Source organism: Mytilus edulis, chromosome 6 (genome assembly GCF_963676685.1).
Source record: "Mytilus edulis chromosome 6, xbMytEdul2.2, whole genome shotgun sequence".
Classification (NCBI taxonomy): Eukaryota; Metazoa; Mollusca; class Bivalvia; order Mytilida; family Mytilidae; genus Mytilus; species Mytilus edulis.
In genome coordinates, this window is record NC_092349.1 from 11,301,271 (window position 1) to 11,373,359 (window position 72,089).

Genomic DNA, 72,089 nt, shown 5'->3' on the forward strand with positions numbered 1-72,089 from the left:
ATCCATTCTTATGTTTATTCAGATTGGGTTATTTTGGAAAGATTGAACTTCAGGTTTTAAACTTTAAAACATAATTTGCATAAATATACTCTGGGAAAGGACAATAATTTTCTCGTTATTCTGCATGACGTATACTATGAAAATACACCTATAAGAAACTTCAAATTGATAGTTTATAGCAAATACATTATTTTTATAATATAATTTATAGCAAATACACTATCTTTATCATATAAGTTTAAAGCAAATACACGTTCTTTATTATATAAGTTTATAGCAAATACACTATCTTTATAATGTAAGTTTATAGGCAAATACACTATCTTTATAATATAAGTTTATAACAACTACACTATCTTTAAAATATAAGTTTATAGCAAATACACTATCTTTATCATATAAGTTTATAGCAAATACACTTTCTTTATAATATAAGTTTATAGCAAATATACTATCCTTTTTATATAAGTTTATAGCAAACACACTATCTTTATAATATAAGTTTATAGCAAATACACTATCTTTATAATATAAGTTTATGCAAATATACTATCCTTTTTATATAAGTTTATAGCAAATACACTATCTTTAAAATATAAGTTTATAGCAAATACACTATCTTTATCATATACGTTTATAGCAAATACACTATCTTTATAATATAAGTTTATAGCAAATATACTATCCTTTTTATATAAGTTTATAGCAAATACACTATCTTTATATTATAAGTTTATAGCAAATACACTATCTTTATAATATAGGTATGTTGTTAGTTCACAGAAACGCGAAAATCACGGAATTTACAAAAAAAAAAGAGAACGGACTTTGGAAATAGTGTCACTTCGGCTAAAAATGATTCCATTTTTGATACCTTTTCTAATAATTCTCCAGACATAAAATCTTGTACAAAAATTCATCCTACAAAAGTTTGACAAGCTCCAAGTTGCCGCGTTTCGCTGGTTGGTTCTAGTAATTGAACATTATACAGCATCATAACTTAGATAAAGAAATAAAACGATAATTCACTTCCTGTTTTCCCTCTTTCTGTATACATTTTTTATTTCATTTAAATATACACATATTAACACAGGTCTTTCTCGATGTTTGCAGTATAATGTATTCATAAAATATCAACCAAATAACAAACAATCTCTTCAATACATAGTTTCTGCAGATACACACTTGGTGGCGTAGATTTTACTATATTTTTCCATGTAAAATAGAAATCATGAAATCCAGATCATTCCACTGATCAATGTGTCGTTGCGACATTATCTTCACTTCTCTACCTAATGGCTATAAAATGAACAAAAACATGAAACTATAAAACGTCATTCGATAACGATTGAACTTTACCCGCATTATATATTATTTTAAAGCAGATGCAAATTTTAAGTATGAAATGTTGTTCAGCATAAAAGTCTGATCTCCAATACTGTTATTCACATCTGTCTGATTTAACGTCATATTTTGATCTTTACATATATATTTAAGCGACCATCACCTTACCTTCAGAAGCTAGAAATAAGTGTGATATTTGGATAAATGATCTTGTTAATAAGACTGATATCTCATTGTGGTACTTTACTTTCTATGGAAAATCCATGTTCCAAGTAAGGAATTATATAACAGATACTTTCCCTCGTTCCATTGATTGAGAAAGTGCGATTTTGTCAGTTTTAACTTGGACTTTTCCTTTTTGTATTTCCCTTTCAGTTTCTTAGGTTTTGTTAATTATATACAATGATCACCTGAAATAAAAAAAAAAGACTACACCTGTTGGTGACCTGCTGTTTTCTTGTTTCTATTGTCGGTTTGTTGTCTCTTTGCCATATTCCCCATTTCCATTCTCAATTTCACATTTACGAAATACACATAGTTTAATGTATTCAGTCTGTACAATGTGTAACGTCAGTTTTCAGTGTAGAATTTTCGGCACGTTTTACTTTTTTTTCTTCTCTTTTATGTACTTTTTATTAGCTCAGCTGGCTCGAAGGACCAAGTGAGCTTTTCTCACCACTTGGCGTCCGTCGTCCGTCGTCGTTAACTTTTTACATTTTGAACTTCTTTTAGAGAACCACTGAATGGAATGAAGCCAAACATGGCATGAATGTTCCTTATGAGGTGTTAATTAAGTGTTGTTACTTTGTAGCCGATCGATCATCCAAAATGGCTGCCAGCGGGGGACTTAGTTTATCATAGGACCCTATGGGAGATATATACAAATGTCTTCTTTTAGAGAACCACTGAATGGAATAAAACCAAACATGGCATGAATGTTCCTTATGAGGTGCTGACCAAGTGTTGTTACTTTGTTGCCGATCCATCATCCAAGATGGCCGCCAGCGGAGGACTTAGTTTAACATTGGACCCCATGGAAAATATTTACAAATGTCTTCTTTCAGAAAATCACTGAATGAATGAAACCAAAAATAGCAATAATGTTCCTTATGAGGTGCTGATCAAGTGTTGTTACTTTGTAGCCGATCCATCATACAAGATGGCTGCCAGCGGGGGACTTAGTTTAACATAGGACCCTATAGGAATATATACAAATGTCTTCTTTAAAGAGAACCACTAAATGGAATGAAACCAAACATGGCATGAATGTTCCTTATGAGGTGCTGACCAAGTGTTGTTACTTTGTAGCCGATCCATCATCCAAGATGGCCGCCAGTGGGGGACTTTTGAATGAAATCAAACATTGCCTGAATGTTCCTTTCCTTATGAGGTTGTGTATTTACTTTAAGCCAAATCTTATATTTGTTTATATGACTTCAAAAACCCAAGTAAAATCAGGTGAGCGATACAGGCTCTTGAAAGCCTCTAGTTAACTTTTTGGTATTTGAAAATATAGAAGGTTGTTAATGTCAATTTAGATACAAACCGAATGAGTTCACATTCAAAATAGAAAATAAAAATTAAACGTGATCATCATGGCTTTTAAAAGTGGTGTGGGGGAGGCACTTACTGGCCTAAATAAAGGGGACGCTCCAGCGATTTCATATAAAAACAACCAAATTTTCCCCTGAAAGGTAAAGGGTTGACCTTTTATTAGCAGTGGTCATGTCTCCGATTAAAATGGTAATTTAGCAAGATAAGTTTCTCACTCTCATGTGTTACGCGAATCTTCTTCTTTGCATAGTTAGTTCGAATACATCAGAGAAAAGTTCAACTATCTAAAAAGAACTATCAATAAAAAAAACCTGACAATGCAGTTTTGGGTTAAACTTTGAAATAGACCAGTATCGACTATGTCCTTGACCAGCAACGTTTCTTAATAGACAACTTTCGAGTTCGTTGAAAATCCGTCAAAAAACTTTGGTTTCAGTGAACATCATTCGTGCGTTTACGTGCGTCGTCCCCTACGTTCCTTTATTTGGCGATAGGTAGACAAAAAGATAATGCTATATTGCACGTAAACACTACTAGATTGGGTACCCACGAAACAAATATTTTTTTCTAGTCTAACCTGCACAATGGCGATCATTAAGACGCTTGATGAACTCTAAACATGCAGGGATACAGGCGTTTCATGCTATCTGGTAAATGACGCCTTTAAGGGGGCATTAATGACGATTTTCACCGTTGACGAATAAACTCGAGTGGTCTTGTATGCACTCTGTATGATGTCATTTACCAATGAGAGAGGATCACCTGCCTCGTTCATCGCAGGTCTTCGTTCTTGTGCCATAGTATGGCACGCCGTTTTTATATTTATTTAAATTTAAGATATCTTATTTATTTAACAAGATATCTTATTAAGTATTAAGATATCTTTAATTTTTATAAGATATCTTATTTAATTTGAAAGTAAATAAGATATCTCTATAAGTTTATAAGATATCTCTATAAGTTAATAAGATATCTCTATAAATTAATAAGATACATACTTTATAAGATATCTTATTAATTAATAGAGATATCTTATAAACTAACAGATATATCTCATTAACTTATGGAGATATCTTATATATTAAATAAGATATCTTTATAACCAATTAAATAAGATATCTTTATAACCAATTAAATCAGATATCTTTATAACCAATTAAATAAGATATCTCTATAAGTTAATAAAATATCTCTAAAAGTTGATAAGATATCTCTATTAGTTTATAAGATATCTATATAAGTTTATAAGATATCTTTATAAGTTTATAAGATATCTACGGAAGCCTGGAGCTGCCTTGTGTTATTGTTTATAACTAAACCATATATGATAATTATCGCGATAATATTTTGTATATTGCAATACGACGCCTTATTTATCGCAATAATTCACTGTATCTAACAACAAGGCACTTTATTTAGCGCAATGATTTGTTAAATTTAACACTAAGAAGACTTAATTATCGCAATATTTGCTATATATATACCACAAGTCGCCTTATTTATGGCAATATTTCGTTATATCTAACAACAAGACGTCTTTGTTATTGCGATGATTTTATTGTGTAAAAACAGTACCACTTATTTAACGCGATTTACAATTTTTTTCGCTTTAAATTTCGGAAGTTAAAGCTAAGTCATCATAATTATGGCGATAGCACATTTCGATTTACATATGTAGCGTGAGCAGCCATTCAACGGCCATTTTCGTTATGATCAACACCCGATCAACTAGACCATTTTCTCCCGTATGAATCATTTGTTTAATAATTCTTCATTTGACTAGAGAAGACTAAGTGGACCTACATTCAAAGGAAGCTACCCCTCATTCTGAACAATGCTTTTGGTAAGTAAATATTTCATGGTATCAACATAATAGCTACTGTTTGTTCTTTTTATACCACCCACTTTAAACGTGGGGGTCATGATATAGTAATCGTTACCCCCGTCCGTCTTTTCGTCCGTTATGGTAGTCATGCAGGAGGTACCAATCTTTTATCTGCAACTCCGAGATCATCCTTGTCCATTGAACAAAACTTAATAAAACTTTCACAAATTCTTTATAATATAATGCCTCTGTGCACCTTTTATTTCATATATTGATTGAAATTTATATTTTTTGGGGTTTGCCATAGCAAAACATGGACTTTGCCATCCCTTATCAACGGGTATTCATTTCTTATTCGCAACTGCAAGATCAACCTAAACCACTGAACCAAACGGACGGACAGACGACAATTATATACCATAATAGGTCCGTCAAAATTTTGACAGGCGTATAAAAAACAGTTCAACTACTTTTACAAGGCGAAAAGGAAAATAGAATCGTGAAGCCATGCAGTAAACAATTTTTATTTTAATCTGAACATTAAATATTATGTTATGTATTTTACATTAGACATATTCATAGAACAACGCCATCTATTATGAGAGTCCGAGAAACTATAATAGTGGACAGTTTTCCTACTTATTTCACGTGTTTCTGAGTCATAGTAAACTCGATGTAGCCTACAATGCATTGTAGTTCATTGAGTCGATTGGTCAGTATTCTAAGGCCATATCAGCCTTCTGTTTTTGGAAGTTACTACATTTTACTATGCAAAATATTTTCACGTCAGAAAATCTAGAGTTCCCGACCTGTTTATAACAGGCATATATGGTTAACCATATCAAATCATATACAATTTTACATGTGTCATCAAAATTTTTTTTGAGTAGTGCTTTCTGATCCAAAGGGAAATAGATTAAATAAATTGTTTGGTTCCGATTCAGCCTGAAAGGAAGAAAGGAAAATAATCAACTTTAGTTTTTACACCTTGCATGCATATCAAAATGAGCAAAAATACAGTTTCTTTACATTTGAACTACTAAGAGCATGAATTATTTGAAATAGATTTGTATTGCTCATGACTTTCCGTTGTTTAATTTAAAATGTTTTAAATTATTACTTTTATGTCAAAAAACCTACCACAGAGGAAGTTAGAAATAAGCAAAAACAAAAAGGCGCGGATGTTATTAGTTATCAAAAGTACCAGGATTATAAGTCTGGTCAACAAGGTAACTGTGATTAAGAAACGGTTGAAAGTACAATCCCAATTTTCCACACAAACCTTTCTTTAATCAACATTAACATCGTGATAGAATTTCAATATGATCTGTTTGGTAGAACAAAATTGACCTTAAGTCATTTGAATTTTTCAACATTCATACACATAATCCAACATTAACCTCAAAATAAGACCTATAAAATTGGCATTGAAGAAAAAAAAATTTATAGAAAGCTCGTACGAGTTCGCTAGCAACCCTTTGCGGGTTTTTAATTTGATAGGTGACTTTTTGTTAAATATTTGTTTGTTTTGAGATTGTGACACAAGTATGACTGCTATACCAATATTGTGACTATTTGACCTATTATGTCTGTTTTGTTCATACATGTACATCGTTTTATATATAATGGAATTTGATACGACTGTCATACAAGTGAGAGGTTTAGCTCTATAAAACCAGGTTCAATCCTACATTTTCTTCATTTGAAAATGCCTGTTCCAAGTCAGGAATATGGCAGTCGTTGTCCATCCGTTTGATGTGTTTTGTCATTTGACTTTGCCATTTGATAAGGGACTTTCCGTCTTGAATTTTCATCGGAGTTCAGTATTTTAGTTCCATTTGATAGGATAACGTCATCAATTTTTATGGCATCAATTGACAATTGATGTTATGATAATGTACACACAAGTGCATACGATGCATGGCAGATTTTAAATTTATGATTTGAGTTTTCTCTCAGTTTCATAAGAATGAAGATAACAATATTTATTTTAAGCTCCACGGCATCAATTGGTGATTTGAAGATCGCAAATACCCGTTTACTGGCTCTGTCAACGCGTTGCCAGTAAAGATAATTTGCGATCATCCAATCGCGAATTGCTGCCGTCGCAGCTTTAAATATAATACAGTTATCTACTGATAAATATCTTTGCATACATTCATTTTGATCCAATCTTTAAAGCTATCTGAACATCTTCCCCAAGTTTATCATACATCGGATAAGACCATTTCAGTGGATCAAATGCAATAAAATAACAGTCTAATATTCTAAGTTGTACACTTTTATGTTTCAGATGGTACTTGCTCTTCTCCTGTTCTGCAAGGCCAGTGCTATTCCATATCCAGACATAGATGCATCATTAGATGAACTAGTTGTATACTATACAAGTTTTTCATTTACAACAAAAGAAGTACTCGGGTTTTTACTAAACATACATCATATAATGCTGAGCGAAAGATCATTTTATAGAATTAAAAAACGTTTGAGATTGCAAAAAAGAGGAGTTGAAAGTGCTATTGCTGATATTGTTACAAAAATTCTACAGTTAAGAAATGCAGGATATACCAATATAGGTTATCGATCTTTATGGAATGTACTTCGCTGCCTAGGCGTAAGAGCTTCACAACTCACGGTTAGACTAGTTTTGAAAGCTATTGACGGAGACGGCGTTTTAATGAGACAAAGACATAGGCTTACAAGAAGACGATACTTAAGTAACGGACCGAGCTTTTGCATCCACGTCGATGGATATGATAAGTTAAAGCCGTTTGGAATATCTGTCCATGGTGGAATCGACGGTTTTTCAAGAAAGATACTTTGGCTGAAAGCTACAAGTTCAAATAAAAATCCCCGTATAGTTGCAGGACATTTTCTTGAGTATTTGAAGACAAGCAAGAGGGTTCCAAGGGTAGTACGCATGGATGCAGGAACTGAAAATGTTATAGTTGAACGTATTCAAATAGCTTTGAGATCATTTCATACTGATAGCATGGCAGGACATAGAAGTGTTTCAATAGGAAGATCAACGGCCAACCAAAAGATCGAAATGCTATGGAGTTTTCTGATGCGAAATTTCACAACATTTTGGAGGAATTTGTTTAAAGATATGGTAGATGAAGGTATACTTAACAATGCCGACCCTGTGCATCTTGAATGCATACGGTTTTGTTTCCTACCACTTATTCAAAGACATTTAGACATGTTTCTACAATCATGGAATTCACACAGAATAAGATCTCAAAGAAATGTTGAATGTCCACATGGTATACCTGACGTTATGTTCTACCAACCTTTTATTTACGATAAATATGACTGCTCTTATGAACTGCCGTGCGACATAGTTGTATTGGATTACTTAACTGATATATACACGGATGCTGTTCTACCTAGAGGCACTAAAGAAGAATTTAGACAATTAATAAATACTCTCACGTTTTTAGATATCGGAGAATTCGATGTCATTGAAACTCCAACACAGGCCAAAGAATTGTTCAACTTATTATCAGGCGTAATATCACAACATTTGTTAAATCGATAGACATTTACAGATTTAACATTTATTATTCATGATAATTATCTGTTATGTCACCATGTTGTCGAATATGTGGACCCGAATATATACGCGCATAAGATGTTTGATCTGTTGATGCAAAGAACATTAGAGTGCATAATGTGTACATACTAATTTTCTTGTTTTTCGTTGATTGTGCTTCTTTTTTTGTCAGAATCGATGTAAATATTGAATGAAAATGTTCTGTTGTATTTAGTATTATATAAAAAGAATAAATGCCTAGACTGTTAACAAGTCTTTCCTATCCCCGAGTCATCATTAAATTGATAACAGTTCGACACATTTAAATATATGCCATATTGGTCTATTCCGTCATGATGTAGCTGAGTATCATTCAGTCATTTTTCATATCTGTTACAAAAACCAAACACTTTTCCATAAAAATGACCATCGAGTTTAACGTGTCATACATTAACAAAATATTAAGTACAATCAAATCTTATTTGGCAATTGCTGTCAACTCAACCAATCCGTTTCATTCGTAATGAACTGGACAGAGTGTAGCTAAATTAAAGAGAAACACAATGTATGATATAGTATGTCTGTCGCTAACGTCACTGAGTATAAAAGAGGGCATGGTTTCACATAAACCACGATATTTGGAAGGTATATAACGTCACAGTACCCAAATTGCACCGAGTACCAAAATTGCACCTACTAGTATTCAACAAAAATACTGTGGAAATCTTACTTGTTTTATTTGAGTCTAAAACCTTGGTATTTTTCGGGGTATTTATATGATTTGATACAATACACGTCATTTAACATTGCTGAACATATACAAAACTAGTAAAAATCACCAGATTTGTTTTTAACCGACCCTCATTGTAAATTAAAGATGTAAGTTATGATATAAGACAGACTTAATTGTATATATGTTTTGTCCATTTATTTCCTGATCGATGGGATCAATGCGTTCAACGTAACATAGTCACCAAACTTTGACTTATTAAGTGAGATACAAATATCTTTATAGCTGCTTTTCATTCGTCTTTAGAAGCTTATGTAAACAGGTAAATGCATGAACAAGTCGAGAAGAAGAGAAACACGTTTGTTTCTTATTACAATGCCGATTGGTTACTGCAGTATTGAAAAACACATCTTTCGAACGTAACAAAAATTAAGAAACCTTCATAGCATCAATTTAAGATATATAATGTTCATTTGTGATTTGAGTGGGTTTTCATTTTTCTAAAGTACGATTTATCCCTCCTTAATTCAACGTCTTTGAATCTATGTTGTTTTATGTCTGTTGGTAGATCAGTGCAAGACCAATTATTCAAATGTTTCCTTATCATCGGAATGGTGAATATTCGTGTCAATTCTTTTATATTACTGCACAATAAAACATACTTTGGTTGTATGTAGTCTAACAAATCTTTAGATTTTGTCATTATCCACTTTCGATTCCAAGGTATCTAGGGCATGTTATTGTAGTTTAATACACAGTAGATATAAGCTGGTATTGAAATAACCTGGCAAATGAAATGCCTAGAGTCATATTACCTAATGTTGCTTTATTGTTAAATAGATTTGTCTGTTTAAGCCGTTTTAACTATTTATGTTTTTTCAACCTGCATATTACGTCTTCAAGCAGCCATCCATAGACTTATCAAAGAAAACATGTCATGTTTTACTAGGGAAACAAGTGTGGACACAGTTCAGAGTGGATAGATTGTTTGAATGTTTACCTATGTTTTCTGAGAAAAAGAGTTCTCTCCTTTATTCAGCATTAAACTGTTCTATGTTCAACTGTAGCAAAGCGACACTCTACATTTGGCCTTTGTTAGTCTTGTATGATTTTTAATTTAGTTTCTTGTGTATAATTTGGAGTTTAGTATGACGTCCATTATCACTACTTGTATACATATTTTTTAAGGGGACAGCTGAAGGACGCCTACAGGTGTGGGAGTTTCTCGCTACATTGAAGACCAATTGATGGCCTTCGGCTGGTGTCTGCTCTATGGTCGGGTTGTTAACGCTTTGACACATTCCCCATTCCTTTCTCAATTTTACCTGTACCAAACACTAAAATGTATTAGTGTGTTTTTGTTTCTAAGTTATACTGTTAAAGACTGTCACGTAGGAGAAATTGTATTTGCTTATACAGGAAATGAATGAATTATGACCGGAGCGGGCCCCCACTTAGGCATTCAATTGGCTCCCATTCATGAAAAATTCTGGATCTGCCACTGAGTTTGTCAAATTTTGTTCTAAAAAAAAATACATTTACATAGTAATGGACTAAGCTTAAAGCAACGCACTTTACTAATACATTTACAGAAAGAACTCATGATCAATACAGTGATATACTAAGTACTGAAAATACACGACATTCATGTACATTAGTTCTTCCTATTTAAACCACAACTATGATTTAGGTAGCACTCCACCGTTCGGTGTGTAGATTCGCATTTTGGTAACTTTTTCAAATATAAGAGGTAGTGTTCAATAAGATTCTTTTATGGATAGCTGATGATAAGATGATTAAAAAGGCCTTCATAGTGAGCATCAAGAGTATTTAATGTATGAAATATGGCTGTTTTCTGTATGAAAGTCTGTCTTTGCATATCAAAACCAGGCAATGGTTTGTCAATTATTGTTATATTTTTACAACTTTTTGTTGCACGAACTTTGTGATTAATTTTGCGACAAAAATGGGGCGAGAGACACCCATTTTTTATTTGATCATTGGGTAGATTATTGTCAAATAGTTTCTGAAAAGGTATCACTCAGAGGCATTAAACTTCTAGTTTGATTCAAATTTTGGGGGAATATGTGATATTTTCACCCTTCTTTTTGCAATTTAATACGCAAATTAATGCAAAATGTTCCCATGGATACACAAAACAGGAATTATATTTCACTCTTTTAACTTTCGAAAATAAAATCTATGAAAGATACATTTGAACGTGTATAACACAAACAGTTAGGTTAATGTATTTGAAAAATAGGAATAGAGGATGATGAAACATTTTGTGGTTCAATTTTAATTAATGTTTTTCTAACTGTACAGCGCTACCTTGACATAAATGTAAAACTACGTGCATCAGAAGTCCAGCAAAAGACATGCAATTATCATATTATATGTTCGTACTATGGATAAACATTCGATTCACAGCAAGTAATTGTTCAATAGGAAAAATACTGGCCAGCCCAACCGTACTAGTTAATGGGACTTGTTATGTTGACCTGTGCCACGGTCCTTCTGCAAGAAAACCTTTCGGAGTATCAAGTTAAAAATAAAGATCAGTGTTGCTTAATTTTAGTGGGTTTAAATCACAGCACATCATGATCATGATCGCTGCCATATCGTATAGACTTGATAGCAAATGATAAACATATGAAAAGCAATAACTTTCCTTTGCATACCTTTAAAAGTCAATCCTTGTCACTAAATAATTGAAAACATACATTTACTATTACGTTTACCCTCCTCGTTTACCCTTATACGATTTCAAAGTTGTAACACTTCGTTGTTTTGGTCCCCCTTGAGAGTTTGTGTCATTGGCAATCACACCACATGTTCTACTTTTATTTTGTTATATGTAGACATTATCAAATAACCACATACATCATATACGGAATGCATCTTGCAACCCAAGAAACCAAATACAGAGTGAGACTGTGCCTAAAAAAAAACCATATACACCCTATACAGACCGTATTTAACACCACATTCACCATATACAGACTTCATCTAATAACCAAAGACACCATATACAGACTGTATCTAACAAAAACAGACACCATATAAAACAACTTCTATTTTGTTATACGTTGACAGTATCTCACCTACCACAGACAACATGTAAAGACTGCATATAATAACCAAAGACACCATATAAAGACTACATCTACCTACCACAGAAACCATATAAAGACAACATCTACCTACCACAGACACCATATAAAGACTACATCTACCTACCACAGATACCATATAAAGACTACGTATAATAACCAAAGACACCATATAAAGACTACATCTACCTACCACAGATACCATATAAAGACTACATCTACCTACCACAGATACCATATAAAGACAACATCTACCTACCACAGATACCATATAAAGACTACGTATAATAACCAAAGACACCATATAAAGACTACATCTACCTACCACAGATACCATATAAAGACTACATCTACCTACCACAGATACCATATAAAGACAACATCTACCTACCACAGATACCATATAAAGACTACGTATAATAACCAAAGACACCATATAAAGACTACATCTACCTACCACAGATACCATATAAAGACTACATCTACCTACCACAGATACCATATAAAGACAACATCTACCTACCACAGATACCATATAAAGACTACGTATAATCACCAAAGACACCATATAAAGACTACATCTACCTACCACAGATACCATATAAAGACTACATCTACCTACCACAGACACCATATAAAGACAACATCTACCTACCACAGATACCATATAAAGACTACGTATAATAACCAAAGACACCATATAAAGACTACATATACCTACCACAGATACCATATGAAAACTACATCTACCTACCACAGATACCATATAAAAACTACATCTACCTACCACAGATGATACCATATAAAGACTACATTTAACAACCACAGACACCAAATATACACAGACTTCTAACTACCACAGATACCAAATAAAAACTTTATCTACATCCCACAGACACCATATAAAGACTACATCTACCTACCACAGATACCATATAAAGACTACATTTAACAACCACAGACACCAAATATACACAGACTTCTAACTACCACATTTACCATATAAAAACTTTATCTACATACCACAGATACAATATATATATATATATATATATATATATAACTCGTCTAAACATCAACCCAACAATGTTAGATCTGTAAATTTGCTTTCGCAAATTTTTGGTTCTTCCCTCGCCGGGATTCGAACCCATGCTATATATATATATATATGTCGTGTACATGTTATTATTTTGTACAGGTTATTACTTGTACAAAATTTTCATACAAGTAATTACTTGTATGATGCCATCATACAGGTTATTACTTGTATAACTATAATTGTACAAGTAATAACCTGTACAAATTTTGTGGAGAAAAAGATAATAACTTGTACAAATCATTATTTTACATTGGCCTATTTGAAGTTAACAACAAATTGTTTCCCTTTTAACATATAATTCATTACTTTGCCTAAAGGTATAAACTCTCAATATGTGAGTACATTTAATATATCAAGTATATGAGCAAAACTGTTCATTTAAGTAGTCAAAACTAAAGTGCAGAGATGGAAAACAGTATAGAAAAGAAATTTAATGATGAAATAATTAAATTGTGTGATGACAATAATAAATCTTCTAATAATTCATTATTTACACGTGAAAGATACAGAGAGACTATTGGGAATGTAAAGAAAGCAAAATTAAGTTCCAAAAAGACTGCTCTTCAAAGATATTTCTTAAGGCAATATGATATTTTGAGTGTAGCAGGCATTGAAAAACTCATTCGCAAAGGCGACATTTTTTTTTTACTATTGTACAGTAGATGAACTTTATCCATTAATTAGAACTGCACATTCTGGAATTGGCCATGGAGGCATCCACAAGACATACAGGTTGCACTTTGTAAATACAGCTGTCTCAAAACACGCCTCTTTTGGGGAGTAATTGAATATTCATAGAAAATTCATTTTGTTTACATACTGGTTCCCAGTTATGCTCTCTGTGTTCCATATCGCAGAGACAGAACTTGGGAATGTTACCAGTAAATAAACACGTGCATATTGTTTACATTGAAATCTGTGGTAACCTTTCATTCGAGGTAGGGGTAGTTAAGAAAATTAGTGTAAGTTTAAACTCTGAGAAGATCAGGGCATATAAACGTTGAAAATATGCCGCACAGCCCTATATTTTGACCTTTGAAAAAAATTGTGGTGCATATGAACTTTCAATTCTAGGATAAGATTTTTTTTCAAAACTTCATAGTAAAAGTGGTACAGTTATAGCCGTAAAAGGAGTTCCTATGGGAAATTGCATTGTCAATATTTACAGAAATGCAACCTACAAGGAGTTAATAAAACAATTTGCCAATATCAGCAGAGAAATTATCAGAATTTTCATTCAGATGTGTGAACAGTGTATTTTGAGGAAAAGTCGTACTGCAACCACAAAATTAGTTGTTCGTCCTATCACTTCTACAGACTTTAATTCCCGTTGTCAAGTAGACCATGTTGACTATCAGTCATTTCCAGATGGAGAATACAAGTGGATCATGCACTACCAGGACTACTTTTTTCTACTTATGGGATCTCCACATATACTGCAAAGTGATAATGGAAGGGAATTTACGGCTAATGTAATTACAGAACTTAAACATGTTAAATTCATTTGGCCAGAGCTGAAATAAATGAATGAAGGGTACCAATTTATTTTTGCTTTTAACGACCATGTCACTTTGCACCAGAAGTCCGTATTTACGTGGAATCTAGCTGTTTAGCTAAATTTGCATAAGATGTCACATGAGCTTATGTCATTACTTTGCGTCCTTCGTTCATCTGTAAACTTCTAACATTTCAAAAATAATACTGATAAACACTTGAAAATAAGAACAGAGAAACAAACACAATATAAATTTCAAAAAATACGAAAGATAATGAGTTGTACAAGTTATTATCTTTTTCTCCACAAAATTTGTACAGGTTATTACTTGTACAATTATATTTATACAAGTAATAACCTGTATGATGGCATCATACAAGTAATTACTTGTATGAAAATTTTGTACAAGTAATAACCTGTACAAAATAATAAAATGTACACGACATATATATATATATATACAGACTGTATCTAACTTCCACAGATACAATATATAGAATACATCTAACAACAACAGATACATATAAAGACTACATTTAACAACCACATACACCATATATTAGTATATACAGACTTTATCTACATAGAATCATATTCAAAACAGTGTGGTCCTGGCCATTGATTGGCGACCTAAATTATCCCATTGACTGGGACAGATTAGGTGAACGTTTGTCGGTAACAATCACTGCTCACTATGTACTTTTTAAAGACACTGAATATGTGGGGTCACCAAAGGTTCTCAATACCTAAATAAAGCAATTCGAAAAACTAATCCGGAATAATACGATGTGTTGATTTATATCAATAATATAAATTAAAACATAAAGGTTATTCCTGAATAATTTTTCGAATTATTTTATTATTAAAGGCGTTAAGAACCTTAAGTTTGGTGACCCCACAGTTTAAATTCAATAATAAGTAAGAAGTGAGCAATTGTCGTTACAGACAAACGTTCACCTAATCTGTGACAGTCAATGGGACAATTTAGGTCGTCAATCAATGGCCAGGACCACACTGTTTTGAATATGATTCTACCACAGACACCATATAAAAATTAAATCTAACCACAGACACCATATCTATACAGACTTTATCTTAATACCACAGACCCCATAGTAAACCTTAATCTAACAATCACAGACACCATATATAGACTACATCTAACAACAACAGATATGTAAAGACTTAATCTAACAACCACAGATGTCATATATATATATATACAGACTTTAACTAAATATCACAGATAGCATTATATATGTATATGAAGACTACATCTTACAACCACAAATAACACGCATATATATAGACTACATCTAACAACCACAGACAACATCTTGTAACCACAGACACCATATATACAGACTGTATTTAACAGTCAGAGACACCATACATACAGACTGCATAAATGTGTTAGTAGAATATCCGGATGGTATAGGCAAACATGTACTTCTAGCGTCCCCAATAGACTTTTATCTTGATTGTGAGCGAAGGGTGTCACCAAAGGTCACCTCTCATAATCCCCTTAAAACCCGTGTGCATTCATCATTCGGAACCACATACTTTTATTCTTGAATTCTTGATATTTTATTTGTTCTTTAGTTCTCTTCGCTGCAAGCAGTTCTGGGGAGACAAATGTCTTCCGCCTCTTCCTTTTTAGCTCACCTGGCCCAAAGGGCCAAGTGAGCTTTTCTTATCATTTGGCGTCGTCTGTCGTCGGAAAACGTTTACAAAAATCTTCTCCTCTGAAACTACTAGGCCAAATTTAACCAAACTAGGTCACAATCATCATTAGGGTATCTTGTTTAAAAAATGTGTCCGATGACCCGGCCAAACAACCAAGATGGCCGCCATGGATAAAAATAGAACATAGGGGTAAAATGTATATTTTGGCTTATATCTCTGAAACCAGAGTTGAATTGTCTATCAGGTAAAGATCTTTCTGCTCTTTATAGTCAATTTTTATCAATTTTCATATTTTTTTTGTAAATTTTTACAAAATATCTTCCACTGTAATTACTGGGCCTAGTTCATTATAGATAGAGATAATTGTAGCAACACAAATGTTCAGTTAAGTAAGATCTACAAACACATCACCATCACCAAACCAACATTTTGTCATGCATTTATCTGTGTCCATTGTTTAATATGCAAAAAGACCAAGGTGAGCGACACAGGCTCTTGGGAGCCTCTAGTTTATATTTAGTTTGGATGGCAGATGCTCATAACAAACATGGTGTCGTTTAGTCTAAATTACATTAATAAATCTATGAATGCAGATATACCAGAATGTGAGCAGTGTTTTTAAATATTTTTTATGGTATGAAAGCCTTAGTAGGACATCCCTGTACGACGTTAAGATGGATAAATATAAGAACTACACGTACACAACCAGTTGAGGTATTTTAGGGAAGAGATTATGACTGATGGTGTTAAACTCTACTTTCAACACTATTGTGCTATTTCGTGATAGTCGGTTTAAATTTATAGATGAATTCGGAGCATGGGAAAGGGAAGAGCTAGGGTATTATTGTTCATTCGAATATGTCGCCAATTATGTCTATTTTTCAGCTCTTACAAGGCAACCATATATGAAATCTCCTATCTCCCAACCTAACAAATGAATAAATTTAAAATGGTTTCCTCTTTATTAACAAAAGTGTAATTTGATTGACTGTTCGTTGCAAAATTTAACCCCTAGTGAAAAATATGTCATGCTTGTTCTGGAAAACAAGACTTTAAAAGTCAGATTTATAATTCAAAAACAAATAGCTGTGATATATTGCTAATAAAGATATAGAGTGGATTCAAACAATAAAAGGAAACTTTCACAATGGTAAAACCCGATACAGTAAAGTCGTCTATAAAAGGCTTGACATGAAAAGTGGGAAACAATTGACACACAAAAAACTGGCCAAATTAAACATAAAAAACATTTACAAAATATTAACTGTGGGTCGAGACATGAACCACCGACAACCACTAAACTACAGGTTCCTGGCTTTTGCCAATACATACAGATTCAAGATACAAGGGATTTATATAAAAAAAAAAAGAGAGAGCGAGACAAAAAGTCAATACATGAAACGTCTCGTATACGTTGTAAACTTGCAAATAGATCCATAATATACAATGAAAGATTTTAATCAAAGTATTGAAGTACTGAACTTCAGATGATCGCAAATTCTTGTGGATGGTCAAAAGCACATGTCATTGCAGACCATATCTCTATACCTGAAATTGAGGTTAATGTACAGAGATATGTTTATTTTTGAGAAAAGTTCGTAATAGAAATAATAGTTGGGACGAAAAGATGATCTTCAGAGACCACTAGAGAAAAATGAATCGGAGCAATTTCCGACATTTTTGTTGTATACAAATATAATTGTAGATTTTCGTTGAGATGGACAATGATAATCTGTTTACCGCTATTTTACCTATGACGTTGTCAATTTCATGTCAATTTCTTTGGCAACACCACGTGACTCCTTAGTTTCGAGCGATAATTTTCCATCTCCAGCGAGGAGCACGATATGAAAAATTATCACAAAAAAAGACCAAAGGAAAAATCCACAAAATATCGATAATCCAATTTAGTTACTTTATATACCTTTGACCCCATTACATTTGGATAGACAAGATGTCCTCTTTTTTTCCTAGTCAAGAAAAAAACTTTGACGAATTCTCGGGCAGTTTTAGATTATAGTTATTAACACATCAAGTAGTCTGATTTGTTTAACAAAATTGAGTGACGGGAAAGCACACAGAAAATGTCTTAAACCGCACTTTCAGGCATGCCTACCGGACGTATTTTCATTTTAATACGTCACCTAAAAACACAAATCTGCCATTTCAGATGGCAAATTGATTGTTTGTTTAAGGTGGTACCCAACACTTTCACTAATATTAATTTGGGTCGTTTAATTTTAATAAAATTTTGTCAAAGTATTTACTTTGACCCTTTGTTAAAATATGAAAATTTCAAAAATTTTTGAACCAACTGTTTTGTAAGAAAAATTACACTGGTTATATATCAGTTTGACAAACACCAATTTTGATCTTTGAGAAGCTTATAATTCCCTTTAAAACACAAGGTAATTAAAACGTTTAGCTGACTTTACAGAGTTATCTCCCTGTAGTGTTAGGTACCACCTTAACCAGCTGTTAACTGATCTTCTGTAAAATATCTCCAGAAGAGGTGCAGATTTATTTGTTTGGACTCTTCACCAGAAGACATTATGGAGATGTGCATGATAAAAGGCCAATAAAAAGCGACCCTATTCCACGACATACGACAAGACCACTATCCACAATGAACATAATTTAATTGGCACTCATTTACCCCTTATCCACTAGACACCTTCTAGAACGATTCCTTTTTTATATCCATAATAACAGCGGCAGTCTTGGTAGATGGCCACTTCATTGAAAGTTACCCTGCACTTCAAGCCAGTTTGCAAAAACTACAATTAGCTGATTCTTGAAATGTCATGTTCACATTCCACCTAACATTACTGAAAAAAACTTATATCAAGGACGTATATTGTTAGCTGTACGTCCTTGCTTATACACATACAACCCTATTAGTATGTAATGATCCTCTATCATACAAGTACTATGTATGTGTACATGGTCTCTGATCCTTTGAGTAACTTAAACCTTGATTTTCTTAACGTCCTGTTACCAGCTGTTACGTTTTATGAAATCGCCACTATTGTTTGCACTGTTATCAGACTCTTAAATATTTGACCTATAGTTGTATTGAAGAGATAGTTTTATTTTTTTGCGATGACATGATTTTTTTAATTTTTTTCTCTTCAGCCCATGGCAGATCCTCAAAGTAGTGTTTGTGATACTAATTTTCAAAATGAAGTTAAATTCATCTGAATTGTTGGTGCACATTCATTCTCTTTTTTATTGGAGCTGAACCCTTGTTAAAAGGTGTCAGACCACCAATTAAAAATCCTTATCTGTTCAACCAAATTTTGCAATTTTCACAGCTTTCTAAATATTTTACCTTAAGTTTAACTTCAAGGAAACCAGGTATATCCTGAATTGTACATGTATCACCTTTCTACATGCCAATTTTCAACTAATGTTTAAAGTCTTGTAACAAGGTAGACAGACAAGACAGGTACTACCAAAATAACTCCCGGTTTTCTGGAAATCTGAATTTAGTGTACTATGTAGCGCATTAATCCTGAATTTTTAATGCAAACTCATAGGCAAGTGAATTTTGGCTCAAAATGGTATAAATATATTTCCCTTTCACCAAAAGTTTCATTTTTGCAAATTTGTTGGTTAGTTTAAGTAAACAATGACATCAAAAGCACTATTTTGTGTCAAAGTAGGACTACTTTTACATACGTTCTAAATTGGAGGGAGTAATTGGTGGTCTGACACCTAAAAAGAGTAGTAACTCAAAATTTCAAATGCATCTTCCTAGATTCAGTATTCAAACACTAGTGCTATATTATCTTGGAGCAGAACATTTGAGATAGTTTACCACTTCTGATTTTAGGCAGACGCCTTAAGAAATTGTTGCTAAAGCAAACTGTCCAAAAGCCTTGCGAATGTTAACACTTGATCATCGATGATGCATTGAACTGTTCAGTCATACTATTTCATCCAAGTTTAAAGGAAATCCGTCAAAAAACAAAGGTGCTATCCAGGTTACAAGCATAATGCAGGTATAAAAAAGATAAATATTTGTACAATTTCTTTTATATGAAATCATTTGTTTCAGCTATAAACAAACAAAACATAAAGACTAGATAAGTATTGTTATGGCTATATAAAACATGGAAAAGACAAGTATCAATCAAAACATGCAGTAATGGCATACTATGTACATTTTATTAGTCTAATATTTTTTTTATAATATACTGGTATCAAAACATAAATGCTTCAAATATGTACTTTACAAATATGAAAAACTATTTTCTTAACCATGGACTGCAGTTTATTAATATATGTATAAAAATACTATAATGCTGTTAACACAATTCGAGGTTCCCAGATGAGTGAGAAAAAAAAATGGCAGATGCTACATCTTTCAGTATATTAACCAAAAACAGCAAAATTGAAATTCAAGGATAATTTGTCAGAGCTGCAGTTGAAGTTGCTTTCAGGTACAAGTAGATATTGTATTGCTTAGTATCTTTGCTGTTTGACAGTTATTAATCATATATCTTTTGTACTCCCAATAATGTCTTAAAATCATCATTTCAGGGGCAAACTATATAATTTGTCCTTTCCCATCTATATTCTGCATGGTTGTAAACACTGTCTTCCTAATAAGATGTGGCAACTTACTTTGATCGTCCTAATCAAATAAAGGTTTCAATACAATAGTTACTGAAACAGCAATTTGCCATTTCAAGGGTAATATTCCTCATAAAATTTGACTATTTTTTGTTCTAGTTTTACAAGGACATCAACCTTGTCAAGCTTGATATTTTTGTCATAAATATCATGGTCAATCTCTGATTTAGTTCTAAATAGTAGCCAAAAAAATTACAAAAATGGAAAAATGATTCAGAAGCAATTACTCTAAAATGAGTCAACTGATTAAAACAAATGTTATTGGTGGATTTCAAAATAGTTCAATTTATAAATGTAGACAAAACATAACTTTTTTGTTTAAAATTGATGAGATAAATTGGTTAATAATATGTTATATTCGCAGTATGTTTTAGGTACTAGCATCTTAGAAAAATTCTACATAAAACATCATCATTTTTAAAAAAAAAATTCAATGTATAGATTCCAGTAAAAAATAAAACAGAATCAAAATATATAAAAAAGAACAAACTTTTAAAGGTCATTCAGAAATCATAATATGCTGCACAAATCTTCAGTGCTCACAAATAGAATAAAAAAAACCACACATTACAAATCTTATGACCTTCTGCTAACAAAAAAGCAGGGGTCAGGCAATATAAAACAAGGTATAAATCATCATGTCAATGTAACATTACTAAATGTGATATCATTCTACACAGTAGTATAGAAAGTTGAAAGTATAAAACAAGGAATAGATGCAGCACAGTCTCCACTCTTAAAGAGTTGGGTAAAATTATAAACTTAGTTAATAAGCAAAATAAAAATATTTTCATTATGTTAATCTACTAGAATATTGTATCCAACTTTGCTATATATATCATAACAAAAACTAACAAGTAAAACATGATTTAAACCATCATTTTGGTAGTTCTGTCCTTTTAACTACATTCTGACAATCATTCACAATGAAAAAAATGTTACACTTTAGTAGATAAAAATAGGTTCATAACAAAAATATTTGAGAACTGCACTGTTCCATGCTGATTTTAAAAATAAATATTAGTTGCAACATATCTTAAATAGCAGTGTTTTAATCCAGAAACATTTCTTTGACATCCTCTATTGTTCCCCTGCACTGCGGGCAATCCTGGCCCATGCCCTCTATTTGCAGGGCACACTCTAAACAAAAAGTGTGAATACAAGGAACAATCACAGCATTCCTTTCTCTATCACAGCAAATGGAACACCTTCTATCAACAGGCACCAAAACCTGAAATATAATTATTGTCAAATTACTCGTATTTATATTCTGAATCCTCTAGATTTGCAACAATGACTGGTACATAAATATAAATGGTTTTAACTTTAGAAATAAACATGTATCATGAAACAAACTTACTACAGCTCTGATGTATTTTGTCATTTCCACAGTCCATGTTGGGCTGTCCACCTCAGTCTACTCTGTTTCCACCTAAGACTGTGAAATATTGAATGCAGAAACTAATATTTTGTTTCAAGGTTTTCAAATTATTCAATAGTAGCAATTTTGATAATTACAAAAGTTGATTGCACACCTATTTCTGTGGCAAGTTTCAGAAAGATTAGCATTTCCAAGTTGTTGTCTAGAAAACCGTTGATAAAAATAATATCACAGAAACAAACATAAATAATAGGTTGTTCCCACTTTGTCGGGTGCAACATAATGCAAAAGAAACAGTAGAAAAAAATTGTCAACCGACTCCAGTCATTCATGAGAAATATCTATAAATCTCACAACTATGATGGGGGACATAATAAATACATGCTAATTTATATAGCTTTGCATATTTCTGCTACTAGCAGTGAAGTATCTTCTTGACAGTTGTACCCTACATTCCATAGCAATAGTGTCTCTATATTGTCAGAAAATTTTTAATTCATTTTTACTGTCCCATAACAGGTAAAAAATTCTCAGCAAGCCTCACACTCCTATTTTTCACTAAAGCTTGTAAGGTCTCAGCTATTTACTTTTTTGTCATTTGCGATTTTTAGGTTTGTTGCTACTAGTATTTGACATCCATTGAACAGACAAGAGCTCTGTTATAATGAATTATAAGTGATATGTATCATGTGTTGAGTTGCAGATGTCTAAACAAATACTTACAGTAGGTGTGCCAGCAGGCACATGCATAATGGAGTCTGTCCAAGTTGCTGTTTGTGTCTGAGGAGTTCTTGTATCCATTTGGGATTGAGGAGAATTATTAAAGTTTGTCCAGGAAGTCTGCATTTGATTTTGTGGAGTCATAGCTGTTGGTGAACATCTACCAGCATTAACTGTATAAGGACTAGAACTTGTTGATGCTACAAGACCTGGATCATTTCCTTCATCTGCAGATGAAGAATCTGTCACACAAAATACATCAGCAATCTGCAATAAAATTATGCAAATTTTGGAATTATGGTACATGTATCTTTAAACTGGACAATGTGTGCAAAAACGGATGTCCTGCTCTCTAAAACATCTGCTTCTAAATCACCTGTTCAAAATTTAAAACATTTCTTAAATGCTTCATTAAATTTCCACAAAGGAAAGGTTTAATGAAGTCAATGTTGTTTTTAAAAACTTCAACCACAGACTTTACCAACATGTTGTTGGCAAAAATTTGCATCTAGAATATATTTTGTCTATTTTGATTACTAATCAGGTAATATAACAAGTACATTTGTCATTAATTCTAAGTATATATGTCCTTGTATATAATAAAAAAATTGCATGAATCGTGATTTCCATTTCCTTCTTAAATACATATCAGATGACTAAATTGATACTAGATAACATGTTGCACCTCTGACATCATTATATTTAATTGTAATACATAAAAGCTTAACATATTAACCATGAACTTGGATGACATAGAACATATATTTTTGTTTTTGATAATTATTCTATGTTATTGTTAGTTTTTAAACAGCTACTAGTATGAATAATGCACAATATCATGACCATATTTACATTTTCCTTAGCAGTTTTTAGTACCTAATTCAAATATTTTGCAAAAATAACTGCCAATAGACTGCCAGAATAACTGTGAAGGATTAGAAAAACTGCTAATTTTTGTATATGAAGTAACTGGTTAATTTTGAATGGTTAAGAACTGCTAGGCAACTGAAACTACTACATATGTGAGATGGGAAGGCTAAGAAACTTCCAAGCATCTTCTTTCCACTTTACTTGGGATAAATTAATTAACTTTTGATAAACTGAAAATACATGTGAAGATGATGTAGGTTTAGACAAATAATCATTCTTGTTTCTTACAGACCTACCTTCTTCCTGGTTAAAAGATAAATCCTTGATTTCTGGGTGGAACATCGTACTCCATACTCAAAGATATTAGTAAAACTTGGTATTTCCTCCCCATGGCTGTTACCCAGCTGAGTTACCATGGATGACACTCTTCCCCTGAAGTTTTTTCCATTGTGGAAGTAAAGATTTTCCATTATTTTCAGTGTTTCACCATAACTCGAGCTTGATGGAATAGTTAAGTCCGATCTGGGTAATTGTTGAGTTGTACTACTTCTTACTTGTTTAAATTTTCTGTCAGCGTAATCGTAATGCATCCATCCTGTAGATACACTTACAAATTGGGGCATTTTAGACTTTTTTGAACTATTCCTTGATTCAGAAACAGATGTTACCTGTAAAGATACAAGACATCACATATATTTAATGAATGGCTATTATTTAATTTGAATTTATTGAACCATAAAACTAATTGTTGACTCTTCACATTGAATAATCCGCTAAGCGGATTACCTAAAATGTGAAACGTTTAATATTAATATTTTGACAATAACAACGTGCACACATGTTGGCATATGAATACACAACGTCAGAGTGGGCGTGTCGCCATAAAAATTGACAACATTGAAAATAAAACTAATAATTTTAACCAATCAGAAGACAGTAAATATCCAAAATTTATTTATTTTTATTTAAATTAGAAGCTATCTACACTTAAATTTCACTCTGTATGTATCGTATCAATTGGTGTTTCTATCTTATTGCAAATATGATAATTTACTATAATGATCATGCACAGGAACTAGAGGCTCCTAGCAGACTGAATATAATAGCTCATCTGATATCTATCTGCACTTCTAATAGCTACATTAATGCCTCAGGGAAATATTGGATAGTGATTAAGTGCCAGACTGCCTAAGAATCAGGCAGTGGTGAAAACATGACCAAAAAACCCCACCCAATTTGACATTGATATCAGTTCATAATATGTAGTTATGCACAAAAAAAAAACCCATTCATTTTCATTTTCTGTTCTGGTAATAGAAGATACAATTTGGTTGAAATACACTAGGAATTATTAAATAAGGGGAGATAACTCTGTAATTAGTTATCATTCTAACCAATTTTCTTACCAAGTTATTTGATATTACCAAACACACACAAACGAAAGACTTATACTTTTTTAACTCAGGATGATGGTTAGTATTAAATAGCATGATTAGCTCAGTGGGTTTTTTCTAATCATGTTTTAATTTTTACCTAAATTGCCCGATTCTTACAAAGACTGGCACTTAATAATCTTTCTCTATGTACCGTATCAACTGGTGTTTCTATCTTATTGCAAATATGATCATTTACTATAATGATCATGCACAGGAACTAGAGGCTCCTAGCAGAATATGATAGCTCATCTGATATCTATCTGCACTTCTAATAACTATATTAATGCCTCAGGGAAATATTGGATAGTGATTAATAATCTCTTGAAATGTGTGTTGGTTAGTGTATAGACAGGTATATACTATGAAACTAAGAGCGAGGGTGGTAAGATGACAAAATAAACGGACTTAAAGTAGGCAATTATTAAATTGCAGTGAAAGCTTTTCATTCTTGCTAACATTTTTCAATTTTATATAAAAACTAAAACTATGAAAAATTTTAAAACATATAGATAGTTTGCAGTAATCATGGTGGTAGATCAAAAAGGGTGTGGTGGAAAACGTCCTTTTTGGGATGATCAATAATTTTGAACGAGGACATACAGTTGGACCCCTCCCTCTTTATCATGGGTTGGAACCCCTTTTATAAATGGATGGATCTGCCCTTTGTATGTACCCATAGGTACAGTGTCTAGTGGATAGTTTACATGAATGAAATATCTGTCACTGGACATTAAGCAGCCAATAATCAATCCATTGATGACAAAATAGATCAAATTTCTTTAATTTCCATTCACAAAGACCATGGTATACTCTCATTATGTGTACAAAGTATTTGTTTTTATAACTCAATGAATAGTTTTCATTATACAAGTTATGTATATATATACTTTATTCTGAGTAATTCTTTAATTTGTCCACATTTAGAAGAAGTTTACTTATTTTCAATTGCTTCCTGGAAGGCAATTCACCGACATATTTTCTGTATGCATAGTGACCTGAGCTTTACCCTCCTCGTAAAAATCCAGTGATTGCAATACGCATGGATCTGTCATTAAAATAAACAATTATCTGATTGTACATATTAAACATGTGCTCAATACCCATGCTTTTTGTTATTTGTTTACTATAAGGTGACAATCAGTAAACTTCGGCTTAAAAAACCTGCATTTAATGAGCAGCCATATTTGCTAAATCATAACAGACAGAGAGAAAAAAAAATAACGATTATACGATATATTTGCGTAAAAAAAGAGAAAAACAGAGGAATAAGTTTATGATATATACTGTACATGCATTGGTTCAAGAATTGGATAAACATTATTTTTCACCACTCTCTCGTTTCTTATGACTTTAAAATTAATAGAAGGATGTTTAAAAATTAATTTGAAAACTAATTGCAAAGTAATTAGTTTAATTTGGAACACACAACATATTTCTCCAAACAGCATGCAGTAGTATTATACCATACACTGAAATCTTATCCGTGTGGTCATTCATGCGTAGTTACTTAGTACATGAAAAAAGTATGTACTTTGAAAATTACAAGGCAAATTCAAGCAATTTGATTTGACGAGGAGTTGTAAATATGAGCTAAAAAGCCACCAACTTTTAATTTATCTCAAATAAATGACCAAAATTAGGTGAACAATTTTCCAGATCCTTGCATTTGGTCACTGCCTATATTTTTAAACATTTATTATTAATCACTTTCACTATCAATTTGTCTGCAATGTATCATAAATTTTTGAAGTAACAATAAGAGAATACCAGGAACAAGAATGTGTCCACCAGGCCCGTAGCCAGGATTTTCCAAAGGGGGGTTCGTTTGACTCACAAACTCGACTTTAACAGTCACAATTCGAACAGAACATCGACTTTAACAGTGCTTATTAGTTTTCAAGGGGGGGTTCGTCCGAACCCCTCGAACCCCCCCTGGCTACGGGTATGTCCACAGTACACAGATGCCCCACTCGCATCATTTTCCATGTTTAGTGGACTGAAATTCGAATAAATTATCTACTTTGGCATTAAAATTAAAAAGATCTTATCAAAGGGAACATGTATACTAAGTTTCAAGTTGATTGAACTTCAACTTCATCAAAAACTACCTTGACCAAAAACTTTAACCTGAAGCAGGACAGACGGACGAATGAACAGACGGACAGATAAATGGACGGACGAACGGACGGACAGACCAGAAAACATAATGCCCCTCTACTATCGTAGGTGGGGCATAAAAAATCAAGCCTTACTAGTATTATCAATAACTTACAGCTTTTCTTTTTGCAACTTTTAAGTTTTCTATAAAACTGAGAAACTGTTGTGGATCTAAAATAAAGAAATACATGTTTTTAAATTCATCATTTTGTGAAAACTAACATTATGTATAAGCATCTGACATAACTGACATTATTAGGAAATGGATTCATTGAGTCATCATATAAAAAAAATCACATTAATTTTTAGAAGAAAAAAAAATGAAGTATACCTGCTGACCGTCACAACTTGTGGGGGGTTTCCCCCTTGACAGCTCATTAAATGAAAATTTTAGAATAGCACTCTTGGTCACAATTTTTTACAGGATATTTTTTTAATAAAAGAAAATATGTATATGTTAACGCAGATGCAAACACTGGTAAAATATATCATGCATTATCAGGTCAAGAATAAATTAACTAGAGGCTCTTAGAAAGAGCCTCCAGTACAGAAATTGCTAACAAAAGCACATAAGTTTCACATGTGAAGCACATGAGATGCAAGTAGGAATTGTATGCAAATCAGGTTGCTCATATGTGCAGTTTGGTAGTTCATATGTGCCCACAAAAATCTAACATAATGCTCACATGTGCAATTCAAACCTCAGGTGAGCTTTTATCCTCCATGTTAGTTTTAGGTTTAAGTTTTATACTTTGAAAAGTTTTTCCATTCTTCTAACCATTCAAAACTATAACCTACATCATTGCTCATATGAGCTTTTTCAAAATGACATGCCCAGTCATGTACTTCCTGTAAATTCAAATTCAAAGCATGCAATACATGCATTAATTGGAGGGAGATGGATATGAAAAATGTTAAGCCCTATGTGCTATATATTTGAAGAAAATGGCATTGTTGAAATCTGATAAAACCAGTGTGGCTGTTGTTATTTATTTGTAAGTTATCATTTCTATTTCATTATGTTCATTTTTGTGTCAGATTTTGAAATATATTACAATTTTAAGTCCTTTATGGAAATATATATGCAGGTAACAATGCTTCAAAATAAGTACTACATGCATATAGATTTTTCCTTTTGAAAGTTTTTAATACAGTACTTATTAATCATTTTGTACTAAACTTGCAAGTCCCTCTATTAGTTTTATTATGTAATGTTATGTTTTAGTCATTACCCTGACTATTGTTTAAATAAAAAAAAGACCAAATGATATGAGAATCATAATTAACTGACAATAATTAAAGAATAACTCTTTTAACATGATGTATCAGTTATTTTATTTTCAACTGAATTATTTAAGTTTTTCATTTAAATTTGAAAGATATTCCCATTTTGAAGCAGCCATTTTGTTTTGGTCAACTATAACATTCATGTGTGCAACATGTGAGCAACTACCCAGTACTCATATCAGCAATCTAATAAAATGCACATGTGAAGCAAAGCTCATATGAGCAGTCGCACATGAGGTTTTTATCATGCAAATTATGTTAGTTTCATATGTGCAATTCTTTGCTCACCAAATGCTCACCTAATTGGCATGTTAAAAACCTCATATATTGTGCAATCATGTTTAAGTTTCTAACGTGAACATCTAATGTGGAACTTATGTGCAACATTTTAGCACTTTTTGGTAAGGGCTGTGTCACTCACCTTGGTCTATGAGTATTAAACAAAGGATACAGATGGATTCATGACGAAATTGTGTTTTGGTGATGGTGATGTGTTTGTAGATCTTACTTTACTGAACAATCTTGCAGCTTACAATTATCTCTATCTATAATAAACTTGGCCCAGTAGTTACAGTGGAAAATGTTAGGAAAAATATACAAATTTTATGAAAATTGTTAAATAATTACTATAAAGAGCAAGACTTCTTATGGGGCCCATGGCTAAAAATAGAACATAGGGGAAAAATGCAGTTTTTGGCTTATATCTCAAAAAGCAAAGCATTTAGAGCAAATCTGACTGAGGAAAAAATGTTTATCATGTCAAGATCTACTTGCCCTGAAATTTTCAGATGAATCGGACAACCCATTGTTAGGTTGCTGCCCCATTAATTAGTTATTTAGGAAGATTTTCCAGTTTTTTGTTATTATCTTGAATATTATTATAGATAGAGATAAACTGTAAACAGCAATAATTTACAGCAAAGTAAGACCTAAAAATAAGTCAACATGAGAAAATGGTCAATAAACCCCTTAGCATGGTGGCCATCTTGGTTGGTTGGCCGGGTCATCAGGCACACTTTTTAAACTTGATACCCCAATGATGATTGTGGCCAAGTCTAGTTAAATTTGGCCCTGTAGTTATGGAAACCAAGATTTTTGCAAAAGATTACTAAGATTTACGAAAATTACGAAACATTCATGCTATGTTTGGTTTCATTCAATTCAGTGGTTCTCTAAAAGCAGACATTTGTATGTATTTCCCATAGGGTCCTATGTTAAACTTAGTGCCCCGCTGGCGGCCATCTTGGATGATGGATTGGCTACAAAGTAACAATACTTGGTCAGCACCTCATAAGGAACATTCATGCCATGTTTGGTTTCATTCTGTTTGGTGTTTCTTAAAAAGAAGTCATTTGTATGCATTTCCCATAGGGTCCTATATTAAACTAAGTCCCCCGCTGGCGGCCAACTTGGATGATGGATCTGCTACAAAGTAACAACACTTGGTCAGCACATCATAAGGAACATTCATGCCATGTATGGCTTCATTCCATTCAGTGGTTCTCTAAACGAAGTCATTTGTATGTATTTCCCATAGGGTCCAATGTTAAACTAAGTCCCCGCTGGTGGCCATCTTGGATGATGGATCGGCTACAAAGTAACAACACTTGGTCAGCAGCTCATAAGGAACATTCATGCTATGTTTAGTTTCATTCTGTTCAGTGGTTCTCTAAAAGAAGTCATTTGTATGTATTTTCCATAGGGTCCTATGTTAAACTAAGTCCCCCGCTGGCGGCCATCTTCGATGATCCGACCGTGCACGGGCTGTATAGCCAGTCAAGGTAGTTAAAAACTTCCATTTGTTGTTGTCTTCGATGATGGATCGGCTACAAAGTAACAATACTTGGTCAGCTCCTCATAAGGAACATTCATGCCATGTTTGGTTTCATTCTGTTCAGTGGTTCTCTAGAAGAAGTTCAAAATGTAAAAAGTTAACGAAGACGAGGACAGACGCCAAGTGGTGAGAAAAGCTCACTTGGCCTTTCGGACCAGGTGAGCTAAAAAGTAATAGAAAAACAAGTCTTTGGACAATTCTCCCAGGATAATAAAGGCCAGATCTATTTCACCAGCCGTGGACTTACTTTCCTGGTAAACTTGTCCTTGGCCTTTAATATTCCTAGTAAAGTACAGACATTGACTTGATTCCCTAGGGGAAAACGTATAACGGGCAAATTCCTCAACGGGACCATATTTACTCCTCCAGTAAGCTTATTTGAGATGAATCGCACATTTTAATGAATTGTTTTACATGAGCAATATTTGTATGTGTAAATAGCTTCATACTCACTTGGATTTTCACTACTTGTACTAGCTGTAACTTGGTTTGATGAATTAGCAACATCTGCAAAATCATGAAACATCAACATAAAACAGACTTTTATTTGAAATTGGAATTACTATAGGATTAAACACCTTTTTAAGGGCGCTCACAAGTCTAAATCAAATTTTTTATTTAATATAGGATTTTGCCATATATTTTTCTATAAATGAACTTTATCATATACTTAGTAGAAAAATTATGTGAAAAACTAGAGGCTCTCAAGAGCCTGTATCGCTCACCTGATTCTACTTGGGTTTTTGAAATCATATAAAAAAATATAAAATTTGGCTAAAAGTGACAACACAACCTCATTTATAAGGAAAGGAACATGTTTAATTTCATTCAAAAGTCCCCCACTGGCGGCCATCTTGGATGACGGATCGGCTACAAAGTAACAACACTTGGTCAGCACCTCATAAGGAACATTCATGCCATGTTTGGTTTTATTCCATTCAGTGGTTCTCTAAAAGAAGTCATTTGTATGCATTTCCCATAGGGTCCTATGTTAAACTAAGTCCCCTGCTGGCGGCCATCTTGGATGATGGATCGGCTACAAAGTAACAATACTTGGTCAGCACTCATAAGGAACATTCATGCAATGTTTGGTTTTATTCCATTCAGTGGTTCTCTAGAAGAAGTCATTTGTATGCAATTCCCATAGGGTCCTATGTTAAACTAAGTCCCCGGCTGGCGGCCATCTTGGATGATGGATCGGCAACAAAGTAACAACACTTGGTCAGCACCTCATAAGGAACATTCATGCCATGTTTGGTTTCATTCCATTCAGTGGTTCTCTAAAAGAAGTCATTTGTATGCATTTCCCATAGGGTCCTATGTTAAACTAAGTCCCCCGCTGGCGGCCATCTTGGATGATGGATCGGCTACAAAGTAACAACACTTGGTCAGCACCCCATAAGGAACATTCATGCTATGTTTGGTTTTATTCCATTCAGTGGTTCTCTAGAAGAAGTCATTTGTATGCATTTCCCATAGGGTCCTATGTTAAACTAAGTCCCCCGCTGGCGGCCATCTTAGATGATGGATCGGCTACAAAGTAACAACACTTGGTCAGCACCACATAAGGAACATTCATGCCATGTTTGGTTTCATTCCATTCAGTGGTTCACTAGAAGAAGTCATTTGTATGCATTTCCAATAGGGTCCTATGTTAAACTAAGTCCCTGCTGGCGGCCATCTTGGATAATGGATCAGCTACAAAGTAACAACACTTGGTCAGCACTCCACAAGGAACATTCATGCTATGTTTGGTCTCATTCCATTTAGTGGTTCTCTAGAAGAAGTCATTTGTATGCATTTCCCATAGGGTCCTATGTTAAACTAAGTCCCCCGCTGGCGGCCATCTTGGATAATGGATCGGCTACAAAGTAACAACACTTGGTCAGCACCCCATAAGGAACATTCATGCTATGTTTGGTTTTATTCCATTCAGTGGTTCTCTAAAAGAAGTCATTTGTATGCATTTCCCATAGGGTCTTATGTTAAACTAAGTCCCCGGCTGGCGGCCATCTTGGATGATGGATCGGCAACAAAGTAACAACACTTGGTCAGCACCTCATAAGGAACATTCATGCCATGTTTGGTTTCATTCCATTCAGTGGTTCTCTAGAAGAAGTTCAAAATGTAAATTGTTAACGACGACGACGACGGACGACGCCGGACGACGACGGACGACGGACGCCAAGTGGTGAGAAAAGCTCACTTGGCCCTTCGGGCCAGGTGAGCTAAAAAGGGGTCACCGTTCATTTACGCTCACAATCTGCCTTCGAAAGAAGCATACGTTTTTGTTAATGTCCTTTTTTCTGTTGAACTAATAGGGGGAAAAAAAAAAATTACAGAAACTTTCACAATTATTTAGTTTATGCACAGCTTATTCGAAAACAACATTAAAAAAATATAGGTCACCTATGAGTTATAAAGATATTTCAATTTTAATGCCAAAAAATGGCATTTTTTGCACCAAAGGGAGATAATTTGGAGCTTTTACAATGAAATATACATTTTAAAATTCACCTGGGCCAACACGAATTGATTTTTTGGAATGATGTTTGTACCACATGATAAAGTAACAGCTTCTTAAGGTAATCAATAAAATTTGTAATGAAAAATAAATGTTTCAATTTTTTTTCTGAAAATCTTATACATTTGTACCAGCAAGCCTCCTTAAAGGAATTTATTGGTGTATAAACGCGACCACTTCACTCACAAACAAATGTCCGAAGTTTTCAAGTTTAAATTACTTACAATGAAGGTGAAAAAGTGAAATAATAATTCGCTTTTAGCAGCCAAAATGGTTCAATTTTGTCAAATTAAGTGAAGAAACATTGATAACAAGAAGTAATTGTAACGGGATGCTATTACGAAGTCTCCCAAACAAAGCTCCCATAACTCCCAATTCATATGGTCCCATGTTCATTTGATTTGATTTTGTCCCATACAAGACAATATATGGCTCACGAGTAGGGATCTCCACCATTTACAAGTTTTCAAACAGGAGGGGGTGGTGGTGACCCCAGGGACTTAACCTACATTTCATTTGATTTGTTTTATTGTCCCCTACAAGAAAATATATGGTTTGGAGGTGGGGATCTGGACCGTTTACAAGATAATAGTACATTCTCAAATTGAACGGAGAGGGAATGACCCCCAGAAACTTCCATCAAATTTCATGTGATTTGTTTTATTGTCACATGCAAGAATATATATGGTTTAGGGGTGGGGATCTGGACCGTTTACAAGATAATAGCACATTCTCAAATTGAACGGGGTGGGGATGACCCCCAGAAACTTCCATCAAATTTCATGTGATTTGTTTTATTGTCACATGCAAGAATATATATGGTTTAGGGGTGGGGATCTGGACCGTTTACAAGTTTTCAAACAAGAGGGGGTGGGGTGACCCTCTAGGGACTTCCCTTTTATTTCATTTGATTTGTTTTATTGTCCCCTACAAGAATATATATGGTTTAGGGGTGGGGATCTGGACTGTTTAGAAGATAATGGCACATTCTCAAATTGAACAGGGTGGGGATGACCCCCGGGGACCTCCCTTGAATTCATTTGATTTGTTTTATGGTCCCATTTTAGAATATATATGGTTAAGTTTAGGGGTGGGGATCTGGACCCTTTACAAGATAAAAGCATATTCTCAAATTGAAGGGGGTGGAAATAACCCCCCCAGGGACTCCCCCTATATTTCATGTGTTTTGTTTTATTATCCTATAATCATTTCTGAAGACTGCATGTATCTATCACTTACAGTTTTTAAGTTATATTCATTTGAAAATTTTTGAAAATAAAATCCCATAGGGTTCTAGAGTCAACCCCTCCCTCCTTTCAACCCCCCAAAATACCCCTTAAGAGACCCCAATGCACAAACGAAAGATTGATGGCTCACCTAGACAAATTAGTCTACCATTTTATGAAATCCAAAGTCAATCTGACAAGCGGTTTTGGAGAAACGCTGCCGACAAGTTCATTTTTTAAAGTGGCAGAAGAAGAAGAAGAAGAAGAAGAAGAAGAAGAAGAAGAAGAAGAAGAAGAAGAAGAAGAAGAAGAAAAATAATAATAACAATAATAACTGAGCAAAAACAATAAGTCTCCAAACTTTGTTTGGGAGACTTAATTACTCATTCACTTGCAAGTGAATTAGCCGACCTCAGAAAATCCGTATTCATGTGAACTTCAATTTAACACCTAGCTAGAGATTGACAACGCATGCATTATACGTGTACAGGTTATTTAAAGAAAAAGAATCATTGTCAACAATGAAAGTGAAACTACGGTAAATCATTTGATTACTGATTCGATCTATATAAAATCATTCTTATACGATTAACAACAATGATAAACATAAATTTTTAATCTATAAGATAAAATCAAACAGACCTATAAAAATCCAATTGCACGTGTTGGTTTAATTTATTCATATTGTTATTTATGTTTACATCGCTTATATAAATATGGTCATCTGTAACAGTATCAATTGATTTTGAATATTTCTGATTTGTCATTCCTCAGTAACATGAGACTTACATTATGTAACAGTTCACACAATAGTTTTTGATGCATATTTATTTGCACGTATAGATACCCATTATATGCATATTCCTACACAGCCATTTTATTTACAAATTATTGTTGAATGTTAGAAATAATTTAATAAAACACATTTAAATCTAACAAAGTGTTCATCTTGGCATTTGATTTTGTATAGGCATTAATGAAAGTAGGATGATGATACTAAGTTTTGAAGACATGCTAGTCTAAATACTACTCATGAAGATAGTCAGTTAGATAAATTTGTTATATGGTGTGCTGGTGACTTAATACCATACATATGGGGTCAGTATAATATATGGATCATGATGGTAATTGTTGACAGAAGCTGACAAGTGCTATACCAATTTACGTCAACAAATATGTGTAGCCAAATAAAACATGTGGACGATATATATGTAAACTTACCATTTAATGGAGGTAGTGGTGGTGACCATATCTCATTTCCTTGTAATATCATGATGCTGGTATTTGGATCTAAGAAAAGAAAGCTATCTGAATCCACTTCCATACCATCATCATATAGAACGACCTTTATATTATCTTCTTCATAGTCATGAAGGTTGAACTTTTCCCTGCCTGTTAGAAATCAGAAAATTGTATTACAGAAGAGCATATATTATGTAAATGAGATTTCAATTCAAGAAAAACACAGATGCTCCACAGGACACAGCTTTATACAACCACAGTGGTCGAACCCTAAACAGTTGGGCCAAGTATGAACACAACATTTAAGCTTGAATGTTTGATACATCTCTGAATTTGGATTGTGATTAAGTAGTTGACACGTCATAGGTTCCTGACACAGAATGAATGCATGTGTGTTCTAATGATCTTAAATTATTTATTTTTTTGCTACTGAGCTATAAACTATGCTGTTGAACTAATACATGAAAAATAAACAAAAGTTACGAAGCCAATAGACCATGACTGAAGGACCAAAGCCAAATAATCTCCATGGAAATGAGATGTGCCAATGCTCATATACAACTACATACCAAATATCATTGACCTACAACTAATACATGTAAAACTAGAGGCTCTCAAGAGCCTGTATCGCTCACCTGAAACAACCTGGGTTTTTCAATTCATATAAAACTAGAGGCTCTCAAGAGCCTGTATCACTCACCTGATTCTACTTAGGTTTTTGATAGCATATATATATAAAAAAATATATACACTGTATATGGCTAAAAGTAACAACACAACCTCATAAGGATTGGAACATTCAGGCTATGTTTGATATCATTCAAAAGTCCCCCACTGGCAGCCATCTTGGATGATGGATTTGCTACAAATTAACAGCACTTGGTCAGCACCTCATGAGGAATGTTCATGCTATGTTTTGTCTTTTTCCATTCAATGGTTCTCTAAAAGAAGTCATTTGAATGCATTTCCCATAGGGTCCTATGTTAAACTAAGTCCCCAATGCTGGCAGCCATCTTGGATGTTGGATGGGCTACAAAGTAACAACACTTGGTCAGCACCTCTGACATAAGGAACATTCATGCCATGTTTGGTGTCATTCCATTCAGTGGTTCTTTAGAAGAAGTTTAAAATGTAAAAACGATGGACGAAGGATGCCAAGTGGTGAAAAAAGCTCATTGGCCCTTTGGGCCAGGTGAGCTAAAAAGCAAAAGTTTTAAAGTCAATAGACCATAATTGAAGAGGCTGTCCCAACAAATCTCCACGAAAATGAGATGTGCCAATACTTATTCAACTGCATACCAAATATGATAGACCTACCACTTGTGGTTCACCATAAACTAGACTTAATCACAAGCTAACACATTGATTGTTGACGCCATCACCGCCATCGACACCGCTGACGCTGGAAACAGCATACCATATATGTCTCGATTTGTGACATCGTCAAGGCGAGACAAAAAAATGCTTATTTTGGCCCTTTTTTTGCCCTAAATTCCTACACATTTGAGACCATAACCCCCATAATCAATTTAACCTTCTACCTGTGGAATTAAACATTGTGGTACAATTTCAGAGCAATTGAAATGCTTATACATAAGTTGATATCCTGAAAGTAAAAAAATGCTTGTTTTTTGCCCCTTTAGAGCCTGCAATTTCAAAACAGTAAGGACCATCAGCCCAAATTTCAATCCCAACCTTCCATTTAGGGTATTGGACCTTTTTATACAATTTCATAGAGATCCATTCACTTTAACTAAAGTTATTGTCTGGAAACAAAATAAGTCTCCAGTAACAACAACGCAGACAACAACATCATACCATTTTATGAACGAAAATTTGTTTTGCGGTCTTAAAAAAAAACTACACAGATTTGAAATTTGTATTCAAAAATAATTACACACAAATCAAATTAACCACAAGTAAAATGCGCAAAAATATAGTGTCCTGATATTTAGGTTCATTTGAAAAGTTGCTTTTAAACCATCAAACACTAATTCTTGTAATATTTATTGTGTAAAATTTGCCTTGTCAAAGTTAAAACAATATTGATCAGACAAAATACCATGATAAGTTAACATCTAACATGACTCTAACTACTAAACCTGACAGTTTTTAAAGAATGTATATGTATACTGTAAGATGCCTTTATTACTCTCAATTTATCAAAACTAAATATCTCCAAAATGGTAACAGCTATCTGTAAATTGTAAGATGTTTTGTTTTCAATTCACCAACATAGAATCAGGCAATTATGTGCACAATGCCAATGGATATATTTGAAAATAAAATGCAATTCTCAATTTGACATGCTTGAGAACTGGAAGTCACAGATACATTGGACTACCACAATTCAACTCTATCAGGATGTGTTGACCTTTTGAAAGGTCACAAGGTCATTTTCATCTTTTCCTAGTAACATTTTTGAACAAAAGTTAGAGAGTAAATAATGGTTCTTACAATGTGTATTGAATTTCAAGGATCTTCAAGGGCTACCATTGATATGCTGTATGTATGCATCTACAAATATGTTATAATATCTCTTTTTTTTGTTTTCTTAATTTAGATAGGAAAAAGTTGACAATTGAAAAACACTTAATAGACCACGGTATAAATATATATACTTACATTTGATGATAAGTTGGTTGTATGAATCTGCTCCTAATAGCTTTCGAGTTCTTCTTTTAGAAGAATAAACTTTCAGTGGAATCTGACTCTTAAGTCTACCATCCTAAAATAAATAACAAACTCCACTAAGTACTACAACTTGACACAAAACCAACAAAATGACTACACAAAATTTGTTAAAAATACCTTTTGACATAATAAGTCATTTACAATTAGAATTAGAAAGAGGGATAATAAATATTAAAGGTTTCTCCCTGTTTATCTTTTACAGATATATACATGTAGTTATACACAAGGCTGCAGAAAAATTTATGCATATTAAGTGGGGTTGGAAAAATTTGGAGTGATAATTACAAACTATTTACTTTAATGATAGAGGTAACACGTTTTTTTACCAAGCTCATCAGACATATCATATTTTATGATCTTTATGTAATTAAATCTTGTGAGCATAATATATCCACAGTAAACCTTGTATATTTAACCTGTACTTCTGATAGTGATACATTTAAAAGGTGCCTGGCCTGCCTTTTGTCGATTTCATGCCACCAAAACTTGACCAAGTGAAAAAGAAAAAGTACATGTAAGTCCCTGTTTCCTGGGGTTGAACACAAGCAAATCTGGGGGTTCCCTTATGACAGTTAGTACCCAACTTTTCATGACTTAATTGAGCTCAACCTGTTAGATTAGAAAAACATAATTTGTCATGTTTGTCAAAAATAAGCGATTTGAATCGCATTTGTATGAAAAAAATAATCTGCCAAGCAATAGAGCAAGGAATTAGAGAACAAAAAGTTTGAAAGAGGACATTTTCCAGAAAAAAAGAATGTCAATTTTAAGTGAAAAGAAAAGAAAGTGTCCATGCATATAGAAAGTGGATGCCCCACTCAATCGCACTATCATTTTCCATGTTCAGGGAACCGTGAAAATGGGGTAAAAGCTAATAATTTGGAATTAAAACTAGAAAAATAATACCTTAGGGAACTTGTCTACTAACATGACTAAGTTTCAAGTCGATTGAAATTCAACTTGATCAAAAATTACCATGACAAAAAATTTAAAACTGAAGCGGGGCAGAGGTGGAACTGTAACGGTTTATTTCTTCCTCTGTGATGTTTTATCCTGAGGATGATTTGTCACGGTAATTTTTTTCCAGGCATGGTATTTCACAGGTAGAATTTTTCCATAGGAGTGAAAATCTATCTGTGTTATGCGGGTAGAATGTACCGGTATATATTTGCCGTATCATATTTCACAGAACCTTGTGAAATATAGTCCCATTAACTAGTAATTAAGTTACCCGCAATCAATATATACCTGACTTTAATTATAAAAGGTTTCACAAAGGTAGAACAAATTTGTATAATTTATCAAAGGGAGGTAATTATGAGCAATTTATATTTTAAAGATATTAATATAATATATTCCTGAATCTATTTCATAGTGAAATATTTCCTTGAATCTTATTTTTTATATATTATAGTTTATATAACAAGATGACTTACAACATGAATTTTTAATAAGACAGATAACATTTCACAGGTAAATACTATCCAGCTGTTAAAGTTGCTTTTGTTCCAATATATTGCTATGCTATAATTTATGATCTGATTTTCATATAATCAACAACAACATCTTTGTCCCCAGACTATTTATATAGTTAAAAATATTATCATAATCAAATTCTTCCATTACTGTTAACAGTAGTAATGCAACTATATTTTTACCTTTACATTTTAATTATATTTGTACTAAGATCTGAAAACAACTCACTTTTACATGTATTTCACTTACCTTATTTAATCATGATATTATTTCACAATTATTATTTTTAAAATTATTTCTGGTTTTCTTTCTTATGTTTAATGATAATTTTCTTTTTAAAAGAATGATATTTACTTGATTTATTTCAGGAACTTTTTTCAATGATAATTTGTGAAATAATTCCCATTACAATACATTTAAAAAAAAACAGGCTTAATTCAAATACACAATTTTTATTTCATAGTATTTGTAAAGTATAAGTTTTTTCTAATAACTATTCAATAAGTTAACTTCCCAGATAGAATTTCACGGCAAAGGAAAAAATATCTCAGGGAAATGTTTTCCTCATATCTCAGGGAAATGTTTTCCTCCAGATAAAAAAATAACAACAACTACTGTGACATTTTTTCCTCCGGATCAAATTTCACCCGGATATAATTTTGCTTTACAGAATTAGATAGGGGACCAGGGGACACCCTTTTCTGCAGTACAACTCTAAATAATTATCAGTACTACATGGCCCAAGACCATTTATACCAATGTGGTATACTTTTTGTAACTTTTCTTTACATTTAAAGTACATTTAATATATATGAAAGAATAATTTAGGCTTTAAAAACTTCAAATTGGCTGAGAAAAATGCATATTTATATAAGGCTTCCCTGAATTGGAAAATCTCTATTTTCAAATATATGCTTATATAAATTTGACTTTGGTATAATTACAGTACATCTATTCTGATAAATAAAATGAGTGTGCAGATGTTATTTATACTTAATATATATATAATATTCAAGAGCATTTAAACAGGAATTTTTTGCTAAATTTAAAATTTTTAGGCCAAAATCTTGACAATTGAAGAATTTATTTAAATAATTATAGGTCAAAAATAAACACCCAAATGTCAATACTAAAATGACACCAGTTTCTCTTGTATGACAAATGGCCATGAAACTTGTCAAACTATCTCATTATTGCCTAAGCTTAGGTTATGAAAAGCTTTATAAATCTATAAAGATTGGTCAAGTCTTTCTGTCCTATTTATAGGGCCAAGGACACAGTTATCGTCCTTTGGTTACGAATATATAATATTCCCTAGTGTAGACAGTGTATAACTTGCATGTTTTATTTAATACACTTTCCCAATTTATTTCTTGATTTTAAATGAATCTTTATGTGAAGTAGTGAATTGGTCCAGTTCTAAAAGGTCAAAATTTATCATGTCTGAAGCTGTCAAACTGAATTTTAAACCCCCTTAACACAGGCACCTTAACACGTAATTGTCAATATTTTGAGTTAGACCTGGTAGAAGTTTTTATAATTTTATATTATTTGTCTCACTGGCAGTACACTATACTGTAAAAAATCTTTTCGAGAAAGAGCTGGTGCGTTTAAAAAAAGTATTACCGGAATGCCGCGTTGAAAAATAAATATTATATTTTCCCGCGCTATGCACGAAAAAAAGTCAATTATACCCCCTTTATTTAATTTAGGCTAAATGGCTGGTCCCTTAGGGTCGTATTCCCCTGAATTAGCGCCGGTTTGCCTGTACTTACCTGCCCGAACAAATTAGACATGATCTGATGATCGATCAACAGAAATAATTCTAGGGGATGACGTCAATAGAGAGAAGAACGTGTAGAAATCACCGAAATGGATCGAAAAGTAAATACGATTTGATTGGGTCAAAGCCATCACGTGGTAACCTAGCTCCTATGGATCAGGTCCGATCAGGGGTTATAGTAGATTTCATGGGGGGGTGCGAGGGTCCATGACGGATCATGGCGTCACGTCTACTGTTAATGATGATCGGTCCATTTTCAACAAAACGCCACAGAAAAGTCCTGCGTGCGATAAATTATTCGATATACCATGCAGGGACCTTCTATTCTAAGTTAGTATAGAAACTGGGAAGGCCCTGGTTATAAATACGGTTAACTATCGAGGCGACCCTAGAAAGGGGGCCCATAGAAGGTGAATAAAATCCATAACCCTAAAAGATTTTGTATATCAGCGACGTCATGACACGAACTTCAGGGGCGGATCCAGGACCTAGATGTCGGGGGGGGGGGGGGGGGGGGGGGCACCATGAACCATTTTTTTTTTATGTATATGTATATATATATATATGCGAGTGTGAGTGGGTGCTAGGTTTGTTTTGTTTGTTTGGGTGTTTTTTGGTTTTTTTTGTTTGTTTTTTTTTTGTTGGGGGGGGGGGGGGGGGGGGGGGGGTTCAGATATCATCGTTTCTATATTTCGATATGTTTTACGTTTTTTACTTTTTCACTTTACTGCCTATTGATCTTTATTATATTCGACCTAAACATGCATCAACTATTTGCCACTGGACGTTTAACAACCATGCAACAATAAAACAATATTTTCTTTATATTTCATCACCACTATATTATTTCAACTATATTTTTTGGCCTCGCTTCAAGACTCACTTTTTTCACATTATTCTAATATCTGCAAAACACCTTCATATCTTCATGAATGGTGACCTTATAGCCTCATACGTGTACGCGGTAATTGAAAAAAGAACAATAAAAACAAATATAACCGCATGCTTCGTCTTTTAGAGAAATGTATAAGTCCTAGATTCTGTTACAAACTAAATTTTAACGAAAATCAAATAGCATTTTATTAATAGATATAGGAAGATGTGGTGTGAGTGCCAATGAGACAACAATTTAAAAATTAAACCATTATAGGTTAAAGTACGGCCTTCAACACGGAGCCTTGGCTCACACCGAACAACAAGCTATAAAGGGCCCCAAATTACTAGTGTAAAACCATTCAAACGGGAAAACCAACGGTCTAATCTATATAAACAAAATGATTATTTAATAGGAAATGTCAATTCATTTTTCCTGGACAGGGGGAAAGCATTAGGGGAAAGGGGAGGGGAAGTAAACAAATTGTTGATTTCCCTTGAAAATAAGAGGGGAATGAAATATGACATTCCGTTTAAAAAACATATATCTTCTTAGTTATCAAAAAATAAATAGTTTAATTAGTTGCTGAATAAAATCACAAAAAGAAAGTTTTTAATTCTGTTGATTTTTGCTCCCGTCAATCAAATTGTCTGCAATATTTTTTTAAGTACAGTCTCACTCTTAAATCTTCATTATAAACAGCTGCATTGTTAATAAAAGGGTGCGCATATATATTGTTTTTATATTGGCTACATATTATGTCCTTGGACAAGCTGTACTTGGCCACTGATACATTGTAGCTGTCTTGGGAATTTGGCGTTGTCTCATCATCGACTCTGAAGTGCCTGTGTTTAAAACTTACGTCTGCCATCTTTCAGTCTGAAGTGTGGGAATATATATTAAAATCAAAATCTTGCGATAACTAAGGCGTCTAGAGCAAATCATTGCGATAACTAAGACGTCTTGTTGTTAGATATAGCGAAATATTGCGATAAATAAGGCGTCTTGTTATTTATAGCAAATAATAACGACAAATAAGGCTTCTTCGTTTTAATTATAGCAATACATTGCTCTAAATATGGTGCCTTGTTGTTAGATATAGCGAAACTATTGCGATAAATAAGTCGTCTTATTACATAAAGCAAATTCTTGCGATAATTAACTCTTCTTACTGTTAAATATAAAAAATCATTGTGCTAAATAAAGTGCCTTGTTGTTAAATATAGCGAAATATTGCGATAAATAAGGCGTCGTATTGCAATATACAAAATATTATCGCGATAATTATCATATATGGTTTAGTTATAAACAATAATACAAGGCAGCTCCAGGCTTCCGTAGATATCTCTATTAATTAACAAGATCTCTTCTTAAGTATTAAAATATCTTTAATTTTTATAAGATATCTTATTTAATTTGAAAGTAAATAAGATATCTCTATTAGTTTATAAGATATATCTATTATTTTGTTAAGATATCTTATTAAGTAAATAGGATATCTCTATTAGTTTTTAAGATATCTCTATTTCTTAAAGATATCTTATTAAGTAAATAAGATATATCTATTATTAACTATATAAAAGATAGTTTATATAGTTAATAAGATATCTTATATAGTTAATAAGATATCTTAAAAATTAATAGAGATATCTTATATTTTAAATAAGATATCTTATATATTTAATTAGATATCTTTATAAACATTTTAATAAGATATCTTATTTAATATATAAGATATCTTATTTAATAAGTCAGATATCTTATTTAATAAGTCAGATATCTCAATTAATATATAAGATATCTCATTTTGTTATTAAGATATCTCAATTAGTTTTTAAGATATATTATTTAACTAAGTAAGATATCTCGAAATTGAATAAATATAATAACGGCGTGTCATAGACAATGCAGTGATTATAGTAAATTTCAAGAATTTTATTTTACGAATAGTTCGTGCAATATATCAGAATAGTTTTTCAACCGTTTGGTTAACATAGGAAGGAAGTGACGATGGCCCTAAATGCACTAATGATGTCAGTAAAATATTTTTTGACGGAAATGCAACGAAATTGAACCTGGTCTAATGACTTTAAGATTTGCGGTGCACAGAATCGGTTTTATAGTACTAGTTGACTTTGAGAGAGTGAAACATAATTATGATGGTCCAACAACAGGTTATCTAATTCGTCTGAAAATTTCAGGGTAGATAGAATTTGACCTGATAAACAATTTCAATCCATGTACGATTTGCTGTTAATGCTTTGGTTACAGATATATAAGCCAAACTCTACATTGTATCCCTATGTTCTATTTTTAGCCATGGCGGTCATCTTCGTTGGTTTCCTTGGTCACCGGACACATTTTTAAACTAGATACCCCAATGATGAGTGTGGCCAAGTTTGGTTAAATTTGGCCGAGTAGTTTCAGAGTAGACGATTTATGTAAAAGTTAACGACAGACGATGGACGCCAAGTGATGTGAAAATCTCAGTTGGCCCTTTGGGTCAGGTGAGCTAAAAATGGGAAAAGTATCCAAATCATAAATTTAAAAAAATGTTAATACAATCTCCTTACTACATGTTTATTGTATACATCGTGAACGGTATCTAAGAGATTTAACAATATCAACGATGTTGACACACTATGGTGCAAACATAGTTAAAATCGTGATGGTACCATGATATCGTTATTTCATTGTAAAGATCGCAATTGTACCAAGATATCTTAAATTTCGCGGATGTTATTTAAATTTTAATTTTACACATTTTCGAAGCTTTATTGCATTTTTTTTTGGAGGGGTATATATGCACTACAATAAACACAACTGTTATGCATTAGTTTTTTATCTGAATTTGCTGAAAATCCCGGGATCCCCTCAAACTTGTGTACATCGCATAAATAAATTACGAAAGTAGTTTCGGAAACACGTTCTATCAAAGTGTAAAGTAAGAGAAAAATTCTTCTTGACCATAGATTTGCAAATCATATAAGAATTATAACAGTGTATATGTTGTGTACAAGTTGTAATGTTGTACAAATTATAATTTGTACAGATTTTTTGTACAAGTTATCAGTGTTTATGACCTGCTGAACAAAAATGGATGATGCAAACACAGATTCTTTTGCTTCGCATATTTCTGTCATATTTTCACATCTTCATGATATAGTCTAATACTGAGCATTGATACAAAAAACATTATAAGACCACACAAAGATTTTGTATGGATATGAATAAAGTATAAGGAAAATAATAAAATTAGAATTTAAACCATTCATGTATCCTCATTTACAGTTTGGAAACAAGGAAAATACAACTTAATGTTTGGTTGAAGTATATTTATTTGAATTTAAAACATTACACTGGTACATTTTATAAGAATAACCTGTATCACCTGTTGCAAGAAGGTAGGTGTAAAAAAACTTATAACTTGTACAAAAACCCTGTACAAATATAATTTGTACAAACTTACACCTTGTACACAACATATACATTGTGATGTTAACGATGTAGACAATATATGACATACGTCTTACAATGTATACGATGTTGACACAATATCGTGATAACATCGAAAATATTGCAAGGTCGACATTTTTACATTGTGCACTGGACATGAATGAGTTTTACAGTCGGGCATTAGCGTGTTAAACGATTTTTGAACAACAAAAATCAGCGTTCGGACTTATGAGAACAGTCCTATAGTATCTATAAATACAGGGAAATAAGAAAAATTTAAAACGTATAGCATAGAATTTATTAGGATCTTGGTACAAATATAACATTTTTTAAATATATCAGTGTGTATAACACCGACTTTTCTTTAACTTAAACATATACAAATGAAGGTTAATTTGACATAAAACATTCTGAACTTCTCAACTTGTTATTATGTTGGCTGGATGCGGCCATTTCGCTCTTTCGTGTTTTCTTCCTTCACTTTGCAAATGCGAAATCGGAAAATCGGGAAATCGAGAAAGCGAAATCGAGTAATTGAGAAATCGGGAAATAGGGAAATCGAGAAATCGGGAAATGGAGAAATCGAGAAAGCATAAACGCAAAATGACTTTTTTTACTTGTTTTTGCTTTCTCGATTTCCCTATTTCCCGATTTCTCGATTTCGCGTGAAAGTGAAAGGAGAAAACGCGAAAACGCGAAAAAGGAGAAATGGCCTCATCCGGCCACCATATGTTATAGATGCAAATGGTAGAAATATGTATTTAAAATCCCTAAAACCATCCATGTTATTATGTAAGGTAAACTGATGTCGTCTTTATTTTTAATCAATTGGTTTTAAGACTTTCCAAATTGAACAAAACACCGGGAGAAATATGAACATTGCATAACAGCCGTAACTACTGCCAGTTTATTTAAGTGTCATTGAACTGCATGAACCGTTTTCCTTTATGGATCGTCAGCAGTTATGGAGGTTCGTCATAAACAATTAAACTTGTATATCCCGGAGAACTTTTGAATAAATAAATTTATGAATATCATTTTTTGGATTTTTACCTGCAGTGGACCAGGATTAGTCTCCACATCTCCACAAACCAGCAGAAAACCCAAAGCACCATCATGGTCTTTTTCACCTGGACAAAGAAATTGAAAACATATTTAAAATAAACACATGTTTATATTCGTCATTCATATTGTAATTTGTTACATGTAAACACATTTTTTGGTCTGTTCAGTCAAACCCCAAGTATACTTAAAACGTAAAGCCTTTATATCATAACACTAGGAATGCATGCATTTATTTATCTCATTAATCTCATTCAAAACAAAATAATAATTCAAATTTAGAAAATCATAATAATAACCACTAATTCAGTGCTTGTCGTTCAAGTGTTACATTTTTGTTTTTAGTTCTTTTTTTTTATATAAATAAGACCGTGAGTTTTCTCGTTTGAATTGCTAAATACATGGTCATTTCGGGGACTTAAATAGCTGAATATGCGGTATGGGCTTTATTCATTGTTTAAGGCCGTACGGTGAACTTGTTTAAGTCTGTGTCAATTTGGTCTCTTTTTGTCTTATTGGCAATCATACCACATCTCCTTTTTATATACTTTTATTTCATAATCATAAACTACTGAGTATATACTTACAATGTCCATACACCTGTGTCGTCATGCAGTATCCGTATCTGAAACAAATAATGATCTACATGAATACATTTGTAAAACAACATTCTGGAAAAGTCATCTCATATTCATCAGTGTGTGCGTTTGTATCTTACCTGCGTGACAACAACATTATAATATCTTACCGTACAAAGTTATATCGAGAAACAGGCAGAAGATGTTACTAATACAACTGGATGCAGAACTTTATTATACTGCTTGAGATAATTGTGTCGGCGAGTCAACTTTATTATCTAAGCAACTCGACTTCACTAGGGCAGGCATAACTACATATCATTTAGATTGGAGCCTTTTCCGTGGGCCACCATGTGAATAGCGTGTGGTAAAACATGTGTAGCATTACCATATAGGACATTGAAATTGAAACCAGTTTGGGATCTTGACCTTTGACCTGGGAAGTTGAAAATACATTACGACACACCCTCTGGGGTTCGTTGATATACATGGCAAGTATGAACTTTGAAGTCATAATGGTTCCTAAAATATAGAGCTGACACGATCTTTACCATAGGACATGGGGTTGTCAACTAAGACAATTTTTTTACCTTGACCTTTGACCTATAAAGTTGTACAAACATGACACAAGGTCTGGCATTGGTTGTACACACATGATACACCTTCTGGTATTGTCAAGTATAAAGTCTTAAATCATAGCGGTTCTCAAGTTAAAGAGTGGACACGATCTTTACCAAAGGCCATTGGTTTGTCAACTGAAACCATTTTGACCTTGACTTCTCACTTAGGAAGTTGAATCTAAACTTTGACACCAACTTTGGGTTTGGTTAATATACATGTCAAGTACAAACTTTGAAATCATACCGGTTCTTAAGATATAGAGCGGACACGATCTCCTCCATATGACATGGAGTTGTCAACTGAAACCAAAGTTCATGACCTCTACCTTTGAACAAGTTGTACAAACATTATGACAAGCTGTGATATTGGTTAATATATATTTCAAGTATAAACTTTGAAATGATAACGGTTCAACTGAACCAAAGTTTTTGTATTTTTGACCTTAGAAATAGTACATACATTATGAAACCCTCTTGTAAACTGAGCCATACAAATTTAGCAACACATTTTTTTTCAAATTTGTTTTTGTCGTTTCTCAAATTAAGTAATTAAACGGTAAAAAAGGATAATGGGGTGTCAACCAGGCCTAAAAAGGAATGAGTGTTGCCGACGTCGTTACGTGTCCGTATTACTATCTGCAACGGACTCCTAACACTTCAGTGTAATTGATTCACATTTGGTCGACGGAAAACTTCGTTTTCATCCGTTCGGCGTTTGTTCGAAATATCCAGTAAGGTGTGACCCCAGCTTTACATATCCGTCTAATGTCCGTTTTATCCGTCATTGTCCATTCTCTTCGGTCGAAAATTTAGAGCATGTTCAAAACTTTGAGCGTACGTTCAAAGTGTGAACTGTCCGTTGTCCATCCGGTTGGCGTTCGTTTTTTTAACGATTAAATGGATGTAAAACGGAATAAATACTGGACGTATAACGGATAAAATGGACGACGAACAGATGTGAAACAGATAACTGCAAATTGAAAATTTCCAGTTAAAGGTTAATTATTGGTTTGCCAGATTTCTTGAGTGCTTATTATTCATTATTGATACTAAAGTAAGAACACGTCTTCACTACCAAACAGTTGTTATTCAGGCTTGACCCTGACATCTGGTGGCATTTTGAAGAACAAACCTAAACCAGTTACACTGATTTTGTTTTAATATTTATGAAATCTACTAGTGCATGTATTATTTTTGTCGCCTTTAATTTTTCTCCATACTAGAACACACCCGTGATATCCCGGGTCCGTGACTGAATAAAAGTATATAACTATGCGTATGCCTTATTTTAGTATTGGAATTGTCATCTGATAAAGTCAGGCCGATTATAAGATGCACAGTTTTCTCTGCTTTCAAAATCTGTCTGTTTGAACCCGTCGACCTTGAACCTATCAATTATTGGTATTATTAATAATTTGGAAAACAAAAGGGCCTGGAATGGAGTATTATTTACTCAACAGTATACAGCAAAATTATAAATACACCGTTTGGTGGTGCGCCTGTCAGATGCGGAACGAACAGATAAGGTAATAGGTAACAGGTGAATATACTATTGATATCGGTGTCGGATTAGATTCGAAACTTTATAATTAACACTGGACACTTTAAATTTGCAAAACACTCATTTGCAAATCCGCCGCCGCCTCAAATAAGAGCTACAGTGTCATGTATATAACCAAAATGTGCGGAATTACATGGGATTCAATAATTTCATTTGTTTTCTACTGTTACTATTATATTTATTTTGCTATTTGATTTATAAAAACATGGGATTTTCAATATCCCATGGGACAGGGCAAAATCCCATGGGATTTACCATTATCCCATGGGATTTTGGTTAAATCCCATGGGATTTTTTTTGGTCCCATTGGATAATTGTAGTCCCATGGGATATTTGTTGTCCCATGGGACAAAAAAAATCCCATGGGATTATTATTATCCCATGGGATTTTTAATATCCCATGGGACAAAATAAAATCCTATGGGATTCAAATTATAAATATATAGATATAAATATACAGTAATGTGTATGTTACAATGTATTCTATTTGGTAGTAAATTGTTATAAGATGAATCTTTTAATTGAATATCTTTTTTCTTTGGAAATGTTAATTCAACATATTGTTCTATAACTGTTTAAAACTTAAATTTTAAACAACAAAGTAGATAATGTAAGTATCAATATATGTTTATTTATGAATTATAGAATACTTTGAAACACTATTATTTACCATTTGAAATCAATGAAAAACTCTAATATAAGGCTGAACATACTAGTACTGTAAATTCAGAAATTATTGCATGCATTTATTATTGGATTTTTGTCATTTAAGACTAAAATGAGATTTTAATTTTTTACGATTTTGAGATCAGTTTAATTCATATAAAATATTTCTAAATGGGAGTTTAAATTATTGCTTTTACAACTGTGTTGCAATTTTTGCAAATATAAACCCTCACAATAATTCTTGAATTTACAGTAGCTATTTAAGTAAATCTATTTTTTTCACAATATCTCTCCACACAAAACATTAATAGTTTCTTATCATCCAGCATTGTGTGATCTTATAGTCCACTTTTTGGTCATTCAGCACAGAACATTGACATTATTGTGGTTTCAATATCTTTTGGTATTTAAAAGATCTTCAAATCATTGACTGAGTGGTGAAAATAATAGCTGATCCAAATTTTGTCTTTGAATTTATTCTGGTCTTGTTTTTTATGTTTTCTCCATTTATTTTAGGTGATGAATTTCAATCCTTCTGAAAAAGAACCAATAAAATCTGAAGTATTATATAAAAAAATTTGCATACATGTAGCAATAATATGATTTATAATAAAAATAGCTATGCGGTATGGATTTTACTGATTGTTAAAGGTTGTCCAGTGTCATCAGTTGCTAACCTCTTACATCCTTTGGTCTCTGATGGAGAGTTGTCAAATTAGCAATATACCACATCTTCCTATTCTAATACTACTGGTATATAACAATCAATTAGTTTATTCTTCTTTAAAATATTTGGGTATTTTCCCAAGTTATATATATATCAGATATATATATAAAGATCAATGTTAAAACTTTAGGCAATTATAATAACATACTCCATTATTCACTAGAATTTTCAATATATTATACAAAATGCAGACAACAGAAACAATATATCTTGAAGCTTTTGAAGTTCTGACAGAGTTCAATTTGTGTTTAATTTCAATGTAAAAATACCTTGAAATCTTCGGACATATTGGAAATTATAACATTGATGCAAATAAATATATTGTTTTATACTTATTTTTTGTGTTGTTGGCTTGCTGTCTCATTTTACAGTTATACATACATCAATAATCTTCTTCTTTATTAAAAGTAAATATGGGATATTATTTTTATAATCTGAAAACATTACATTTCTATCGAATACCTTATTACCAAGTTCACAAACACCAACGTGTTTGTCACATACTAGTTTTAAGACATGTATAAATGTTCCAGACCATATAAGTATTTGGATCGTACGTTTACGGTCCGAAACATATAAGTATACTCTTACAGTCCGACCATATGCATACAATCAGACCATTTGAGTATACCCAGTACTTGTACTGTCTAATACCAGAGCTCAAACAAACATGTATTTTTATTTCTACTGCAATTAAACTTTTTGTATTAATCTATTAAAGATTTCAGTTATGTTGATCTGTAATGTATATTTGTTTATAATAAACTTGACCAACTTCTTAAAATTGGGCAGACTGTACGCGTAGTCTTTATACTCATATGTTCTGGAATATAAACATGATTAACAAGCATTCGACAGGATGTCATGCTAAAATCCCTTAATATTAGTACTAAATTTTGAGTATATATATATGTAAATCCACAGGCTACTTACTGAAATTCATGGCAAACACTCACCAAAAAATTAAAGAGGATACAATTTAGAGGAAGGACTGGACAGATGAATGCACAAACACTATTAAGACAGAGCATAAAACTTACCAAAAACAAGATGTTTTACATTTATTCTTCAGAAGCAGGAAAATTGAAAAGTTTTTTTTTCTTTCTCTGCTGTCCATGGTATAAACTTTAAATTCATTCATGCAAAATATGAAAATATGCAAAAGTAGGACCTTGAACCTGAGCTTATCCACATTTTGACTTTTGAGCTGCATATTTTTTTTTCTTTTCATCTTGCTGACAATCTACATGATCTAAACATAAAAAAATTATAAAAACATAATTCTAGATTAACTTTGTGTTTTTATTTTTGTTGATACAAACAATTTTTCCGAGCTTAAAAGGAAAACATCATCACAAAAAAGGAGGTCATACTAACCTCCGAAATATTTAAACAAACCAAAATTATTACTTGATTAAGATCTTGTCATAAATTAATAGCATTGATACTCTTATTTTTGAAGACCATATATATATATATGTCTTTTGCATACTTATATTCCTTTGTATGCATATTAAGATTAATTCCGTGGACTTAAATGTTAAATTAGCATGATTAATTTTACAGTTTCTCAGCTCCATGTGTACAATATGAGAGTATCTTGCAATACTGTATATTCTGATATTCAGAACATATTGTGAGGTTTTTATTAATGCAAATGAGAGCTGTATATCATTCTCATTTCTGAGACATATTTATGAGCTGAACACCAGTGCCAAAATTTCCTCTGCATTGAAGACCCATAGGTGACCTTCGGCCGTTGTCTGCTCTTTGGTTGTGTTGTTGTCTCTTTGACAAATTCCCAGTTTCTACTTCCCATTTTATAACATGTATGCAGATTTTTTGTAAATTACAATAATCAATCACGCAATTCTGTCCATTATTTATTTGTTATTGAAAATAAGCAAAAATAAATGCACACAAAATTTAACATTGTTAATAAAGGCTTTTTTTTTTTAATTCAAAACAGTTGCCTACACTGTTAATTTCCTTGTTTGATTTATTTCATATTTTGAAAGCCTTAATAGCTAGCTAGATGGTATGCCTGGATGGATCCAGCAATTTTATAAAGGGGGTTCCCTGTTCCAAACCCAGGATTTAGGAGGGGTGGTTCCAACTATATGTTTCCATTCAAATGCATTGATTGTCAAAAAAAAAGGGGGGGTTCCAAGTTGAACTTCCAACCCCTAGAATCCTCCCCCTGTGATCTGGAATTTTTTTCACTCAACCACTGGGGATCTCAACCATTTAAAAGTTTTTCAAATATGTGAGGGTGGGGGTGACCCCCCATGGACTCTCCCTATATTTCATTTGATGTGTTTAATTGTTCAATACAAGAATATATATGGTTTAGGGTGGGGATCTTGACCTTTTACAAGATAATAACATTCTCAAATTGAACGGGATGGGGTGACCCCCAGGGACTTCCTTTTAATTTTAATTGATTTGTTTTATCGTCCCATTCAAGAATCTATATGGTTTAGGGGTGGGGATCTGGACCGTTTAAAAGATAATGGCACATTCTCAAATTGAACGGGGATGGGTGACCCCAAGGGACTAACCTTTAATTTTAATTGATTTGTTTTATAGTCCCATTCAAGAATATATATGGTTTAGGGGTGGGGATCTAAACCGTTTACAAGATAATAGCACATTCTCAAATTGAACGGGGTGGGGTGACCCCCAGGGACTTCCCTTTAATTTTAATTGATTCGTTTTAATGTCCCATTGAAGAATATATATGGTTTAGGGGTGGGGATCTAAACCGTTTACAAGATAATAGCACATTCTCAAATTGAACGGGGTGGGGTGACCCCCAGGGACATCCCTTTAATTTTAATTGATTCGTTTTATTGTCCCATTCAAGAATATATATGGTTTAGGGGTGGGGATCTAAACCGTTTACAAGATAATAGCGTATTCTCAAATTGAAGGGGGTGAGGATTACCCCCAAAGGACTCACCCTCCCTTCTTTCTTCCCCCAAAATTATCTGATCACCACCCCCCCCCCCTATTCCTCATTTCAATCACCCTGATATGATCTGATATAAATTTTAATAGTTTTATCACTTACAATAGGAATTTGTTTAAATTCCCCAATTAATTCTAGTCGGTCAAATATATATGAATAAATTGATTTAACCTTTATACCATTAATATCAACATATTTCATTTTTCATAAAGACAAAAGTTTTCTATGGGTAGAAATTGATAGTTGCTAATTTGGGAAGCTTTCAAATTCATAGCATGCCGGTGGCTGTGTTCAAAGTGCTGGGTTTTTTTTATCACCCTCGTTGTTTGCGGACTAACGAGGGCCCTCATGGGGTTTTTGATTATGTGATTACTTGGCCGTTTTTTAAATGATTATTTGATTATTAAGCCAAATATTTCATGATTATTTGATTACCTAGGACTTTTTTTTTAGTTTATGATTATTTGATTACTAAAGATAAGCAAATATTTAATGATTATGTGATTATATTGGCAAAAAAATGGTGATTATGTGATTACTAGGACCCCCCCCCCCCCCCCATGAGGGGCCTCACTAACGATTTAGGCCTGTGAAGGATAATAGTGTGCGTGCATTAATTTTCTATACCTTCTTAATTAATATTTTAATATACTGACGGCAAGTGTTGTAATGTATCAGTGTCTTATTTGAGACCAACTTGCTATTTACATGTGCGATCGAAAATGCAGGGGAAGGAAACTTGTCAATTGTGTTTATTTTTAATCCAAAATAAAATAAGCCGCCGTAAAATTAACCTTGTGTAAATTCCTCAAATTGATGACAGAGGCTTCTTTTTTTTTTAAGCTATATTTTTAATGACTTACACGTTTTACCATTATTCTTTTTCTTTCACTATTCTTTGTTCCTTTTTTTCTTTGCCCGTTATTCTCTATTCTGTTCTCTTATGTGGACTTTCGGTGGTTTATTTGTTTAGTTCTGTGATAACAAGGACGTATAACTAATATACGTCCTTGTGTGATAAGTCAATATTTCATGCAGGTTCATGAAATAATGGTTTTATGCATATCAGCCAAGATTGTGTGTGGAATTTTAATAAACAATTCAACACCACACGTTATGTGAATTTGATTAAAATAGATGAACATGAATTTGACAGCTAGTAGTGACCCTTTTACAGGTAAAATTCAATTAACAAATTCTGACCTACTGGCATTCAACAAAAATTACCTACTTGCTGTATATTGATAAATGTGATTGTATGTCAATACCTCAACATCGTGAATACGCCATGTGAGGTGTTGGTTATGTGTGCTACGGTGTCACTGGTGGCTACTTCAAACAGAAAAAAAAATTCAAGTAAAAAAGTGTGGAATTTTGTTGTTGAAAATTTAAGTTGTAAATTCCTGAAAAATGTACTTAATTCCGTTCAACTGCTAACATGTTATACGAAAATAGGATAAACAAAAGCAATGGGTATAAAAAAAAAAAACTGAAGAAGAAAAGTAAAAAGAAAAAGAAAGTAGTTGAATTAATTATTTTACAATTGTTTAAATATATGCGAGAATGTTTTAGGCAAATTGTCTTTATTTACAGATAAATGTATTTAAGTTCAGGAAATGATTTATTCTTCTGGCGGCTTCAAATATTTTTTTATCAATAACTTATACACAAGGAGACATTTTTGACTTTTGACAGCATGGACCGCAATTAATTAGCAAACACAAATTAAGACACAAAATCGTTTACAAATAAATTTTATAGATTCAGATTCATTCAATAGTTTATTATAGAAGGAAAAAGGGGGCGGGGGGGGGGGGGGGGGGGGGGTAATACGCTCACATACTTCTAAAAAGATTTGCATATGAAAGCTGTCTAAAGATAATTTTAAATTATTTCAGGAGTTTTGAAAAAAAGAATATATATATACAGTTTAATTTTCGACGTCTATACTGTTCCAAAAAGGTGATTCTTTTTAAAGATTTGGTACTTCAGTTTCGACTCAAAATTTCTTTTTGAATTGTTAGATGGCAAACTATTTAGGATAAGATTGTATCTGTTCTTTAAGTTATTATGGTGATATTGGCGACTAGATTCATTATATTATAGCAAGGGCTTGTACAAATCCTTGATTAAAGAATTTCAGCAATATAAATAGACGAAAGTAGACAAACAATTATTAAGATCTCCAAGCGGGCCAAATTGTACATCGAAAAAGATCTATATTTCCAGAGACATATTTATATTGAAATTTGATCATGTGACAAATGGAGGACGGCTGTGTTTTTCCATGAGAGAAAGAAAATGTGAAAATTTTATGGTAAAATGCCTCACAGAGGTGTCAAAAGAACAAATAACAGTAACAGTAATAGCAACACAAGTGATAATACTGCATTTGATGAATCAGATACGAAAAAACTGTCTAAAAAGGAAAGAAAACAAAGGAAATTAAACAAGTTATCAAACGTAAACAAAGGTGAACACATAAGTGAACACTTGAGTGGTTCAGGTGAAGTTCGGAATGTAAACAATGAAACCTCTTCTACAGTAGATAAAGGGAATGTAATGTCTAGCTCTAATCAACCACGGTACTTTAACGATACAAATTTAATGTATTCACAAAGCCCCAGTCCGATGTTCCAAATGCAGAACCAGAGTCAACATCTTTGCTCTACACCTATTAACGGTAACCCCGGTATGATGTCGTATCCTTATCCTATACACCAAGTCCATCACACATCACCGCACGCCCAACAATTTCCAGAACAAAGGCCAGGTTGGGTTGACGAAATGTTCCAAAGAATGGATAGCTTTGAAATTAAGTTGGGTAAGCTCGAACAAATTGACTCGGTAGTTACGTCTATAAATTCTAAAATAAATAAATTGGAACATAATGCCAAATCGATAGACGATCGAATGGACCAGGTAGAAAGAAGCGCCCAGCTTATAAGCAACGATTTTGATAAACAGAAAGTTGTTTTTTCTAAATTTAAAACTGAACTTGACACGATTTCGAAGCAAATTAAATCTGGAGGAACACATTCTGTAGATGGAATAGGGGAAACCTTAGATGTTATTCGTAAGGAAAATACCAAACTGAAGAGCGAGTTAATTGACGTTCAAATGAGGTCCATGCGGAATAATTTGATATTTTACAATATACCGGAATCGGAAGGTGAACAATGTACCCACATTATAAACAAATTTTGCGTTAAAAATCTGAAAATAGAAAATGTGGACACAAAGTTATCTATTGCTGAGGCCTATCGTCTAGGAAAGCATGGTGAGAAGACTCGTCCGATACTAGTGAAGTTTTCAAATTTTGAAAGCCGGGATTTGGTGAAAAAAAGCGCAAAAAATCTAAAAGATACTTGTTTCGGTATTTCAGAACAATTACCTTTGGACATCCAGAAACGAAGAAAAGAAAAGCTGCCGATTCTAAAGGACTTACGCGAACGGGACATTAAGGCTTACTTTGTGAAAGACCGTATATTTGTAAATGGGAAGGAATATTTGCCATAGGACAAATCCAGAGAACAATTTTGTAAATTAAAATGTCTATGTTGGAATGTTCATGGTTTAACTTCAGTCTACAAAGATAATGACTTTTTGAACTTAATAAATGATTATAATATTTTATTTCTCAGTGAGACTTGGTTAAAAGATAATAACTTGTTAGTTATAGATGGTTTTGACAGAATTTCTTGTGTATTTCGTAATAAAAATATAGGTACTAGAAATGAAGGAGGTATTGCTGTTTTTTGTAAGAGTTTTTTATGTAACGGTATTATTGTTGAAAAAGAATTAAATGATGGTATTATTCTGTTAAAACTTGACCATAGTTTCTTTGATACTGATAAAGATATTTTTATTTGTTTTTCTTATGTACCACACGAAAGATCTAATTATTACCAATTATGTGATATAGATTTTCACGATATTATTGAAAGTATTGTAAATAACTATAGTGATAAAGGTATTGTTTTGGTATGTGGAGATTTAAATAGCCGCATAGGTGAATTAAGTGATTTTTTACTTAATGACGATCTAGATAAATATGTCGAAAGTGTTGAGCACGTTGTAAACCCCATTATTTCTGACAGAAGTTCAATGGACAAAACAGTTAATGCATTTGGCCGTAAACTATTACAAATGTGTTTTAACACGGGTTTAGTTGTAGCCAATGGCAGGCTTTGTAATGACAAAAATGGTAATTTTACGTTCTGTACAGCCAAAGGAAGAAGTGTAAATGACTACCTACTAGTGCCCCCGAGCGAATGTAGATTAATCAATGATTTTAAAGTGCTACCTATGAACGAATTTTCTGATCACATGCCTGTTTACTTCGAACTAGACTTATCTGTTATTCGTCAACAAAACCTCCCCCGAGTCCATAAATTCATTAAATGGGACAACAATAAGTGCGATGAGTATATTGAAATTTTACAGTCTCATCGTGACAGCCTCTTGAGTTTGGTGAATGATCTATCTTCCGAAATTGATATTAATAACGCAGTGAAGGAGATAACCCGAACTATCTATGAAAGTGCATATAAAGTTTTTGGACACTCTGTTTTATCTCGAGACGATATATATGTTAAACGACCAAATAACGAATGGTTTAACGAGAAATGCGCAAATTCACGAAAAGAATTTCACACTGCTAGAAATTTTTATATGCGTCATCCGACAGATACAAATAGACATTCATATATAACGACTAGAAACAAATTTAATAAAGTCAAACGTAATGCACAGTTTAACTTCAAGAAAAGGAAAGGAATCGAACTTTGTAATATTGCAAAAAGGGAACCTAGAAAGTTTTGGTCCGCTGTAAAACCGAAAAACAGATCAAAATGTTTAGTTGAAAATAATGAGATGTTGAACTATTTCGAAAATATTTTGGGATCGAACCCACCAGAACTTTGTGATGAAGTTTTACATTTATTAAACAATACCGACTTTGGTGAAATAAGTATTGATATTCTCGATTCAGAAATTACAGAAGATGAAATTATAAAAGCTATACAGAAACTTAAAACTGGCAAAAGTTCGGGAAATGATGATATAATTGGTGAAATGTTAGCTGCGAATCCTCTTTTCTTTGCGCCTATTTTTAAAATTCTTTTCAACTCTATGTTTGACAATGGAATATATCCAGATAATTGGACCGAATGTATAGTTATCCCTGTACCCAAAAGCGGTGATTTGTCAGACCCTAACAATTTCAGGCCGATTGTATTGGTGAGCATTCTTTCTAAGATATTTACTAGCATATTAACGGAACGTTTGCTGTCGTGGTCGGAAGACGAAGAGAAATTAATAGACAATCAGTTTGGTTTTCGTCCTGGTCGTTCAACTGTTGACGCCATTTTTTCACTGCATGGAATTATATCACATGTTTTAGTACAAAAGCTTCAGCTTTTTTGTGCCTTCGTGGACTTTCGCAAGGCTTTTGATAAACTACACAGAAGAATTTTGATATACAAACTGCTAAAGAATGGCATTAGTAACAAATTTGTTTCTATTATTAAAACTTTATATTCATCAGTGCGTCTTCGTGTACGATCTGGAGGAGTGCTGTCAGATGCGTTTGACAATTTTCTTGGTGTGAAACAAGGGGAACCTTTATCGCCTTTGCTGTTTTTGTTTTTTATTAACGACATTATTCAAGATATTTCCGTTGAAACAGATAAAGACATCGTGTCTCTAAATGGATTTTTAATATATTTGATCTTATTTGCTGATGATACCGTACTTTTTGGAAAATCAACGAATGTGTTGCAACATTTACTGAATAAATTACTACTATATTGTAATAAATGGAACATAGAAGTAAACACGGAGAAGACAAAAGTTGTTGTTTTCCGAAATGGATGGAGGCCTGTGGTAAACCGTTTTTATTACAACGACAGAGAATTAGAAATTGTGAACTCCTATGTATACCTCGGTGTATTGCTCCACTATAATGGAAAATTTTTACAAACTCAAAAGCGTTTATCTCAACAAGGATCAAGAGCTTTATCTTCACTAATAAATTCATTGAAACAAATATATGTGACTACTGAACAACAAATTTTCCTATTCGATAGTATGGTTGGATCCGTTTTAAGTTATGGGTCTGAAATATGGGGTTTTCATCGTGCTGGTGATATAGAGCTTATATATAATAGATTTTGTAGATTTATTTTGAAACTTGGTAAAAAAGTCCCCACAAATTTTTTATATGGTGAACTTGGGCACCTGCCATTGCATATTTTGAGAAAATATAAAATCCTGAAATATTGGATTCATATTGTAACTAATAAACCTCATATTGTATATGAAGTTTATAAACTTTTGTACAAAGATGCAAATAATGGTAAAATTAATTGGGCGTCTAACGTAAAAAAATTGTTATGTAACCTTGGATTTTATGATGTATGGATTTCACAAGATACTAGTAAATTATCATTTGATTGTATAAAAACACGTATTAAAGATCAATTTTTACAAAGCTGGAATACAGCTTTAGAAGAATGTAATAAACTTTGTATTTATAAACGATATAAACTAGAATTTGGTTTTGAAAAATACTTAGATTTTCATTGTAATGTATCTATATTAACAAAACTACGTAGCGGCACACTTAAATTAAATGTTGAAGTTGGTCGTTATCTAAATACTCAAAGAGAAAACAGAATTTGTATGTGTTGTAATATGAATGTTTTAGAGGACGAGTATCATTTTGTTTTATCATGTCCAGCGTATAGATCTGTGCGTATAGAATTTTTACCTTTATTATACTGTTCATGTCCAAATCGGCACAAGTTAGATAATTTATTACAAGCTCATTCTAAATCTCTGACAGTAAAACTATGTAACTATTTAAATGCAGCTTGGAAAATTAGATCGCATATATTGTCATAATATTATTGTATACTCTGTAACTACTGTTCTCTGCTGTCTTTTGTTTGTCATATATTGTATATATTTTCGTTTGCCATAGCATGTATATGCTTCTTGCAAATAAAGTATTCATTCATTCATTCATACTAAACGTTTTTAAATGATATAACTTGAATAGAAAATTTCCCAACTATGTGAAGATTTTTTATGTTTCTAAACGTCTTCAATTATTACATACCAAAGAAAAATTTATTTAGCATATTCATATAATTTTATATTTTTTTCCAAGTAAACTTTTTTTTGTAAAGTTTACTTCTATGTGTTTATAACCATCAACAGAGACCATCAACAGAGACACATTCTCTGCCATCACCAATCAGTCCTAATCATTAAAGATCAATTGACAAAATTCAAATGATGATTGGTATTGAATATGATCATCGGTCATCCGTGACATATTCTAAAATCCCAAATAACGGCGCATGTCGATAGATAGAGGGAATGAACCATAGATAGATAGATAGTTTATTAATTATCGTCTCGCCATTTAAATTTCACCAAGGGGTTGAAGCAATGAAGGACTTAATAAAACCATGGAAGTATTATATTGACAATATAATACTTACATGATAAAACCAAGGATGTGTATAGTTACTATACAAATCCTTGATAAAACTATGTACATGTACTTATTAATATTTCTATAACAAATTACAAAAACGTTTAGTGTAAAAATCATCGATTTATAAATGTCTCTTTTTGCCTAAAATATATTTGCAGGTTTTGGCATTTTTGTAAATAACATTAATGTTTTGGCATCCCAATGCAAAACACAGGTGACAGCCGATTCAAACTTAAATAACTTCTTTAAAGTTGGTTTTATTTTATCAGAGACATATAATACATGTAATATATGTCTCAATACATGTATTTATGTCTCAAATTTTATCAAAACAAAAATTACAAGATTATGAAATAAGTTATGAATCGAATGAATACCCTCAACACTAAAATACATGTCCTAAGTGACTTTTTATGTCTTGTGTGCACCGAGGAGATCCTTGACGGTTTTTAGACGCACCATTATTATATATGCATATATTTGAAGCATTTTGTACATAATAGGTATTTATATGTGTGTATCAGACAAAATGACTTCCCAATTAGCAGAGGCGGATTTAGGTTTTTTTTTCCAGCCCCCCCCCCCCCCCCCCCCCCCCCCACACACACACACTAATCTTGGAAAATGGGAGATTATATAGGGAATCACTGAAGCATGACTGGCAGGGACCCCCTCTTAGGCAGTCAATGGGTCCCCACTTATGAAAATTTCTGGATCAACCACTGCTTAGTTCTAGTTATCTAAGGTCCTAGTGTGAATTATAACCAATAAGAATTGGTCTTTTTAAACACTTCTACATAGGCCTACATGTATACGTTTTGTCGAATGTAGGAAAAAAAGTCACAGGAAAAAAAGTCACGGAAAAAAAGTCACGGAAAAAAAGTCACAGGAAAAAAAGTCACAGGAAAAAAAGTCACAATATATATTTTTTGCATGAAATAGTCATAGGATCTGCACATGCATATATTAACAGGAGAAACATTCCCAATTTGTATTTTTTTATGGAAATGGTCATAAGGCCGCACATACCAAATCATTTAAATGGAACATGTACATGCTGGTGTACTAGATTGATACATGTTTTCAAGGATTTGTTGTAATTATTTTTGTTTTATATCTCTTAGAGATGTGAGTTTAACAGCAACAATTTCATTCAATTTGAATACAAGTTAGAAGTTCAGTATATAACTTGACCACATGTTTTTTTTACTTTTATAAAGATAATTATTCCTTAATTTAGTGTTAAACAAACAACTCATTGTCATTAATAATAGCTTAGTATTTGTATACATATATATCTAGGGACTGTTGATATTGATGTGTGGCTTCTTATGGCACCTCCCCCCTTTGTAGACCTTTCATTTCCTGTCTTCGTAGGAAGCCATATCAATGAAATATAACTTATGCTCAATATTAAATAAAAAGACACAACCAGTTTTCCCTGTTTGTTAAAAAGTCAATTTTGAAAAAAAGAGCATTATTTATTCCAATACACTTTTATTAGTATATATATAATTCCTTTATAGTTTTTAAAAATTAACCACTGACATAACTAAAAGAGGTAATCTGATACAAATATATTATGACTTTTTTCAATGCATTCAAAAACTCCAGTTTAATTATTTATTGCCATGTACATAGTGACCTTTTCACATGCATTCCAACATTATTTCGGACACATAAGTAGACTTAAACAAATTGTGACTTTTTTTCCTGTGACTTTTTTTCTTGTGACTTTTTTTCCTGTGACTTTTTTTCCTAGGGATATTGTGACTTTTTATCCTGTGACTTTTTTTCCTGTGACTTTTTTTCCGTTTACCGTTTTGTCAAGGGTTGATTCATTACCGACCTTGCAAGGGCTGTATTCGTTAAAAACTTCCATTTGTTGGTACATGTAATATTGAAATTATGTTTACTCAATGCGCAGTTACTAGTTACTGAAGTTGACATTTGCTACTTTTCTTCTTTATTTCAAATAATTGATTTTTTTATTAATTTCTTCGAAAAATTTGTGGTGTTTAAAAAGGGAATAGATACAGATACCTAAGCACATTTAACAAAAGAAATTGTGTGTAATGCCATCAATCTGTATTACACGTAGACAGGATGTTCTCTAGAAAACTTTACGTTATACACACCGGCTAGAGACACCGGAGAGTACACGCACTGACGTAATGGAAAATTACTGTATGTTATAATTACCTGTAATCAGCTTTGCAACAAATCAGTTGACTGACCATGTCATTACAGTTCAAACAGATTTTCCTCAAATCAAAATGGAATATATATATATTCATTTTTATATCTTTAAAATTTAAAACTTTAAAAAGTACACTTTGACAAAATTATGAAATATAACGAATTGAACAATTTAAAATAGTATTTTAACAAAGTTTAAGATATGGGTCGTTTTCAAAAAATGTCGATTTTTCAGTACACCCATGCTAACTTTTTTATTTCTAATGGAAATTTCAGTTGTAATGGTTTAAATGAAAGCTTGTCGGATTTGTGATTCAGAACATTAATAATAAACACACCTTGCATCTATTTTGATAAGATTAAACTGCATTTAAGACCCATTTTGGGGGTATTTGTCTGCGTACAGTGTCAGAAAAACACATTTCAAATGATTTTTTTGCGATTTTCTGATCGCCTTGATATCTACAAAAGGGACTTTTTAAGAACGTTAAATATTACTCTAACGAAAATTCGTAGCTTCTATATCATTGTATGTAACATATTATCTACAAACTAAATTGAATCTGCGTACAGGAGGTTCATGTCTTTCCTGTTACCGCTACTTAAATCAGCCGTGAAATTATTCTCCCTATGAATATTGAATCAGTCAGTGTTGATTTCAAAAGTGCAAAGTAATCTTTACATTTAAAACGCCTCGTTTCTTGAACGACAGTGTAGAGAAAAGAAATTTCAAGACATTTAGTGAAAAAAATAGAGCGTACTTTTTTTTATGTCTATGCTGTTACCATCAATTTTGATTAAATACACCAACAGTATATTTGTAAAAAGTGCAATAACGTGTTGGAAACCAAATTCACAATAGAAAAACATAATCACTTCACCAAAGGGAGTAGTTATTTCACAACAGCAATCAAAAACGAAGAAATTTGTCTATCCTGTTACTATGGTTGCTATGGTTACAGTAACAGCATAGACAATTGTAGACAAAAACGTCGTTAATTTTTTTATCTTAACATATAGGTGCAAAACGAATGAAATATTTCGTTGTTTGGAGTCATCTTAAGGTTATAACGTCTTAATCTTCCCAATTAAGCATTCACAGGTGCAATACTGATATCGGTAACAGGATAGACAAAAAGGTAACAGGATAGACTTTTATATAGTAATATATCAGAAACGTACGTTCCTGTTACCAATGAAATATAGAGAAAAGTAAACTAACTTATGAGGGATTTACTTGATGTTGGGTTTATTTGAAAGGGTGAAAAAATGCCGAACAATATAAATTGCTATCTTAGACTTGCATTACTGGTGGTAATTTTTACAACCTTTGAAAACCAATTTTTAGAGGCATTTTTCAGTACAACCTGGAAAATTGGCAAATAATCTATTATATTACAGAATGAATATATAAAGAAGTTTATTCTCTTGAAAACCATCTAATTGTCTACGTAAAACAAGCTTAACATTTTATCTAAACCTTTTCTTAATAACCCAAAATTTCTTTTGAAAATGGTAACAGGATAGACAAAATAATGTACCACCGATCAAAAAATGTTTCAACATATTCTTGTATGACATCATTAAGATTGCATCTTTTAATATGTTGTTCTTAAAGTACTGTTTGTTATGATTTGCTTATGTAGAGGGTTGTTTGAATAAGTAACTTTTAATAATTTTTTCAATTTCAAAATTCGACATTTTTTGAAAATGACCCATATATAATTTTACAACGATCCTAAAAATATCCAAACAAACGATAAATTTAACGATATGAACCTACGCAGTTTTATATTATAAGACTGACCATGGAAGTAATATTACTTTCATGGACTGACACACACCAGTTTGCTAACTCAGTGTGCTGGGCCAGGGTGCTGGGTGAGGTGCTGGAACTTGATATACATGTATCATTAAGTTACAGTTCTGTTAAGATTTAACTGCCTTTTTACAGGGAATTTCTATTCTTACTGTTAACAGTTAGTATATACTGTTCCTGGCTTAGAATGATTCTCTGCTCAGCAACTGGTGCGTAATTAGCATTTAATTCAAATATCTTGTAGCAGTAAAAAACACAAATTAATGTATTTTTCAAATAGCTTTATTCAGCTTAATAATTATAGCGAAAAACAGCGAACATGGGGAAATAAAATGTTTTTAGTAGCCTTATTATTAAATCTCTGGGCGAGTGACGTGATCAAATAAAGAGGTTCTCCGTATATACTTGGAAAATCTTATCTGATTCAGGATCAATTCATCGGTTACACTCCCCTATCACCAGTGATTTTTTTTTTAGCTGACATTCTGAAAAAGGTGTGTAAGTGTTTACTCGCAATTTGCATGATTAATAACAGATATTGACTCGTTACCCGGACTACTGCAAAAAACAATTATTCAGTTAACTGATTTAGATGGAAGGTAAACGGACAGAAAGTCGCAGGACAAGTCACAGGACAAAAAGTCACAAACAAATTGACTTTTTTTTTGTTGACAATTGGTTTGAATATATATGAAAAAGATCTTGAAATATTTTCTTTTTATTACATACATTCATTTTTAATTTAAGGAAATTGCTTATAAAGCTTGATAAACATGAAAAATGGAAATGTATTAGATTTTAATCTTGCAAAGGATATATTTATGGGGCCATATTTATTGGCAAATTGAAGCCATTTAAGTACCAAGCCACTTTGACATTTTGTTTTCATAACAACTATTTGATTATTATTGATATTTATTCAGTAAATTTTAATTACTAAGTTGCTTCTTATATAAAACTTCAAGAAAAATACCAAAAAAGTGTTTTCTTGTTCAAAGAAAAATAATCTCTAAACTGAATTGTGACTTTTTATCTGTGACTTGTTGACCGTGACTTTTTGTCCTGTGACTTTCTGTCCTACTTTCAGATTGAATAGGGGTTTGGTTGACCCCGTCTCCCTCTTTCTGAGACTACTATCTCAGTGATGAACTTAATGTTTTATGTATTATTTGTGCTTGTCATATGTGTATGTTGGATAAAAGCTCTAGAGCTTATGTTGTATTGTATACATGTATAACCAACTTTAAAAAAATCTTTTTTGTTAGCCCGTAACAACTAACAAGTAAGATTTAGGTTTCTTCTTTTTGTAATACAAACAATTATTACGCCTTGAAAGGATTTTTTTTTACTTAGTATGACGGCGTCCAAGAAAAAAATTGAAATAGCTAACGTAACAGTACCCAAATTGCACCGAGTACCCAAATTGCACCTATTTAGCAAAACTAGCAGCAAAAATCTTACAAGATTTTCTAAAGGCTCAACAATTTGTTTTTTTATGATTGATACTAAGCACATCTTTCAACATAAAACTATTTAGATATGCACAAAACGTTCACAGTATCTATCAACAGATGAAGTATTTACTGAAAAAGCAAAATGTACTGAAACGTCGCCATGCAACGTCATCAAAACGTCATCTTTTTAAAATGAGCAAATACAATATGTTACAAGTATCCATTTAAAAAATAATGAAGAGTAAGCATGGACTAATATCCAATTGTTCAAAATATTTAAAGAAATTAAACAAAAGCTCTGTTATTAGACTTTTTACTATGTGAATTTAAGCATGGAAGCAATTTGGGTACTCCTCATTTCAGAATCATTGATGGTTTGGAGGTCAGTTTGGACCAATTTTTCTATGATTCCATATGGAATAAAAATCAAATTGGTGTACCTTTATAATAAAGAAGGATAGGGCTACAAAATAAACACAGAATGGACATTTTTGTTTTCATCATAAAAAAACGTAGTTGAAAAAGCTGTCAAAGTAGGTGCAATTTGGGTACCGTCACATTAGATACTAACTTTATATTGGACCCTAGTAGCTTTATATGTGCTTGTGGTTGCAAATGTAAATGCATGGATGCCTGCTACACCAGAATACATAACAAGGAAGCTTTGCTTTGCTCTTCATGGACTACGAACTCATATTCATAATTAAAAACCTTCTGCCAAGCAAGCGTAAGGGTCTTTGACAGTAACCAACACTCATCTCACGAGGTGTACCTAGTATGTCTTTTTATGTATATATATATATATATATATAAACATTTATTCGTCATTGTGCGAAGTGCTCCTTTGAAGGAGGGATTTTCTAAAACAGAACAGAACAGAATAGCCATGCAAGACTTCATTATCATTTGGACTAATATTATGGCACTTTTTGTCTTACCACAGGGATTTGTGTCAATTTATCTGGTTTTCTAACCTCTGACCTCATTTTCATGGTTCAGTGGTTATTGTTAAGTTTTTGTGTTTTGGTCGGGTTTTCTAATATTGTATGCAACATGTCAAGTATATTTGTTGTATGAAAATTTTTAGGGATGTACATGTTAGACTGGCATGTTTTATTCAATCTTGACCTCATTTTTATGGTTCATTGCTTAATGTAACTTTTTTGTTTTTTTGGCCAGTTTCTCTATTTTCTTATTTTCAAATTAGCAAAAGGTCAACTAGGTGCATATGTCTGACTGAGAAGTTTCATCTTACTTTATTTTCATAGTACAAGTTTTGAATAATACGAACATCATTAATTTGGGTTTCAAGCCGAAAATATCTAAGAAATGAAAAAAAAATATGAAAATTGGCACCATTTTTATAAAAAAAAATCCAAAATTGTTACAAAACCACTTGTTCTACAAATTAACATGGGGAACACAGCTAAAAAAATTTCACTATGTCAAAGGGAAGTAATCCATTTTTTTTCATATGATTTTATATACATTATGAGGAGAAATATGTGCAAAATGTACTGTAAATGGGGAGAATATTTATACCTTTCATTGATATCATAACTCTAAAGTGTAATTTCTATTGTTTCTTTCAATCTGCACACAAAAACTGATTTTTACCATATACCCCATCCCATGCCTCCTCTCACAGTACACTAAGTGCATCCTGGATAGCCGCAGCTAAGATAGAAATTTGTTAAAAAAACAACTTCAAATGGTTCCAAAATCCTTCCATTACATTAAAATTTACAGGAAATGAGTTTGATGATTATTGGCAGGTGGCAGTTAGGTCCGCTGCTGTATGCCCTGAGGTAATCGGTGCCCTGAGGTAATCGGTGCCCTGAGGTAATCGTGGTAATGCGTCATTGATTAAATACGCACGAAAATATAGTTCTTATTAAGATAGATCTTAATACCAAATTTTAATGTGACCAAGTACCAAAGATGTCAAAATACTTCCCAAATGATTTTATTATTTGTATTCACCGATCATTCATTTTGTATGAACGTGTAGGTTGGGGATGGCTGGTAAAATTATAAACTCTTTTTTTTTTTTATAAAATTTCAATTTATGATCTGAAGTATTCATTCATGACAGGGTTACCTGAGGTAACCCCAATAATAACAACAAATACAACCATTTATAAACTCAAGTCAACTGAGGTAACTTTATATATACATCGTATAAACAATACAAATCTATGAAGTCCTACATTTTAAATTAACAAATTTTGTAATTAAAATATAAATGTATACACTAGCAAAGTATGTACTGAGAATTCTTTCATAACAGGGTAACCTGCGGTAACCCAAACAATAACAGCTAATACAACCTAGTTAACTCAAGTTAAATCAGATCACCTTTACATATACATCACATAAACAATATACTTTCCATGAATTCCTACATTGCAAAAGAAGAAAGTGGTTTATTACAGCATAAATGCATATACTAGCAAAGTATCCACTAAATATATTGTTATGACAGGGTTACCTCAGGTAACCCATAAGATAGCAACAAGTATTATCCATTCATATCAAGTTAACTAAAGTAACTTTTCCGATATATCACATAAACAATACACATCTATGAGGCCTTCGTGTAAAATTCAAGAAATTGTTTGATTACAACACAAATGTTTTCACTAGCAAACCATCTAATAAGCATTCTTTATAACATGGGTACCTGAGGTAACCCCAGACATAATTACAAATATAAACCACTCATCTTAACTGAGGTAAACTGAGATCACTTTTACATGTACATCAAAAAAACAATACAACTTTCATGAAGTCCTACATTTAAAATAAAGAAGTTTGTTTATTACAATAAATGTAAACACTACCAAAGTATCTACGAAGTATTCATTCATGACAGGGTTACCTGAGGTAACCCCAATAATTACAATAAATACAACCCATTTAACTCAAGTTAACTCAGGTAACATTTATATATACCTCGCATACACAATACAAATCTATTTATGAAGTCCTACATTTTAGATTAAGAAATTGTGTCATTACAGCATAAATGCATATACCAGCAAATTATCTACGAAGTATTCTTTCATAACAGAGATACCTCATGTTAAAAATAACAACAAATATAATCCATTCAAATTAAGTTAACTAAAGTCGCCTTTCCTGAATATCATATTAACAATACTCATCTATGAAGTCCAAAATTTAAAAGTAAGTATCTACTAAATATTCTGTCATGCACGGTTACCTCAGGTAACTCATAAAATAGCAACAAGTATTATCCATTCATATCAAGTTAACTTAAATCGCCTTTCCGATATATCACATAAACAATACACATCTATGAAGTCCTACATTTAAAATAAAGAAATTGTTTGATTACAACATTAATGTTTACACTAGCAAACTATCTTAAAAGCATTCTTCATAACATGGGTACCTGAGGTAACCCCCGACATCATTACAAATATAACCCATTTAACTGAAGTTAACTGAGGTCACCTTTACATGTGCATCACATAAACAATACAACTTTCATGACGTCCTACATTTAAAATAAATAAGTTTGTTTATTACAATAATGTTAACACTAGCAAAGTCTCTACGAAGAATTCATTCATTACAGGGTTACCTCAGGTAACCCAATAATAACAACAAATACAACCCATTTAACTAAAGTTAACTCAGATATCACCTTTAGATATATATGCATCACATAAACAATACAAATCTATGAAGTCCTACATTTTCAAATTAAGAAATTGTGTAATTAAAATATAAATGATTACACTTACAAAGTATATACTAAGAATTCTCATAGCAGGGTTACCTGAGGTAACCAATACAAAAACAACAAATAAAACGTATTTAACTCAAGTTAATTCAGATCACCTTTACATATGCATCACATAAACAATATAACTTCAATGAATTCCTACATTTAAAATGAAGAAGTTGGTTTATTACACCATAAATGCATATACTAGCAAAGTATCTACTAAGTATTCTGTCATGACAGGGTTACCTCAGGTAACCCATAAAATAGCAACAAGTATTATCCATTCATATCAAGTTAACTTAAGTCGCCTTTTCAGATATATCACATAAACAATACACATCTATGAAGTCCTACATTTGAAATAAAGAAATTGTTTGATTACAACATAAATGTTTACACTAGCAAACTATCTAAAAAGCATTCTTCATAACATGGGTACCTGAGGTAACCCCCGACATATTTACAAATATAACCCACTTAACTGAAGTTAACTGAGGTCACCTTTACATGTACATGACATAAACAATACAACTCTCATGAAATCCTACATTTAAAGTAAAGAAGTTTGTTTATTACAATAAATGTAAGCACTAGCAAAATATCTACGAAGTATTCATTCATGACAGGGTTACCTGAGGTAACCCCAATAATAACAAGAAATACAACCTATTTAACTCAAGTTAACTCAGGTAACATTTATATATACCTCGCATAAATAATACAAATCTTTGAAGTCCTACATTTTAAATCAAGAAATTGTGTAATTACAGCATAAATGCATATACCAGCAAAGTATCTACGAAGAATTCTTTAATAACAGGGTTACCTGAGGTAACCCAAACAATAACAGCAAATACAACCTATTTAACTCAAGTTAATCCAAATCATATTTACATATACATCACTTAAACAATATTACTTCAATGAATTCCTACATTAAAAACAAAAGAGTTGGTTTATAACAGCATAAATGCATATACTAGCAAAGTATCTACTAAGTATTCTGTCATGACAGGGTTACCTCAGGTAACCCATAAACTAGCAACAAGTATTATCCATTCATATCAAGTTAACTTAAGTCGCCTTTCCAATATATCACATAAACAATACACATCTATGAAGTCCTACATTTCAAATAAAAAAATATTTGATTACAACAAAAATGTTTCGACTAAAAAAATATCTAAAAATT

At 32.6% G+C, this 72,089-nt stretch overlaps 2 protein-coding genes and 2 long non-coding RNA genes across 5 annotated transcripts; 1 reads left to right on the top strand and 3 right to left on the bottom strand.

Moving 5' to 3' along the window:
- Positions 1-1,163: 1,163 nt before the first annotated feature.
- On the bottom strand, positions 1,164-47,670 carry LOC139527130 (uncharacterized). The gene is made up of 3 exons (XR_011665277.1): positions 47,626-47,670; positions 47,030-47,106; positions 1,164-1,299 (listed from the first exon to the last, which is right to left on the bottom strand). It is a non-coding gene; the product is annotated as an uncharacterized lncRNA (long non-coding RNA).
- Positions 4,682-8,525, top strand: LOC139527106 (uncharacterized). 2 transcript variants are annotated; one of them, XM_071322382.1, is made up of 2 exons: positions 4,682-4,741; positions 7,017-8,525. In XM_071322382.1, exons 1-2 carry the CDS (start codon positions 4,733-4,735, stop codon positions 8,259-8,261), a joined length of 1,254 nt encoding a protein of 417 aa, XP_071178483.1. In that variant the 5' UTR covers positions 4,682-4,732; the 3' UTR covers positions 8,262-8,525. The 2 variants fall into 2 exon arrangements, with proteins under 2 accessions (XP_071178483.1, XP_071178482.1); XM_071322381.1 differs by lacking the exon at positions 4,682-4,741 and adding an exon at positions 5,645-5,952.
- On the bottom strand, positions 20,399-42,210 carry LOC139527129 (uncharacterized). Its single transcript, XM_071322403.1, has 7 exons — positions 38,319-42,210; positions 35,673-35,843; positions 31,155-31,208; positions 27,696-27,751; positions 24,284-24,655; positions 23,121-23,384; positions 20,399-22,247 (listed from the first exon to the last, which is right to left on the bottom strand). Exons 2-7 carry the CDS (start codon positions 35,773-35,775, stop codon positions 22,068-22,070), a joined length of 1,029 nt encoding a protein of 342 aa, XP_071178504.1. The 5' UTR covers positions 35,776-35,843; positions 38,319-42,210; the 3' UTR covers positions 20,399-22,067.
- Positions 47,671-50,406: 2,736 nt separating the features above from the next.
- LOC139527131 (uncharacterized) lies at positions 50,407-52,389 on the bottom strand. Its single transcript, XR_011665278.1, has 2 exons — positions 52,231-52,389; positions 50,407-50,998 (listed from the first exon to the last, which is right to left on the bottom strand). It is a non-coding gene; the product is annotated as an uncharacterized lncRNA (long non-coding RNA).
- Positions 52,390-72,089: the final 19,700 nt, after the last annotated feature.

Coding starts and splice junctions, on each gene's coding strand:
- LOC139527106 (XM_071322381.1), top strand. CDS start 5,848: ATGTCAAAAAACCTACCACAGAGGAAGTTAGAAATAAGCAAAAACAAA. Junction 5,953..7,016: donor TTATAAGTCTGGTCAACAAG/GTAACTGTGATT, acceptor TTTATGTTTCAG/ATGGTACTTGCTCTTCTCCT.
- LOC139527129 (XM_071322403.1), bottom strand. CDS start 35,775: ATGGAAGTGGATTCAGATAGCTTTCTTTTCTTAGATCCAAATACCAGC. Junction 31,209..35,672: donor ACCACTACCTCCATTAAATG/GTAAGTTTACAT, acceptor ATGATTTTGCAG/ATGTTGCTAATTCATCAAAC. Junction 23,385..24,283: donor ATCTTTTAACCAGGAAGAAG/GTAGGTCTGTAA, acceptor ATTTTATTGCAG/ATTGCTGATGTATTTTGTGT.